We start from the raw sequence: 68,277 nt of genomic DNA, 5'->3' as shown, positions 1-68,277 counted from the left end.
GTCATTTAGACTTGAAACTATTACTTAACAGACAGATTTCAAATGAGAACTTAAAGAATCAGAGGAAAAGGGAGGGAGGGAGATCCTAACGTACTTGATCTGTCACAAGATATTAGCCATCCTTCATTGTTTATTTTAAGTGCTACCTGGAATATCCATCCTTATATGAGTAGCTGGTACTTTGTCATTCATACGGGCAAAACAACTGTGACTCTCTTCATCACCGCTCTCTAATTCAGAGTAAAAGGTTAGATGTATTCAACCAGTTGAGCAATGTGACTGACACAGAACACTACCATTTTTATGTGTCAGGATGGGTCATAGTGCAAAAGAAAGCCTTTACTGGGAGGGACTAATCCATCTTGGTATACAGTGTTAGATGCCTCAGTAAACTCAAATTGTCTGGTTCCAGTGCTTTATAGCTTTGTATCCATTTTAATGCATTTTGCTCCACTACTTAGAGAGGTGGGTGGCTGCTTTGATCCGTAGAAGCCAATATTTGTTCTGATAAAATGACACTAAAGTGTTTTTGCTATGTGAAATCTATTTTGGGACTCTCATTTTGCATTATTCTTCTCTTGGATTACCAGGTTAATCCAAAAGTCTTGTAGCAGAAACTTCGCTATTCTAGATGTAGTTCATTTTGCCAGTCAGAAATCAGAGACACAATCTGGGTTTGATGTGAATTAATATGCTATTGGTGTAGCAGCCTTCCTAAAGGCCTATTTGCATAATGCTGTATTTTAATGTCTTCTGGTCTGCCCGTCCCATAAATTTGAGGTGAAGCTTTCTCCCCTGGCTAGTTATGATGCTTTACTCTGCTTTGGTCTGTAGGAACGACAGATTCAGCTGATTCGAGAGATGCTCATGTGTGACACATCTGGCAGCATTCAACTAAGCGAGGAGCAAAAATCAGCTCTGGCTTTTCTCAACAGAGGCCAACCATCCAGCAGCAATGCTGGGAACAAAAGGTGGAGGAACTGCATCTGTTGTTATCCGATCACAAGCAACACAGCTGTCAGATATTCTTGTTATCTGAATTCTTAAATATACTGCTTCTAGAATGTGTGCTTAAAAAGGCAGAAAAAGATTTTGGGGGGAAGAGTAGGTGGGGAATAAAAGGAACAGGGACGTCCCTATTTATTTTATTTTATTTTTAAATCTTTCCTAAGGATGTTGTTTCGCCATGGATAAAATTTTGATATTGGTGCTAAATTGTGCATCAATAACTAATCCTGCGCATTGCTAAGAAACCCAAAGGTGAAAGTGGCAGTTCAGCAATACTTTCAGTGTTTACTCTCTAGAGAGCTCTTATAGCTCTTCTGGTTTAGAAAGGCCTCTGTGAGCCAAGACGAGACAATAATTTTGGTTCCACTGCACCACTGTTTAAAATAGTCTCAACCAGGCTTTGAATTTAACATCCCCAGTACAATACGTAGGGAAAGGTCAGCTATTTGTTTTGTTGCCTGGTTGTTTTATGGGGAATCTTTATAACTAAGAAGACGTACAGGCTTAATTTCTTAAAAAGTCAGTGCTGGGTAATACTCTCGTTTGTAGAAACTAGCATAGTTGGGATCTAATTAAACTTCATTCCCTTGATTTTGTGAATTTTGAGTAACCTGTAATACAAACTCAATAGAGAATAGCACCCATAACCCTGACTAACTTTCTTTTTTTTTTTTTTTTCTTCTTTTTTTTTTGAGACGGAGTCTCGCTCTGTCCCCCAGGCTGGAGTGCAGTGGCCAGATCTCAGCTCACTGCAAGCTCCGCCTCCCGGGTTCACGCCATTCTCCTGCCTCAGCCTCCCGAGTAGTTGGGACTACAGGCGCCCGCCACCGCGCCCGGCTAGTTTTCTGTATTTTTTTTTTTTTTAGTAGAGACGGGGTTTCACCGTGTTAGCCAGGATGGTCTCGATCTCCTGACCTCGTGATCCGCCCGTCTCGGCCTCCCAAAGTGCTGGGATTACAGGCTTGAGCCACCGCGCCCGGCCGATTTTTTTTTTTTTGAGAGGGAGTCTCGCGCTGTCGCCCGGGCTGGAGTGTAGTGGCCGGATCTCAGCTCACTGCAAGCTCCGCCTCCCGGGTTTACGCCATTCTCCTGCCTCAGCCTCCCGAGTAGCTGGGACTACAGGCGCCCGCCACCTCGCCCGGCTATTTTTTTGTATTTTTTTAGTAGAGACGGGGTTTCACTGCGTTAGCCAGGATGGTCTCGATCTCCTGACCTCGTGATCCGCCCGTCTCGGCCTCCCAAAGTGCTGGGATTACAGGCTTGAGCCACCGCGCCCGGCCAACCCTGACTAACTTTCAACTGCTGTTATAAGGTCTTTGCTGAAAAAGCAACTGTGCTGCACCTGTACTCATGCACACACACTCCTCCGTGGAAACCATACAAAGTAGCCTACCACAGGGTTTGAGATTGTAGTTGTCTCTATAGTGAAGATTTTGCTATGAAATTAACTGATTACCTGACCAGTAGGACTTGTTCTGAATGTTGGTGAATTTTACATTCCACGGTCTACTATGTCTAACATTGTATTGTTTCACTGATCTAGACTATCAACCATTGATGAATCTGGTTCCATTTTATCAGATATCAGCTTTGACAAGACTGATGAATCACTGGTAATAAACATTTGATCTCTGAGAATTACCTACTTTTCTTACCTCTGCTTCCCCAGAAATATCTCTCCTGTCCTCTCTTCTGAACATCTTATATTACTATTTTATTAGTTGATGTGTTACAGATTCTGAGCTAGCAATTTAAAATGTAAATCCACATGAGCTATAAGAGACTGGCTTTTGTATTAGTTTCTGAAGTGAGAATATAGAGTTCAGAATTTGGCATGAGTTGAGTTCATTTAATAGATCTCTGTGTGCCACTTGTACTAATTGATTATATTTTGACTTATTAAAGCCCAGCTAGTAATGAAAATATTAGCAAGACTGTATGTTGGCAGCGTTTATTTGCCCCTCTTAAATAGATTTGTGCCTTATTTCTGAATTAGTTTGGTTCTTGGGGAAAGCATAGTCGTACTTCACAATTAGAAGGAAACCAAGGTTTTGGGATTTCACCCAGAAAAGTGTGATTAGAGTTTCTAGGCACTATATAATGCTTTCATCAACAATGGTTAACATGTTAAACTATTTGTTGCCCTGCTTTTATGGGGCGGCACACTTCTTTTTACTTATAGTGATGCTTCTGCATAAAAGGTCATCTCCTGATACAGTCTTTGATATAGTTCATTGATTTGTACACCTTTTCTGTTGCTAGCTGAAAACTAGCAAACAAAGCAAATCAGGATGTTTTTGGTGACTGGTTTTCTGATATAGCAAAACAAGTGACAACTACTTATTACATGGCTAGGAGTTTTCTGTTCAAATTCAGTATTTGACCAGGGAAAATATGGCCATTTTATAGATAAAAATATTAGGCATCATCTTTTTCAAATAGGGAATGATATAGTGGAGGTCTCGAATATATAATAAAACTAGATCATATTATCAGTTGATTTTTGAGCTAGACCTACGTATGATATGATATTTGTTGTAACTGAAGCTGAATCAAACAACCAGTAACTACATTACTGGACCATGAATTGGGGAAGTTAAATTTATTTAGCTAAGCTATTATTTGCTGTATACCGCTATTTCTAGATACTGTTTTCAGGGATAATCAGGAGTAAGGAAATCACAGGTAACTACTAAAATGAATGCAAATAGTTAAAATAGGTGAATTGAAATGTGACCACAATAAAAGACAAATAGTTCTTTAGTGGTGAACATGTTTTCGGGCCCAAGTTCCTAAACTGTAGAACTTTTTAAGTGGCCACATTATGCAGAGTATCTGATTAGACAATGGCAGTCCCTTGGGGGCAAGAATCACATCTAACACGATCAGTATAGTGCCTAACATTCTGTAAGTTTTAAAACTAATTACAAAAATAATCAGAAATAAAGGATCAGCCACCGGAAATAATCACGGCAGAAGTTGATTCTTTAACCTTTTCTTGCCTCTGTGGTATTGATTCCTGATTTTATAATAATAGCTTCAATTTTTGAAAGAAAGTACATTAACTTACTATAGCTCTATAGCTCAAACACTTGAGACCTTCCCTTCTTTAACTCTCCCCGAATTGTACATTAGGTAGCCTGACTGACGAAGCCTTTAAAGTTCTCTGTAAATTTATTTGTACAGGGTTTAGGGAAGGCCTAACCAAAAAAAGAAATTAATACAGTGTAATTGTCAACAGGATTGGGACTCTTCTTTGGTGAAGACTTTCAAACTGAAGAAGAGAGAAAAGAGGGTATGTATGGTTTGTTTAGTCTTTTTTGTAAACATAGTATTAATAGTTATTTTTGCAAATTTTGCCATAATACTGCATTCCTGACATGTTGCCCTAGCCATTGTTAAGCACATAGTACAAATGAATTAATGCTGTGGAGACAGTATTGATATTCTCTTTTTTTTGAGATGGAGTTTTGCTCTTGTTGCCCAGGCTGAAGTGCAATGGCGCAATCTCGGCTGACTGCAACCTCCGCCTCCTGGGTTCAAGCAATTCTCCTGCCTTGGCCTCCCAAGCAGCTAGGATTGCAGGTGCCCGCCACCACGCCCAGCTAATTTTTGTATTTTTAGTAGAAATGGGGTTTCACCGTGTTGGCCAGGCTGGTCTCGAACTCCTGACCTCAGGTGATCCACCTGCCTTGACCTCCCAAAGTGCTGGGATTACAGGCGTGAGCCACTGCTCTCAACCAGTATTGGTACTCTTTGAAGTAGTAACTTAGGACAGGATCCTGTCCATTTCACTGTTTAGGCTGCATTTCAATTCATTCGTACAGTGGAAAAGGATAAACTTAAGTTTGTTTTGAATTGTCATATGAATTTTTACACAGAACTTTTGTGCTCTAATATAAGCTTCAGATGAAATGCATGTATAATGGGATATATAGAGATCTATCTGTGTATGCTTGTTTAGGGTACTTAATGTGTTTCCAAGACTTCATGTCCTTAGTTAGGATTACAGCTGTACTTTTTCTGGTAGTATCATCTAAATTTCTCCACAGCTTGCTCATTTTTTCTAGGGCACTGAGAGCATTTTTGTACAACATATTCTTTTGGAACAGCTTATTCTTCATGTGGAAATAGGCAAAGAGAGAGAGAGAGAGAGCGCACATTGTTTGTTATTTACTGTAGCCCTAATCCCTAGGACCTGTATCCAGGTTGTCTGACGGAATAATTTTATCTTCTGTGCTTCAGTTCTGCTTGGCACTAAAGTTACGGGTCTTTGTCTCATTTTTAGCGCTCTAGTAGCCGACAGTTTGTTGATGGTCCCCCTGGACCTGTAAAGAAAACTCGTTCCATTGGCTCCACAGTAGACCAGGTAAGAATAGTCAGGCCAAGATAACAGAGATTACAGGCCCCAAGCATTAAAACTCCTCTGAGTCAGCATTGCAGCATTGTTTTGAGAGAGATGGTGTTTGGTTACAGTTTTTGTTTGTTTTTTGAGAGAGAGTTTTGTTCTTGTTGCCCAGGCTGGAGTGCAATGGCGTGATCTTGGCTCACTGTAACCTCCGCCTCCCAGGTTCAAGTGATTCTCTTGTCTCAGCCTCCCAGGTAGCTGGGATAACAGGCGCATGCCACCAGGCCTGGCTAATTTTTGTGTTTTTAGTAGAGAGGGGGTTTCATCATATTGGTCAGGCTGGGCTTGAGCTCCTGACCTCAGGTGATCCGCCCGCCTCAGCCTCCCAAAGTGCTGGGATTACAGGCGTGAGCCTCCGCGCCTGGCTTTGGTTAAAGTTTTTCTATGCAGTAGAATCCTTATCCATGTGAATGGAATTACTCTGATTAAGTAAATAACTGTCAGAGTGAGTCTTAGTTGCTTGAATATATGCCCCCATCACCTATGTTTATCTTCTTAAGTATGAGATTTCTTTATTTTTACTTTTTAAAGTAGAGGGAGAGTCTCTCCTTGCTGCCCAGGATGGTCTCGAACTGCTGGGCTCACGTGATGTTCCCCACCTCGGCCTCCCAAAATGCTGGGATTACAGGCATGAGCCACTGCACCCAGCCAAACATGAGATTTCAACATAAGAATGTTTCAGGTCGGGCGTGGTGGCTCACACCTGTAATCCCTGCACTTTGGGAGGCCTAGGCAGGTGGATGATCACCTGAGGTCAGGAGTTCGAGACCAGCCTGGTCAACATGGCGAAACCCCGTCTCTACTGAAAATACAAAAATCAGTCGGCCAGGCACGGTGGCTCACGCCTGTAATCCCAGCACTTTAGGAGACCGAGGCGGGTGGATCACGAGGTCAGGAGATCGAGACCATCCTGGCTAACACAGTGAAACCCCGTCCCTACTAAAACTACAAAAAATTAACTGGGCGTGGTGGCGGATGCCTGTAGTCCCAGCTACTCGGGAGGCTGAGGCAGGAGAATGGCATGAACCCGGGAGGCGGAACTTGCGGTGAGCTGATATTGGGCCACTGTTCTCCAGCCTGGGTGATAGAGCAAGACTCCGTCTCAAAAAAAAAAAAAATCAGTCAGGTGTGGTGGCACACGCTTGTAATCGCAGCTACTCAGGAGGCTGAGGCAGGAGAATCCCTTGAACCTGGGAGGTGGAGGTTGCAGTGAGCCGAGATCGTGCCACTGTGCACCAGCCTGGGCGATAGAGTGAAAAAAAAAAAAGAGTTTCAGACTGGGGTCTTAAGTCTTGGCTAAGACTAAGGAATTTTTAACCTGCTCCAAAATACCCTATAGTAGAAGGTGAGTTAGATGCTTTGTTTGTCTTTCTCTCATTACTACTTTTGTTGCAGGGGAATGAATCCATAGTTGCAAAAACTACAGTGACTGTTCCCAATGATGGTGGGCCCATCGAAGCTGTGTCCACTATTGAGACTGTGCCATATTGGACCAGGAGCCGAAGGAAAACAGGTCCATTGAATTTGTGACTAAACTGGCCTGTGTAAAAACAGCTAGTAAAATTTTGGAGTGTTGGTTTCTTAGAACCCTCCTGAGGCAGGGATTGGATGTATTGGGTAGTTTCTTACTGCTGCATACCGAGGACCAGATAACTGCTTGTATCATGCTTTACCTCTGAATTGCTAGCCTACTTGCATAACTTTAGTTTTTCTTGAAACTATTTTTTTACATAGCCATTAGTACTCACTTTTGGCTATGATGACAGATTACTGTTTATCTCCCAATTAAAATTGGAGCTAAAATTTAGAAGCAGCAAAATACTTAAGAAACAAAGCTTAAAAGTTGCTTGTTTTCTAGGTACTTTACAACCTTGGAACAGTGACTCCACCCTGAACAGCAGGCAGCTGGAGCCAAGAACTGAGACAGACAGTGTGGGCACGCCACAGAGTAATGGAGGGATGCGCCTGCATGACTTTGTTTCGAAGACGGTAAGTCTGTGATTGTTCGTTTTGTTTTAGGTATGTTTTAATTTTTTAATTGTGAAAGTAATAAATACCAGGAATAAAGTTAAATACTTTAGTGTTATAAAGTTAAATGTCAAATTTCCTTCCTCATTCCAATTTTACTCTCCAGAAGTAACTATTGGTTACAGAGGTAAGTTTCTTTCCATTCTGTGAGTAATACTAAATTAAAGAGACCAACCTTTTCTGAAGCAATTGTTAGTGCTTTTTTTTTTTTTTTGTGAGACAGAGTCTTACTCTGTCACCCAGGCTGGAGTGCAGTGGTGTGATCATAGCTCACTGTAGCCTTAACCTCCCAGTCTCAAGCAATCCTCCCACCTCAGCTCCTGAGTAGTTGGGATACAGATGTGTGCCACCATGCCCGGCTAATTTTTAAATTTTTTGTAGAGACCTGGTCTTGCTATGTTGCCCAGGCTGGTCTCGAACTCCTGGGCTCAAGTGCTCCTCCTGCCTCAGCTCCCCAAGTGCTGGGATTACAGGCATGAGCTACCGTGCCTGGCCGATTGTTAGTACTTTTTAGTGACACATGTTTACATTTTTTCTTGAATATATCACCTAAGATTTTCAAAATGTTTTGCTTTTGTACCATTTGATTTCCTTATGAAAATCCAAGCAAATTAACTGAGGCTCAGAGGAGTTGACATTTTTGAGCCACATGATAGTAAGTGACACATTTAACATCCAGGTTTTCTTTTTTTCTTTTTTTTCATTTGAGACGGAGTATCACTCTGTTGCCCAGGCTGGAGTGCAGTGGCGTGATTTCGGCTCACTGCAACCTCTGCCTCCTGGGTTAAAATGATCCTCCTGCCTCAGCCTCCCAAGTAGCTGGGATTACAGGCGCCCGCCACCATGCCTGGCCAAATTTTTGTACTTTTAGTAGAGATGGGATTTCACCACGTTGGCCAGGCTGGTCTCGAACTCCTGACCTCAGGTGATCCTCCCGCCTTAGCCTCCCAAAGTGCTGGGATTACAGGCATGAGCTACCATGCCTTGCCAACATCCAACATCCAGGTTTTCTGCTCTTTGTAAACAAGTTCTTTCCACTACCTCACACTGCTGTCTTCCAGCTGGATGACCTTAAATGAGTTACTTAAACTCTTTTTGCTTCTGTTTCCTCATCTTAAAATGAAGAAAACAAAACCTATCTTATGGGATTACTGTGAGAATTACATATGTAAATATGTGTAAAGGGCTTAGAAAATTTTTTGGCACATACTAAGTGCTCAATAAATGTTAGTTGATTATGGCTGGGAGCAGTGGCTCACGTCTGTAATCCCAGCACTTAGGGAGACTGAGGCAGGTGGATCACCTGAGGTCGGGAGTTCGAGACCAGCCTGACCAACGTGGAGAAACCCCGTCTCTACTAACAATATAAAAATTAACCGGGCGTGGTGGCGCATGCCTGTAATCCCAGCTGCTTGGGAGGCTAAGGCAGGAGAATCGCTTGAACCCGGGAGGTGGAGGTTGCAGTGAGCCAACCTCCATCACACCATTGCACTCCAGCCTGGGCAACAAGAGTGAAACTCTGTCTCAAAAAAAGACAGAAAAAGGCCAGGCCCAGTGGCTCACGCCTGTAATCCTAGCACTTTGGGAGGCCGAGGTGGGTGAATCACAAGGTCAGGAGTTCAAGACCAGCCTGGCCAACATGGTGAAACCCCGTCTCTACTAAAAATACAAAAGATTAGCTGGGTGTAGTGGTGGGCACCTGTAATCCCAGTTACTTGAATGGCTGAGGCAGGAGAATCGCTTGAACCCGGGAGGCGGAGGTTGCAGTGAGCTGAGATTGCACCACTGCACTCCAGCCTGGTTGACAGAGTGAGACTCAGTCTCAAAAAAAAAAAAAAAAAAAAGTTGATTATGATGATAATTTTCTAATTCATATCACTCTGTTTCTTCTGCTCTGTTTTATCCCAGGTTATTAAACCTGAATCCTGTGTTCCATGTGGAAAGCGGATAAAATTTGGCAAATTATCTCTGAAGTGCCGAGACTGTCGTGTGGTCTCTCATCCAGAATGTCGGGACCGCTGTCCCCTTCCCTGCATTCCTACCCTGATAGGAACACCTGTCAAGATTGGAGAGGTATGACTTATACGAGCCGTCATTGTTTTACGGCCTCTTTATTCGCCTTTCAAAGGCTTAGTATCAGTTTTTGTTCTAAAATTAATGATCTCAAATATATTTCTTTCCACAAACAATGAATAGAATTGTAAGATATTTACTTGAAGAGTCCTATTTGGGTTTGTCTGTCTAATACCTTTCTAAACCAAACTTCTTTGCCCTCCCCTTTTTCCTCTTCCCTGCTTCTCCTTTCCTCCTCTTCTCCCTTCCTTCCTCCCCTTCATCCCATTTTGGAAAATTTCAGACATATATCAAACTAAAGAGATTAGTGTAACTAACCCCTGGTTCTTATCACTTAACTTCCATGACTACTAACTTGTGTCCATTCTCTTTTTTTTTTTTTTTTTTTCCTCTGCTGCCTAGGCTGGAGTGCACTGGCACGATCTCAGCTCACTGCAACCTCTGCCCCCTTGGGCTCAAGTGATTCTCTTGCCTCAGCCTCCCAAGTAGCTGGAATTACAGACATGTACCACCACCATGCCCGGCTAATTTTTTTTTGGTTGTATTTTTAGTAGAGACGGGGTTTCACCATGTTGGCCAGGCTGGTCTCAAGCTCCTGACTTCAAGTGATCCGCCCACCTCAGCCTCTCAAAGTGCTGGGACTACAGGCATGAGCCACCGTGCCCGGCCATGTCCATTCTTTTTTTAATGTCTCTTTTTTTTGAGACAGAGTTTCCATGTTGCCCAGGCTGGAGTGTGGTATTGCAACTTTGACTCACTGCAGCCTCTGTCTCCTGGGCTCAAGTGATTCTCATGCCTCAGCCTCCCAAGTTGCTGGGACTGCAGGCGTGTGCTACCATGCTCAACTAATTTTTTCGTATTTTTAGTAGAGATGGGGTTTTGCCATGTTGGCCAGGCTGGTCTTGAACTCCTGACTTCAAGTGATCTGCCTGCCTTGGCCTCTTAAAGTGTTGGGATTCTAGGTGTGAGCCATGGCACCCAGCCTTTATGTCTGTTCTTGATTTATCAATACTGTCGTTGCCTCTTCCTAACTCTGTCCAATGAATTACTTGGAAGCAAATCTCAGCTATCATATCATTTTATCTGTGATAAAATTATCTTTTTATTCTTGCTTTTATGTTAGACATACTTCATAATAGGGTATCAAGATTAAGTTGCTTATTTCCAAATATTTAACCAGTTTAATCCAAACTGATTAAATCCATTAAGAAATTATTTATTGCCGGGCGCGGTGGCTCAAGCCTGTAATCCCAGCACTTTGGGAGGCTGAGACGGGCGGATCACGAGGTCAGGAGATCGAGACCATCCTGGCTAACATGGTGAAACCCCGTCTCTACTAAAAAATACAAAAAACTAGCCGGGCGAGGTGGCGGGCGCCTGTAGTCCCAGCTACTCGGGAGGCTGAGGCAGGAGAATGGCGTGAACCCGGGAGGCGGAGCTTGCAGTGAGCTGAGATCCGGCCATTGCACTCCAGCCCGGGCAACAGAGCGAGACTCCGTCTCAAAAAAAAAAAAAAAAAAGAAATTATTGCTGAGCATGGTAGCTCATGCCTGTAATCTCAGCACTTTGGGAGGCTGAGGCAGGAAAATCACTTGAGCCTAAGAGTTTGAGACCAGCCTGGACAACAAAGCAAGATTCCATCTCTACAAAGAATAAATAAATAAGTTAGCCAGATTAGTGGTGTATGCCTGTGTTTATAGCTCCTCAGGGAGATAGGCTGGACTATTGCTTAAGGTGGGGAGGTTGAAACTGCAGTGAGCCATGATTACACCACTGCACTCCAGCCTAGGGAATAGAGCAAGACCCTATCTCGAAAAAAAAAAAAATTTATTATGTAAGCAACATTAGCAAGAATCAAAATGACTACCTTCCTACCTACTCTTCAGCAAATCAAATGTTATTTTCCCCTAATCCTACAAGTTCTTATCCATGCCTGTACTTTTTTTGGTTGTTTTTTTTTTTTTGTTTTTTTTTTTTTTTTTTTTTGAGAGGATGTTTTGCTCTTGTTGCCCAGGCTGGAGTGCAATGGTGCAATCTCAGCTCACCGCAACCTCCACCTCCTGGGTTCAAGCGATTCTCCTGCCTCAGTCTCCCTGGGATTACAGGCATGTGCCACCACGCCTGGCTGATTTTGTATTTTTAGTAGAGACAGGGTTTCTCCATGTTGGTCAGGCTGGTCTCGAACTCCTGACGTCAGGTGATCTGCCCACCTCGGCCTCCTACAGTGCTGGGATTACAGGTGTGAGCTACCGCATCTGGCCACCTGTACATTTTTTTTTACACATGTTCTGTACTCTAATATAGAACCATGGAGTTCTCCCCTACAGGTAGGTTTGTGTCATGATCAACTGTGATAAGATGTGTTAAGTAATTTTTTTTACTGAGGATAATGAAAGCATAAAAAATTATTTTTCTCTTATTCCAGAGTTCTTCTGTTAGAAAAAAAAAATCCGTTTAGAGTAATAAATTATTTTATATTAAAGGCTATACCTGTAACTTCATTATTGCTTTTTTCTGCTGTCCTTGAGTGGATGAGAAGGAGGTAGTTATAGCTGGTGGTCTTATTCCTTGTTCACATAAGAGTGTGGTATATATGAAAGAGAAAAAAAAAAGTGTGGTATATATGATAATAAATCAGTCCTGGCATGGAGGTAGGAAAAATAATTGATAGTCTCTGTTTTAATATATGCTTTGGGAATAGGAATTTAAAAGTAGACATGATGTCCCAGTCTGAGAATAAGATTGGAGGTGGTTCTTCACATGTCGTCTTCATCTGTTGGTCTACATGGTGTAAATAATAATTTAAAACTCTTTTTTTCCAGGGAATGCTGGCAGACTTTGTGTCCCAGACTTCTCCAATGATCCCCTCCATTGTTGTGCATTGTGTAAATGAGATTGAGCAAAGAGGTCTGACTGAGGTAAGAGTCAACCGTAGGAGATGGTGAATTTGTTATTTGTGTTAATTAGGAGGTTTTTAAATAAAAATGTCATTTTGATAATAGACAGGCCTGTATAGGATCTCCGGCTGTGACCGCACAGTAAAAGAGCTGAAAGAGAAATTCCTCAGAGTGAAAACTGTACCCCTCCTCAGCAAAGTGGATGATATCCATGCTGTCTGTAGCCTTCTAAAAGACTTTCTTCGAAACCTCAAAGAACCTCTTCTGACCTTTCGCCTAAACAAAGCCTTTATGGAAGCAGCAGGTAAGGGCAGATGTAACATTTGAATATGAATTCCTCCACGGCAGTAGTTTTCTTACTCTTTTTATTTTTTTATTTATTTTTTATTTTTTTAGACAGAGTCTCACTCTGTCGCTCAGGCTGAAGTCAGTGGCATGATCTAGGCTCACTGCAACCTCTGTCTCCCAGGTTCAAGCGATTCTCCTGCCTCAGCCTCCTGAGTAGCTGGGATTACAGGCGTGTGACGTCACGCCCGGCTAATTTTTTGTATTTTTAGTAGAGACGGGGTTTCACCGTGTTAGCCAGGATGGTCTCGATCTCCTGACCCTGTGATTCGCCCGCCTCAGCCTCCCAAAGTGCTGCGATTATAGGCGTGAGCTACGGTGCCGGGCCTCTTTTTTGTTCGTTTGTTTGTTTGTTTAAGACGGTGTCTCTGCTGCCCTGGCTGGAGTGCAGTGGTACTATCTCAGTTCACTGTAACCTCCGCCTCCTGGGTTCAAGAGATTCTCCTGCCTCAACCTCCTGAGTAGCTGAGATTACAGGCACACACCACCACGCCCAGGTAATTTTTTGTATTTTTAGTGGAAACGGGACTTCACCATGTTAGCCAGGCTGGTTTCAAACTCCTGACCTCAGGTGATCCACCCACCTCGGCCTCCCAAAGTGCTGGGATTACAGGCATGAGCCACCACTCCTGGCCACCTTACTCTTTTTATTAGCTCCTGCCTAGTACAGTGCCTGAAACATAGTAGGTGCTCAAGTAGTTTGATGGATGGGTAACTGTATGCATGTCACCTTTGCCTGTCCTCTTCCTTTCTCATTACGTTATTATGCACAGTGCTCTTCCTTTCTTTCCTTCCTCTCCAGTTAGGCTGGAGCTTTTTCAGTTCTTAGACTATACCAATCTTACTCCCTACTGTAAGGCCTTCACATTTGTTGTCTCAACCTGAATGCTCTTACATTAGATACTGTATGGTTTGCTCCTTTATTTCTTTCATATTTCTCTTCATATACCTTGTCCCCAGAAACACCTTTTCTGACAACCTTATCTAGATTAACGGCTCTCATTTCTTTCTAGCTTCTTGCCTGCCTTGTTTCTTCATTTATGTATGACTCTACCTGATAGGTATTTGCTTTTTGACTGACTCCACCAATAGTATGTAGGTTACATAAGGTAAGGGCTTTATTTACTTCTCCTTTATCCTTGGCACTTGTACCTGGCACATCGTAGGCCCTTAAATATGTTTTATGAATGAATACTTTCTTGGTAATTGTAGTCACTGCAATTGTATGCCTGTCTTCCTAGCACATCTGTTGCCAACTGCTTTCCCTAACTTCAAAGGCCGATTTTTTAAAAGTTCTGACTTCTAATATTGAGCTGTTGGCCAGTATCCTGCTTGTTAATGAAACCAGAGTCTGATGTAGTCATGAACTAATCAGGAGTTTCAGAAGCTTACTGTATAGATGAGACTTTGTGGTCGATAACTTGGAAGCCCGCTGTCAAGGGAAAGAAGTTTAGGCCTCTTGGTGCTTTCTTTTCAATTACAGAAATCACAGATGAAGACAACAGCATAGCTGCCATGTACCAGGCTGTTGGTGAACTGCCCCAGGCCAACAGGGACACATTAGCTTTCCTCATGATTCACTTGCAGAGGTGAGTACCGCAGAAACTTGTTCTGGGAGTTAGGGAATTTTTTTCCAAGGGGAAGATAATGTGAGTTGAGTGTTTGGGAGTATAAGGGATGAATTGTTTTCTTATAGAATTTATATTTTGGTCTGCATTTAAGCAAGGAGCAAGACTTCTAATTTAATATTCTTTTGCTTAGAGTGGCTCAGAGTCCACATACTAAAATGGATGTTGCCAATCTGGCTAAAGTCTTTGGCCCTACAATAGTGGCCCATGCTGTGCCCAATCCAGACCCAGTAACAATGTTACAGGACATCAAGCGTCAACCCAAGGTAGGCAGGTGCAGGGGGGGTGTGTGTGTGTGTGTGTGTGTGTGAACTTGTGTAATGTGATAACATAAAAGAAAGTCGAGAAGCCCTGGGCTTTGGAAGTTTGCTAACAGATTTGCTGGCTTTTAGGTGGTTGAGCGCCTGCTTTCCTTGCCCCTGGAGTATTGGAGTCAGTTCATGATGGTAGAGCAAGAGAACATTGACCCCCTACATGTCATTGAAAACTCAAATGCCTTTTCAACACCACAGACACCAGATATTAAAGGTAAGGCCCAAGATGTGCTTCTTCAGGGACTTGGCTCCCTCTTTAGTTTTAGTCATGTGCCCTCTTCCTGCCTTTGCTAGAGCTGTTTGAAAATTCTAACATTAAAGGAAAATTTGTATAATTCTACCATTGTAATTTTTTTTCGCTTTTCCATGTTCTCCTTTCTTTATCCATATGGATATATGTTTTTTAAATATAGATGTAATAGGCTGGGCATGTTGACTCACACCTGTAGTCCCAGCACTTTGGGAAGCCGAGGCAGGCGGATCACAAGGTCAAGGGATTGAGACCATCCTGGCCAACATGGTGAAACCCCATCTCTACTAAAAATACAAAAATTAGCTGGGTGTGGTGGCACGTGCCTGTAATCCCAGCTACCTGGGCTGCTGAGGCACGAGAATCGCTGGAACCCAGGAGGCGGAATTTGCAGTGAGCTCAGATCGCGCCACTGCACTCCAGCCTGGTAACAGTGAGACTCCGTCTCCAAAAAAAAAAGATATAATAATAGTTTAAATATAATCCATTCTTATTTCACTTAGCATGTTGTGAGAACTTTTTCTCATATATAATCTTATTTGCTTAAATGTTCTAGTAGGTATTAACATTATTTTATAATTTTTCATAATTACAAGTAATGCTATAGTCAATATTATATGTATGTATCCTCTTTTCCCTTAATGATAAATTCCCAAGAGTGGGAATCACTGAATTAAATGGCTTAAACATTTTTACGAATCTTGGTATGTTTTACCAACTTGATTTCTTAAATTTCTTATAGGCTTTTCCAATTTCTATTGCTAACCAACAATTTGATATGAATAGGCTGGTTTCACTCCAGTCTCACTGTCATTGGAGACCCATTCTTTCATTATTGCAAGTTCCTTCTAAGGAAGCATATTGTTTCTTCTAGTATAGCTAAAAGTCAGATGTTTAGATGTTAGATTTGTGAAGTGTGGAGTTAGAGAATGGCCTAAATCAGGAAGTGTCAGCTATTCATTGAGTTCAAAAGATACACTAGTGTGTTACAGAATGATGACAAAAATGATTTCTGGGACTTTGCTAGATGTCTAACCTTAGCTCTTAAGTGCTTCAGAGGGTAATCAGCTTAAAACTAGCCATCTAAAAAGATACCTTCTTTTTTCCCACCTTTCTTAAAAATATATCTGAACTTTGAAGTGAGTTTACTGGGACCTGTGACCACTCCTGAACATCAGCTTCTCAAGACTCCTTCATCTAGTTCCCTGTCACAGAGAGTCCGTTCCACCCTCACCAAGAACACTCCCAGGTATGCAGAATTGGCCTTCCTAGGAAATAAAAAACAATTGCTTTCTTACACTTCCTATTATATTGAAGCTTATTGAAAGAAAAATTGCATTAGATTTTAGCTAGCAACTAGACTTTATAAAAGGGAATGTGGAGCTATAAGGATTCCTTCTTTAAAAAGGTTCTGAAAGTCTTTACTATTTCCCCGCCCTCATTGTAGGTGACTAAGAGTACCTTGCAAAATAGTTGTCTAGGGTTTCCTACTTATAGTGGGTCATATCAAGTAATATTATAGTTGTTTATTCAACCATTTTTTATAGAATACTTGTCCAGTTCATTCTCTTTTGTAGATTTGGGAGCAAAAGCAAGTCTGCCACTAACCTAGGACGACAAGGCAACTTTTTTGCTTCTCCAATGCTCAAGTGAAGTCACATCTGCCTGTTACTTCCCAACATTGACTGACTATAAGAAAGGACACACCTGTACTCTGCTCTGCAGCCTCCTGTACTCATTACTACTTTTAGCATTCTCCAGGCTTTTACTCAAGTTTAATTGTGCATGATCGTTTTATTAAAACTATGTATACCTTCCCTTCCTTCTCCTCAAGTCACATAATATCAGCACTTTGTGCTGGTGGTTGTTGGGAGCTTTTAGATGAGACATCTTTCCAGGGGTAGAAGGGTTAGTATGGAATTGGTTATGATTCTTTTTGGGGAAGGGGGTTATTGTTCCTTTGGCTTAAAGCCAAATGCTGCTCATAGAATGAACGATCTTTCTCTAGTTTCGTTTAGAACTGATTTCCATGAGACAATGACAGAAACTTTACTTATCTGATAAGATTGGCTTGTCTCAGGGTGGGAAGTGGGAGGGCAGGGCAAATAAAGGATTAGACCAGAGGATTTAGGATGCCTCCTAAGAACTGGAAGTTCTCATTCCCTATTATGAACGGAGCTATAATATGGAGCTTTCATAAAAATGGGATACATTGAGGACAGAACGAGTGATGGGAATATGCATAGCTTTAATTTGGATGATTAGATCTTTAATAGTGTTAAGTGGCACAACCTTGTAAATGTGAAAGTACAACTTGTATTTATCTCTAATGTGCCACTGGCTGAACTTTGAGTTCATTTGGGGTCAAAGCCAGTTTTTCTTATAAAATTGAATTCATTCTGATGCTTGACCCCCATACCCCCAACCTTGTCCAGTGGAGCCCAACTTCTAAAGGTCAATATGTCCTTTGGCATCCCAACTAACAATAAAGAGTAGGCTATAAGGGAAGATTGTCAATATTTTACGTGGTAAGAAAAGCCACAGTCATTTTTTTCTTTGCACTTTGGATGCTGAAATTTTCCCATGGAACATAGCCACATCTAGATAAATGTGAGCTTTTTCTTCTGTTAAAATTATTCTTAATGTCTGTAAAAATGATTTTTTTCTATAGAATGTTTGACTTCATATTGACCTTTACCTGTAAAACACCTATTTCGGATAATATTTGGAAAAAAAAGTAAATAGCTTTTTCAAAATGAACATGAGGCTGGTTTTCTTGTCTTGGAAGGTAATTTTCAATGCCTTTTTGAAAATCATTTCTGGGGCTGGGCATGGTGACTCATGCCTATAATCCCAGCACTTTGGGAGGCCAAGATGGGTGGATCACCTGAGGTCAAGAGTTTGAGATATGGCCAAACCCTGTCTCTACAAAAAATACAAAATTAGCCGGGCGTGGTGGCACACACCCATGATCCCAGCTACTCAGGAAGCTGATGTGGGAAAATTGAGCCTGGGAGGCGGAGGTTGCAGTGAGCTGAGATCGTGCCACTGCACTCCAGCCTGAGTAACAGAGTGTGAGACCCTGTCTCAAAAAAAAAAGAAAAAATTACATCCTTCAACATGTCTTGACTCTGTTGTTCATCCCCATTTCCCACTCTCTGGACCCACCCCAGTCTTACCACCACCGGGAGTTTGTTTCTTCATTTCTCGTCAGTCTTTCTTTGTCCAAACTGGAGTTGTAGAGTTGTCCTGTGCCTGTTGTGTTGTTTAAAGAAACCACAGTCATGAGTTGCATAATGACGGGGATACATTGAGAGGTGCTTCATTAGGTGATTTCATTGTGTGAACCTGAGTGTCCTTACACAAACCTGGATGGTGTGACCTACTACACACCTAGGCTATATGGTAGAGCCTATTGCTCCTAGGCTACAAACCTGTACAGCATGTGACTGTTCTGAACACTGTAGGCAGTTGTAACACATGGTAAGTATTTATGTATCTAAACCGAAAGGGTACAGTAAAACTATGGTTATTATAATCTTATGTGATCACTGTTGTATATGGGATGCATTGTTAATCAAAACGTAATGTAGTGTGTGACTGTACTTAAAAAATAACAACAACAACTTTTTAAACAAGTCTTTAGGGACCAGAATGGTGCAGATAAAAAAAAAATTGCCTCTGGCTGGCTGACTGCCTAGAACATCCTTCACTGCTGGAAGTGACTCTGGAGTGAGCTGGAATGATTAACTGAGGGCACCTGCACTTGGAACTCTGAAGCTGGTGAACAGAATGTATCTGAGATTGAACGTAAACAGTTGCAGGCTTAATATGTAACTGTGGAGAGAGGAGGCAACCTACTGGCTTTTTTCCCAGGAGGGGGCAGCTTCACGGCAGGGCCCATCTGCCTCAGCAAACTGACAGAGGATGGGTCCCATACCCCCTTTCACACATGCCGGCTAGGCCTTATTTTTTAAAACTCTGCCCTAGATGCTACCTCTTTTCTTATGTCTTTGCAATCCTAGCATTGGCCTGGTTCCATATTTGCTGTTCTGTAGTATCTCCCCAAGGTGCATTTCAAGTCACTAATGTAGAGGAAGTAAATGGATTGTGTAACATTAGTGAAGGCAAGGCTACCCTATGCAGGAACCAATGGTCCATTAACGAAAAAGGAAATGGTCCTGTGTGTCAAATGTTGGCAACCATTTGCTCAGTTTTTGGGCTAGGCCAAGAGACCTTAGCCATGAAAATAATTCTGATGATAGCAAAGGGAAATATATACCCACCTTCAACTTCTTTAACAGTACTTCCTGCGGAACAGTCTGACTTTCCAGGGTCTTCTTAATTAAATTATACCTCCTCAGTGTGAGGGCTGTGGAAGGGGGTCCAGTGCTTTGGTGTAGGCATCACTCCATCTCTTACTCCTAACCCTTTCTGATGTTCCTCTCTTTTAATGCAGTTTAATTTTACTGTCACACTTGCTAATAAACAGAATCTTTAAATTGTGACATTTACCTCTATTCTCCCTGATCTATGCAAGACTCCCGAATTTGATGTTTATCTAACTGGGCAAGCATTACATGGTTGGATTCAGCCGCAACAATTTGAGTTTATTACTAGGTGTTTAACAACTTAGCCTTCCTTAAGAAGGTGAATTCATTGCTTGCAGAGATAGAAGAAGGAATGTGAGTTTTGTTCAGAGGACGTTTAGGGTGCACAATTGATTTACTAGGGGAAAAAAGTAGTCATTTTTGGTTATGAACTGAACCGGTGGCATTGAAAGTGGTCTTGTGTTCTTTTTATTTTATTATTTATTTTATGCCTCCCAAGTAGCTGGGACAACAGGCATGCCCCACCATGCCCAGCTAATTTTTAATTTTTTTTATAGAGATGAGGTCTCACTATGTTGCCCAGGTTAGTCTCAAATTCCTGGACTTAAGTGATCCTCCTGCTGCAGCCTCCCAACAAAGTGCTGGGATTACAGGCATGAGCCACTGTGCCCAGCCAGTTCTTGCATGCTTAAATTATTAGGCAGCACAAAATGACAAAGAGAGCCGAGTGAGTACAGGGAGCAAAGGTATCAGGCTTGCTGTTTTTGTTTTGTTATGGTAGGGTCTACCTGCACACCTATTTAGCTTCAGATAGATTGATATGGTTTGTGTCACCACCCAAATCTCATCTTGAATTGTAGTTCCCATAATCCCCACATGTCGTGGTAGGGACCCAGTGGGAGGTAATTGAATCATGGGGACAGTTACCCTCGTGGTGTTCTCTTGATAGCAAGTTCTCACAAGATCTGATGGTTTTATAAGGAGCTTTCCCCCCTTTTGCTCTGCACTTCTTGCTGCTGCCATCTGAAGAAGGACATGTTTGCTTTCCCTTCTGCCATGATTGTAAGTTTCCTGAGGCCTCCCCAGCCCTGCTGAACTGTGAGTCAATTAAACCTCTTTCCTTTATAAATTACCCGGTCTTGGGTATGTATTTATTAGCAGTGTGAGAATGGAATAATACATAGATACATACACACACACGTACATTACACATGATTTCCTGTTGGAAAAGCATTTAGAGGCCCCACTGCTATGCCTGGCAGGCCAAGGGGTTCAATCGTGCATCACCTTTTCTTAGGCTTTCAGCATGGGCAGGGCAAGAGCTGGTGTGGATACCCAGATGTGAGAAGTGAGGGTGGCACAGCTCACACAGTAGGTTCTTGATCAATGTGCTTTGATGATAGTCTGGGTGATGACTCAGGTTTCAGCCACTGATGGAAAAAGCTTTCAAGCATGCAGAGTTGGGGCACGTTAGCCATTCTGCTTTTAGTGTAAACAGGGTTTGGAGAATGGCCACTTAACCTAAGAACTTGGTAATTTTTTTATATGCCCCCTGTAGTGGGGATATTTTGTAAATAAGTGAAGGCGCCAGGCCAGGAGGTCCCTAACTTGAGTAATTTATTACACACTGGTTCTCAGAGCTGTATTTGTTGATGGTTTGTGTTCACAAAGTCAGGTGGAAGACAGCTTGACGCCACCAGGAATAACCTTGTAGCATGTGGGAGTTTTGTCCTCTGCAATTGCGTGGGATGGGGAAGGAGGCTACTTTTCAGGGACTCCTAGTTGGAAGCAGGAATTTTTCCTTTTGTCTACCTTTCTCCCTCTATAACTCTTGCCAGGCTTCATTTAGCTGCATTGTTTTTTATGCAGCATTACTCTCATATCTCACACAATTGGGTACCATCTGTGTGCTAGGCTCAAACACATGTAAATGGATATTTAGACTTATAATAAAGCACCAGTTAAATCTTCTCTGGTCATCACTGAAGATGGAATTAGGAACTGATTCCCCATAAAGTCTTTAGGGAATTTAATATGGTGATTTACCATATATAGAGCGCTTTCATTTATCATCTTACTTGATCTCACTTCACTCAATGGGAGGTGGGGCAGGACAGGTGATACTATCCCAGTTAACAAATTCAGAGAGGTGATTTGGCCCAAACTCCTACCAACTAATGTGTAGCTTACCTGGGGTTAGAATCTAGGAGTTACAGCTTAGTCTGAAGGTTAGCCCTGGTGCTTGCTATTTCAGACTTCAGAGAGCATTGTGGGGCCTGTAAGTGTATTATTCGGTTCTTAAGTACTAGTAAATGGCCTTTGCTTGGAGCCAGTGTTATTCACATTCCATGCAAGGAAGGATCTTGTCCTGCAAAATGAGCAACTATAAAATGAGCAGGCTGTAGAAAGAGATGATCATTTACATTGCAGGAGTTCTCCCTATTATCCTAAGAACTTTTTAAGTCACACCCAACCTAGAGCCGCAGATTGCACTGAGGACTGTATGTATGTGGATGTAGTATGCATTCTCATTATGCATTCTCAGCAGATGACCCAGAAAGAGCAGGGAGGCCCAGACTGCTGGAGAAGGCATGTGGGGTAGAATTTCCTAATGGTTGTCTGGGAGAGTGGAAGACCTGGGCTTGGTGATGTAGGGCTGTTTTCTGTGTGGAAGGAGCAAGATGAGCTGTATGAGTGCTTGAGGTTGCTTCTGGTGGCAGTCTGTTTCCAGGCCACCCCTGTGCATCCTGTGTGCTCTGATGCTCAAAGCCAAAGATAGGCAAGTCTCAGCCAAAGCCATCAGCCTGCTTCTAGAAACGTGTCAGTGGATTAACTTACTAGCTTTCCCCCTGAGTGGCATTAGCTCTCACCCTGTCTCATGCTCACCATCTGGCTTTGAGTAAGAAGTCTTCGAGTGATCTCTCTTCACAGCCTGCTTTGCGCCAGGGCTTTCCGAGGGCTGTGCAGCATTCTCCCTCATCAATCCTAGGGCCCAGTGCTCTCCAAGAAGGGGAGGTCAGTGTGCTGTGTCCACACATATGCATACCTGGGATCTGAAGACTGCTTTAGACCTCAAAGGAAAAAACCAGCTCAAGGGAGAATGAGTCTCCATGGTTAGTGACCTAAAGTCTTTTGTTGTCAAAACTAGCAAGTGGATCTGTTATTAGGTTAGCTTTTAAAATTGAGTTGCTCCCACCACAGAGAAAGCTCTTTTTGCCAGTGAGATGATAGTTTGTCCGGATTTTGGTAGAGAGAGATTCAAAGGGGCTGGGATTTTTCTTTCTCATTAGAAAGCAAAGCCCGGGGGTGGAGGTGCTTAAAGGAACCACCTCCCTTCCTCCCAGGGAGCTGGCTCTCTCCTTCTAGGTTAATATACATTGAATGGGGCTAAACGCCTGGTGCTTCTGGACAGAGTCCAGCCCCTCAGCTGAGCAGCCGCACTGTGAAGATACAGCTGCTGGCATTAAAGGGCTAAGCCCTTTCCAGCTGCTTTGCTTTAACGGGAATCGCCTGCAGCCGGCAGCTTAGCGGAGCTGTCTTAGCCCGATTAGGAGGAAATGACTAATCTCTGCATCTTCTCATGACACTGCTCTGGAGGCTCGGGGGAAAATAACCCAGTGGGGTGGGAAGTGGTTGGATAAATGGTGCTCGAGTGCGAGGCTCTATCTCCTTAAAACTGTGGTCCCAGCTTGGTGTGATTTGTGTTTGTTTTGCCTCTGTGAAAAAAGGGGGCTGGCTTCTCTTCAGTGGACTCCCTGGCACTGAGGGAGAGGAGACATTCACTGTGAGGTGTGGCCTGGGTATTTAAAAGCTGGTACAGCAACAGATGTGCAGAGTTGAGAGCGTATGGGGGCAATGTATCCATTCCCCTGGGAGGAGGAAGACACCTAAAAGGTCCTCACTTCAGCCTTCCATTCCTCTTTTCATTAAAACCCGATGTAAAGAGCCAAGATTTAGGCCGGGCACAGTGGCTCACACCTGTAATCCCAGCACTTTGGGAGGCCAAGGCAGGCGAATCACCTGAGATCGGGAGTTCAAGACCAGCCTGACCAACATGGAGAAACCCCGTCTCTATCAAAAATACAAAATCAGACGGGCGTGGTGGCATGTGCCTGTAATCCCAGCTACTTGGGAGGCTGAGGCAGGAGAATCACTTGAACCTGGGAGACAGAGGTTGCAGTGAGCCAAGATTGCACCATTGCACTCCAGCCTCGGCAACAAGAGCGAAATGCTGTCTCAAAAAAAAGAGCCAAGAAATGATCATTTCATTGATTGAAAAGATGCAGTTTAGAAAATATTGTTAATATCTCTGAGAATTGGGACATCTTATAATCAATGGCATCTTACTAATATAATGCAGTGTTTCTCAGTAGCTCATGATATAGTAGTGTATCTTGTAATCAATGTTATTTAGGTTGGAAGTGTTAGCTATTCACGTGAGATAGACTGTTGGATGGACTAGCTGTGCAGGCCAAGAAAACAGCGACTTTGCTGTGGTCAAAGAGAGGAAGTTCCCCCTGGTCTGAAAGGAAGTTACAGTATAGGAAAAGCAGAGAAATCAAGGCTCAGTCCAAGACACATAGCATGAAGAAGCAGAAAAGCAATGTGTGGGGCAGCATCAAGATTGGACCCAGTCATGACCCCAGAGCCATCAGGGGAAAGCCACTGTGAATCAGTGATGACCTGACCAAAATAACAGTACATCCTGGGGGATGCCAGGCTGCTTTAACACATGAGAGATGAGAGGTTTTAGACATTCTGTTTTGGCTGGGTTTTGGGAGTGTATGCTGCAATCCTTTGACCATCTTACTCATCAAGTCTAGAATATCAGAGGAAGGTCTTTCCTCTTTTGAAACTGAAAGGCCATGATTTGGGGGAAAAAGGAAGCCTGTCTCATAGGACAGATAGTAAAGATAAGGAATATATTGCCCTGAAATTAGAAGTAGACTAAACATATCATTTTGTTTAAGGAGATATTCCTGTTAGAGGCAGATGTTCGAATAACTATGAAGTCAAGTGTTCAGTGCCGGGATAGAGGTGGTGCAGAGTGCTGGGGGAGCTCACAGAGCTTTAAGGTCCTGACATGAGAGCTAGGACTTGGGCTGTGCCAGGCAGCTAGGGAGGGACAGAGCGTATTTCCAGACAGAGAAAGCCCCTCCAGCCTGCTGCTTCAGAACCAAACGCCCCTAACTGCCATCCTGGCCTCTTCCCTCACTGCAGGCTGGGCCCTTGTTCCCGGATCAAACCCAGGGTTGGGATGCTTATTTTCGTGGCCCAATAATGAGACGCAGGTGAACTGGGAGAGAAGGGAGTTTTCTGTAACCGGTTACGGGGAGAAGGCCTGGAAATTGTCACCATACCGACTCAAAATTACAAAATTTTCCACAACTTATATACTTTCTTTTTTTTTTTTTTTTTTTTTTGAGACGGAGTCTCGCGCTGTGTCACCCAGGCTGGAGTGCAGTGGCGCGATCTCGGCTCACTGCAAGCTCCGCCTCCCGGGTTCACGCCATTCTCCTGCCTCAGCCTCCGAGTAGCTGGGACTACAGGCGCCCGCCACCACGCCCGGCTAGTTTTTTGTATTTTTAGTAGAGACGGGGTTTCACCGTGTTAGCCAGGATGGTCTCGATCTCCTGACCTCGTGATCCGCCCGTCTCGGCCTCCCAAAGTGCTGGGATTACAGGCTTGAGCCACCGCGCCCGGCCACAACTTATATACTTTCTAAGCTAGATGTCTGTCTGTAAGTGTGCATTCATCTAAAGACATAACTTCTTTTAATCTACAGCTGGGATCTGAGTCCTGAAGACCTTCTTCCGGAACCTCAGTAAATTTACTTAATCTAAATGGGTCCAGGTGATGGGGTGATTACCCTTCTCTCCTGCTAAATCATGGAGGTTTGGGGAGTTCCTTCAGACCCCCAAGGAACTTGTTTAATCCTAAACAGGTCCTGTTAAGAATTCCTTCGTTATTTTGTCATGCTTTAAGGCCTAGGAAAGGCCTAGGCAAAACTCTTTTTTTTTCTTTTTGAGACGGGGTTTCGCTCTTGTTGCCCCGCCTGGAGTGCAGTGGTGCGATCTCAGCTAACCGAAACCTCTGCCTCCCGGGTTCAAACGAGTCTCCTGCCTCAGCCTCCCAAGTAACTGGGATTACAGGCGCTTGCCACCATGCCTGGCTAATTTTTTGTATTTTTAGTAGAGATGGGGTTTCACCATGTTAGCCAGGATGGTCTCGATCTCCTGACCTCGTGATCCGCCCGCCTCGGGCTCCCAAAGTGTTGGGATTACAGGCGTGAGCCACCACTCCCAGCAACCTAGGCAAAACTCTTGGCGGCCTTTTGTTATATTCCAGCCTTTGTATAAGGGCACTGCCTCTCTTAGCTTTTAATATTTAACCACTCAGTGAGTACCGAAACAGTTGTTATGGAGGCCTGCGTTAGTGAGACCTGGCCTGCCACACCCTGGCCTGGCTGGAGCTTGTTTCATCTGTCCATGGGGGTGGAGCGGGAGTTATTTGTCCCTGCGTCTGTCTCTGGCCTCCTCCACCTGCAGCTCTGGCAATAGCTGCCGCTTTATGGGTTTTAATCAGAGCTCTGAAACATTGTTTTTCATTTCCCCCTTTTCCGCTAATTAACTGCAGCCTATTAATTAGTGCTATTGGACTCCCCACTCCCATAAACCCCATTCACTAACCATGCTTTGCCTCCCCAGCTTTTGCTAAATACGTGACTGCGCTGTAGTGTAGCTGCCTCTCCCTGAGAAGTGATTACAGATCTTGGCTGAGCTGACCCCCTGCCACAGCTGCCCAGAGAGGTCACAGCTTGGCCGGATGCTTCATCTTGATTAGCCCTTAACTTCTTCTCTCCCTTCTTCCCTCCCCATCTTCCTCTCTGACATTGAGAGGGCCTGCACTAAGCTGTAGGTTAAAATCCCTCTCAGTATAAAGCATTGAGCTCTCTTCTCCTTGGGTCTGTTTCCTGCACTCCCAGGTGTTGCTCCGGGTCACAGAAAACAGCACTGTGGGGCCAGAGGGACTGAGTTGATCCCCTTCCCTGACCTGGTAGAGTCTCCCATCAAAACCCAGATCTGCTTATTTCAGATCACTTGACCTCATTATCGATCACAGTGATTTTGGTCTGTGTTACCCATTTAACTCTCAGCTCTGATGTCAGCTCCCTTTTTGTTTACTTAGCTTTCATGTGAAATTCCAAATCTTCAAAGCTCTGCTTCTTTTCACCTTTTTTCCACTCCAGCCAGACTTCTTACCCCCATTCCCGGAGTCTCCCAACTCTCCCAGTGTGATCACTTCAGTGCTCCACTTCTCCGTTATGATAGGCCCTTATTTCTCACTCTCCTCCTTTTTTTTTTTTTTTTTTTTTGAGACTGAGTCTTGCTCTGTCGCCCAGGCTGGAGTGCAGTGGTATGATCTCAACTCACTGCAACCTCTGCCTCCAAGGTTCAGGCAATTCTCCTGCCTCAGCCTCCCAAGTAGCTGGGATTACAGGCGTGTGCCACCACGCCCGGTTCATTTTTGTATTTTTAGTAGAGATGGGGTTTCACCTTGTTGGTCAGGCTGGTCTCAAACTCCTGACCTCAAGTGATCCACCTACCTTGGCCTCCCAAAGTGCTGGGATTACAGTTGTGAACCACAGAGCCCGGCCTCTTTCTTGTGTTTAATTCTGATGTTTTAATTATTGACCCTTCTTCTGTCATTCCCCCTTTCCTCCAAATACACACATACACTCTCTCCTCTCGTCCCCCCTCAGCTCACGCTAAGCCTGGGTTATGGGAAGGATGTGATCCCTTCTTTAGTAATAGCCCAGGCTTCATTAGAAACTGCAGGGGAAGTAGCTGAACTTATGGAAGACAGAATGCAATCTACCACGATGATGATGGTGGTAAAAATAGCTACCACTGATTGAGATCTGACTGCACGTCAGGCATGGTGCGAAACACACACATATCTCATGTAGTTCTTCCAGCTCCCTTTTGACTGTACTCCATCCTCCAGATGAGGAAAGTGAGGCTCAGGATCCTTAAGTAACTTGCCCAAGTTCACACAGCTGCTAAGTGCCTGAGCCTATATTTAAACTCTGTTAACCCCTAGTCTACGTTTATGCAGTTTTGTTTTTTTTTTTTTAACTTTGGTCTGCACAATCCTTTAGGTGAAAGTTATTTTCTTTCAATGTAAAAGCGCCCAGATCATGGTGTGACTCTGCTATTCCTTCAGTCCTAGGAGACCAAATGTGGCTCAGAGCCTGACCCCTTCCTGGCCTTTTCCCCCTTGCACAGTATGGCCCCAGATGAGGCCTGTCCTCTTTATATCTGGAGGTAGTAGGTTGAAGATGAGCAGTGGGGGTGGGAAGTGGAGAGGGGCTTCCCGCCAGCCAATCGGGACGCGACCGCCCAGACTCCCAGCGCAGCATCATCTGCTCCTGCTAAGACAATCATCAACATAAAAGGCTAATTGTATTAATCACCAAGGCACCCGGCCTGAGTCCCCCTCCCTTTTGGGAGAATTATGAATTGCAATTGCAGATGGCTCCACTGATTGAAGGCAGTGCTCAGCAGGGAGAAGGGTCAGATCAGATTACACACCATTAATTAAAAACTTCCGTGACAAACAGGAGGAAGGGAATGCACACCAAGGGCTGGCCTGGTTGGGTCTCTGTCCTCCCCACGTCCCCTGCCCCCACCCAGGCCCAGGGGCTATGCCAATGAAGCCTGCTTCCCCCAGCTGGAGCCACTGAGATTCAGCTCTCCAAAGGCCAGCCCTTCCCTCATTCAAACAGATGGCCTGCTGTCCTATTAAAGGGCTCCAGAGAAGGGGAAGCGAACCTTTGGTTACTTATTTCCACATCTAACCTTGGATGCTCTTCAGAGGCTAACCTAATTCCCCACTTCTCAGGAACCTTGTTTCCTCCTGCTCTGTCCTGACAGAGAACTGCTTTGAAGAACTGTTAGTGAAAATAGCCCCTTGACTTTCTCTTCAGGCAACCCCTCATATTTTGACCTGTAAGTTCCTGGGACAGACGTTGTGAAGCCTGCTCTGAAATTGTGGGTGGAACAGCAAATATCTGGCGATGCACCCTCTCCCCAGCCCAAACCTGGAAGCATAGGCTTCTCAGCTGCTGTCATACTGGCTTATCTGGAACTGTAACTCCTGAAATTTTCTCCTCTTGATCTATTACTGCCTCCCCTCCTTCCCAACTGCCCAGCCTTATTCATTCATCAAACTTATATTGAGCACCCAGTGTGTGCTTGGCTCTGGGGACAAAAAGCAGTGATCATTTGTCAAGGAGCTTAAGAGCCTACAGTAGGAGCTCCACACCCCCATCCCCTTCAACCCTCCAGTTCCTGTTTCCTTCCTTCCTGGGGCTGCAGCTTATATGAGCCCCCCAGGAGCTCTGTTTTGGAAGATTCTAAACTGGGAGTGGGGAGACCTTAAGTGTTTGTGCTCCTGAACTGGCTGACCTTGAGCAAGTCAATCATGTCCTCCGTGTACACATACGCTCTCATACATGCATACATACAGACGCCCAGCTCTCCCTGCTCATAAAAGGACATAGGCAGCCTTGGGCTCTGAGAGATTGTGAACACGGATGAGTGGGGCCCAGCTTGGAGAGATATGAGTAGCATCTGCATTGATATTACAGAATGCTGAGCACAGCTACAGGGGCCATGAGCACCAGGGATTCAGCTACTGCACTGGTCACAGGCTGGGCCTGTCACGCTGCCCTTGGAAGACTTAGGCAGCCTTTTCCCCATCCCCAGTCCCTCAGGAGATATCATTAAAAAGGATCTATCTTTTGTTTGTATTATAGTTTAATTTTTCATTTTAAATAATAGAGATGGAGTTTCGCTATGCCACCCAGGATGGTCTCAAACTCCTGGCTTTAAGCAATCCTCCTGCTTGGGCCACCCAACGTGTTGGTGATTACAGGTGTGAGCCGCCACACCTGGCTGTTTTTAATTTTTTGTAGAGGCAGGGTTTTGCCATGTTGTCTAGGCTGGTCTCGAACTCCTGGCCTCAAGCAATCCTCCCACTTTGGCCTCCCAAAGTGTTAGGATTACAGGTGAGAGCCACTGCACCAGGCCAGGACCCATCTTTTTTTTTTTTTTTTTTTTTTTTTTTGTGAGACAGAGTCTTGTTCTGTCACCAGGCTGGAGTGCAGCGGCATGATCTCGGCTCACTGAAACCTCTGCCTTCCGGGTTCAAGTGATTCCCCTGCCTCAGCCTCCCAAGTAGCTGGGACTACAGTCACGTGCCACCATGCCTGGCTAATTTTTTATATTTTAGTAGGGACAGGGTTTCACCATGTTGGCCAGGATGGTCTCTATCTCCTGACCTCGTGATCTCACCCCCCAGCCTCCCAAAGTGCTGGGATTACAGGAGTGAGCCACCGTGCCTGGCCGCCAGGCCCCCATCTTCTATATGAATTTGGCTGCTGCATCTTAGAGTACTGTGGTGATGGGCGTCATAGAGATAAGAACTGATTTTATTGGCTCGCCTCTTCATTCCAGGGCCCTCCCACAGCCCCTCACACCCACAAAGACCCAACCAAGGTCAGCAGACCCAGAGAAGAGGAGACAGGTCCTTGGTTAAGTAGATCCAATGATGTGAGAGAAAACCCAGTCTCTCTTCCCTCAGTCATCTTACTGTCTTTTCCCTCCTCCCTCTCATTACCAACAGCAATTGTCTTCAAACCCAATAATTACAGTAACAGTAACAATCATCATCATTTATTGGGGTTGTTTTTCTAGCATTTTAACTTCCAAAAAGTATTTTCCAATTTCTTGATTTCACAGCAGTCCCTGGAGGAGGATTGTGTCCACTTTACAGCTGGAGAAGTCGAGATCCAGATAGGACCCCCAAGTTGTGGGCAGAATAAATCTATAGCAGCCTTTAAATATTAAACCAATTGAGACTTTGGTAGTCTTTCAGAGGCACTGAATCTCAAATCTCAGTTTCCTGGGTCCCTCCTGGATTCCTACCACCCTTAGGGCTTATTCAACAGCTTTTTGGGGATCCTGTAATGCTGACAGAGAGGCTGGAGATGGCTTCTTTGACCCAGGTCATGAGTCAATGGCTAGATGGGCACTTCCCTCTAAGGATTGTTCTTGCCTGAGAGTGGGCTGTGGGGTGGGAGCTGGGGCAAGCACCTGGGAGGAGGCTTCCCTGGGAAAGGCCTGCCTGGCTCAAACCTCCCTTCCTCTATCCCACCCCTCTACCAGCCTGAGAAAATGTTCTCTGTGTCAGCTGTTCTCAAGGGTGGGGCCCTCTCCAGAGCATTTGGAGGAGTGAGGAATAAACACCTATTGGGAGAAGACAGGCGCGATGGCTCACGCCTGTAATCCCAGCACTTCGGGAGGCCGAGGTGGGCAGATCGCCTGAGGTCAGGAGTTCAAGACCAGCCTGCCAACATGGCGAAACCCCATGTCTACTAAAAATACAAAAAATTAGCTGGGCGTGGTGGCAGGCGCCTGTAATCCCAGCTACTTGGGAGGCTGAGGCAGGAGAATCCCTTGAACCCGGGAGGTAGAGGTTGCAGTGAGCCGAGATCACACCACTGTACTCCAGCCTGGGCAACAGATCAAGATTCTGTCTCAAAACAAACAAATAAAGATCTATTGGTAGAGCAGTCTCTGTCCTCAGGAAGCCCCCAGTCTGAAGGAGGAAATATAGCCCCCAAAATCACACCCAAGGGCAGAGAAATCCCCCCAGAAGCTCAGAGGCTGTCCCAGGGCCTGATTCCTCCAGAAGAGCCTGTCCCCTCAGGACCAAGGGTTTCCTGGGTGGGTACGAAGTTGGGGTTCCCTGAGGTCCCTATAGCTCCAATGTCTAAGCAGAGTGGCTGTCTGGGCTCCCATTCCTTTCTCCCCCAAGACTCGAGCATCTGGGGGTTCAGGACTCCCACAGGGTCCAATGGGTGAGAGGAGGGAAGGGCGGTCCTAAGTCCCCTGCCTTCCTCTGTTCTGTCCCACTGAGAGGCACGGAAGCCCTACGGAGAGGGAATGGGACAAATTCACTCCCAGATTCTACCTAGAAATGTAATGCCAGGGACAGGGCTTGTCCCCTCCGGCCCACCCGGTCAGGACAAGAGGTCAAGCCTCCCCCTCCCACCACCCCCAGGGAGAACCTCCATGCAGGCCCTGCAAGGCAGGAAGCCCAAGGGCGCAGCCAGGCCTCGGCTGTTTCACACACTCTCCATCTCCACGGCTCCCGAACTGGGTTGGGATTCCTTCTTCGGGGGTTCCGCCCCTGCCCCTGTCCCTGTCCCTGTCCCCACCTCTGCAGTGCCTGTGAGGATAGCCAGCCGCTGGGCCAGGGTCTTGGTGTCGGGGAACAGGATGAAGTTGTAGATTAGTGAGGCCAGGAGGGCTCCCATCAGGGGCCCCACCCAGAAGACCTGAGGAGAAGGATGTCGTCACCCCACCCAGGAACTATCAGGACCACAGGGTGGCTCTGGGACCGCTGCCTGCTTCCCTAGTGCCAACTTGATCTCCCAGGTCTCCCTCAACTGTCTGTAAGGTGCTAAATTTGAGAACCACAAGTCATGCTTCCCAAGCCCACAACGTAAGGGGACCTTGCCCCTTGCTCTCCCTGCCCTCCCTGGGGCTGAGCCCAGGCTCTGCAGCCATGGCTGGGGCCTGGGGCCAGTCTCCTTACCCACCCCCACCTCTTTCCTCTCGCTTCCCCCATTTTAGCCATGAGTCCTGGCTATTGCTGTTTCTGTCTCTGCTGGTGTGTGTCTATTTCTGTTTGTCTTTATCTTTATCCAAGTTTGAAAATTGGTCCAGCTGGAGAAAGTGAATAAGGAAACAGCCAGGACTTAAAAGTCTGGGCCAAGGCTGCAGCTCCTGCCCTGGCCCATTTCTTGCCAGTCTACTGGGTATCCCGGGCGACTGAAGCTGAAAAGAATGGAAGTCCCAGCCAGGACACTCACCCTGGCCTTCTGAGCTTAGGGAAGGCTGCACTTCAGGCTCAGAAAGGTCTGGGGCCCCCATCACCCCGTCTGTGTGGACCTGCTGCGAGTGAAACCCACCATCTATCGCCAGCTCAGGCTCTCTCCCTTCCCCAGGGCTGCTGGCAGAGGGGCTCACCCAGTGGACTGTGAACTTCCCAATGATGACAGCAGGGCCGAAGGAGCGGGCCGGGTTCATGGAGCAGCCAGTGAAGTGGATCTGGGGAGCAAGTACAGGGTCAGGGTGGGAGAAGGTTTAAGGCAGGCCTGAGAGGGGACCATTTCTCAGTCCTGGTTCAGAGCCTTAGCCGCAGCCACAGCCTCTGTAGTGCCACATCCTGGGCCTAGAGTGCAGGGGGTACCACTTTGGCTCCAAGGCACGAGGGGCTCAGGGAGGGACACTGCCTAGCCTTCAGGGCTCCACAGTTTCCCCAGGGACGGACCCGGTATGTGCATGTGCACAGTGTCCCCTCTGCTCCTTACCCCAATGAGGTGGCCCAGTGCCACAGAGATCCCAATCATGGTGGCCGGGGAGCCCGATGTCTGACGGCTGTCAGTGGAAGCGAAGACGCAGAGCACCAGCTGCAGGGTCAGAAGCAGCTCCACTGCCACCGCCTGGCCAGTTGAAACACTGTTCCGGACCTGGGCAGAGGGAGTTACTCTGGACCAGACGTGGGCTCTGCCCACGGACAGGCAGAGAAACCCCTGCCACTGGGCCTGGTCTCCTCAGCTGGAAGTGGGTGACACCTCACTGCTGCCCAGCTTCAGGACTTCAGGAGGTCTGTGCAGAGGACTCCATATCTGCTGTGGACCCTTGCTCCCTGTAGAAGTGAGTGGCACTCCTCCCACCCCACCAGTGGGTTGGTTGGGGCCAGTGGTTCAGGAGGCTTGCTTGAGAGCAGACTGGCAGCAGGTGTGGAAGGAGATTTGAGGGAAGAAGGTGGAACACAGATGGTTAGGAGATGGGGAAGGGGGGAGTGAGGCAGGCCTTGAGGTGGAGGGAAGAACTTGGGAGCAATTGGAGAGCAGAGGACGTGGGTGGAGTCTGGGAGAAAAATGAAGTCCTCTCTCCCCCCGAAAGTCCTCCCCAAAGTCAAGGCGAAGATGCAGAAAGCTTATTTTGCTTTCTCTCAGGCTTTCTCTCTGCCCACAGTCCCCACACTCCCTTGGCCGCGTCTACCCTTAAATGCCTGGTCCTTCTATTCCTTCTCCTTTATGTGAGGCTTCTTCCTTCTCCACCTGTTCTTCGTGCCACTATCCCATTTCTATTCTGCCTAGACTGAGGTCAAAGTCTCAGTCCTCTGGGTCCTGGGGCCCAGCCTGGGGGGATGTGGAGCCTGCAGCTGACTTGTTTCCTCCTCTGCTCCCTCGCCTCTGTCCTGCCTCCGCCTGCACCACCTGTGCACATTCCCACCTCCTGGCCCTCCAGGTGCCCCTCCCTGCACCTACCACGTTGATCCCAAGGGTCTCTCGGATGTCTCCCGGCATGACTCCATAAAGCAGAGCAGCCCCCACCGTGGCCCCCACCAGCTGGGCAGCCACATAGGCCACAGCACGGGGCAGAGAGATGTGGGAGCCTACGAGGAAGGCCAGCGTCACGGCGGGGTTGGCGTGGGCCCCGCTGGCCTTCCAGGTGACCTGCACAGCCATGGCGGTGACCAGGTTGAAGGTGATGGCAATCTGCAGCACGGAGGGAAGTGCTGTGGGCCAGCGCATGACGGAGCCCACACCAAAGAATACATACAGCCCCGTGGCCAGGAACTCTGCAAACAGCGCCCTGCTGATGGCTTTCCAAAGCCTGCATGCCAACACGTTGGCCCAGCCACATCCCCCTGGATCCACTGCATCCATGTCCTGGTGCCTTGGCTGTTCCTTGCTTTGCTCTGAGGCCTCTTGTCTCTTCCTCTGGTCTCTGATCTCCTTTGTCTCTTCTGGTCTTCTGTCTCTGGCTGACCTTGGCTTTTGCTCTCTGTGGAGGCTTCTGTGACCCCCACCTGCAGCTCCTCCACCACGCTCTTGTCCCCAGGAATGGGCTGGTCAGACTGGCAGGGAGCAGGTGGATGGGGTTATGCGTGTGTAGAGGGGTGGAATGAGGGGTGTTGCTCATATGCCTGCTCCAGCCTGCGCTTACCTGATGGCGTGGGATGTGGGGGCTGTCTCTGGGCACTGAGCTAGAACCTCCTAGGACGATTTCCAGGGCAGGTTGGGCCTGACTCGTGTTGTAGACAGTCCAGGGTCTGGCCTGAGGGTCGCAGGTTCAGGGCAGCGGGGGTCATGGGATTTCAGACTGTTTATGTTCCAATGCCAGCTTAGATACAGCAAGATCACTCAGATCCCCGGCCTGCTTCAGGGGGTCCTGTGCATTCCCAGGTCCTGTTCGTCTGGCCCCCTCCATATCTAGGCTTTGCTTCCAAATGGGCTGACACCACACCATGCCTGTAAACCCAGAAAGTAAATCCTCTCCTCCACTCCCACCTATACCCGCACTCACAGAATGCAAATGTGAATAGAGTCCACTTTACCAAGGACACTGTGGACACTGCGGCCTGTGGGGTTGCAGAGGGGCAGGTGGAGAAGGGGTTTATTCCACAGCGACTCAAACCACATCAGATCACAAGGCCATGGGCACCTCTGCTGTCCACCGGTGGGAATTTCCACTGGCCCTTCACTCACTTCCTCCTGCCTCCCTGTCCTCCCCGGCGCTCCCCTCCCTTCTCAGCCCCTCCCTCTCTGCTCTCCTCCTCTCAGGAGCCAAACAGATTTTACTCCTTTCTCACACAAGGCAGCTTAACCATTTTTTTGTGGCTACACTGGCCCTACGGTCACCCATGCCCTAGGCTTTCCCCTTTTAACCCTAGCAGATAGCAAGGTATTTTCTCAAACAAAAGTGTTCTTCCCTAAGAAGAGTCTGCCAAGCTACTGAAATAACAGTCTTCCCCTCTTAACCACAGCTGGGTGTCCTGACCTCATCCCTGGCATATCTACCTGCCCACAGATGTACCCTGGTTGTTCTCAGGCTCCTCAAATGCAGCCTGTCTTCAGATGTGATCTTCCTGTCTCCTGGTACCCCCACCCTCAACCCCCATGTTCTCCTCTTGTTTTCTCCAGCTCAGCTGGTGGCATCTGGGAAGCATCCTTGACCCTTTTCTCCCTCCTTCCCCCATCCAGGAAAAGCATCAAGTCCTGTTGATTTTGAATCCTAAATATCTCCTGACTGTGCCCTCTTTTTGCCACTCCTGCCGCCCTGCAGCCTTTAACCAGTCTCTCTGTCTGCTCCCTTGCTCCGTTCCAATCAGTTTTCCATACTGCAGCCCAAGTGCTAAAATGCAAATCTGATCATGCTGCTCCCCTGCTAAAATCCTTTCCAAGCCTCCCATCCCTTTGGAAGCTCTGTGCCTGCCTTCAGGGACCCTGCAGCTCTACCTCACCTCTCCCCATTCCGTTACCCTCTGGTTTCACCAAATGCACACTCTTGCTGGCCTCTGATTGGAGAAAGCTCTCTCCTCTTCTTGGAGATCCCTTGCACTCCCTTTGCTTGGGTAACTCCCATCCCAAAGGTTTAGCTTTGACATCGCTTGCTCCTTTCCTGGGTGGGGACCCTTCTGCGTGCTCCCACCACACCTAAGCATTCTCCTACACTGCAGTCACCACAGGGTGCTGTCATGGTGTGAATGTGTCTCCCCAGTGAGGCAAGGCAGGAAGGCCTTTGCGGGGCGGGAACCAAGTTTTGTTCACCCCTGCATGTAGTGTCTTGCACAGAGATTGGCATAGTAAATGCCCAAGAAATATTTGTTGAATGAATGAATAGATGAATGAACAAAACTTCTTGACTTCCCGGGGCAGATGACTATGTCTGCTCCATTTCAGCCTCATACTCATACCTTCCCCCACCGGGGACTGATCCCTCTGATATCGTCCAGAGAAACATCTCAACTCTGGACCACAGGCTCTGTTCCTCCCCAATCCCTGTCTGAGTCCCAGTAACATCCCTCACCCATTCCCTTCTGTTCTCCCTGCTGTCTCGACTTCACCCTGTCCTCTCCAGGGAACTCCTGGGCATCTCACCCTGAGCAGGCTCTTGCCAGCACCCCATGGTCCTGGCTCCCTGTCCTCTCCACCCCGTCCCTGCTGCGTGTCTCTGTTCTCACCCTCTTCCATGCCTTTCTGTCCTCCATCTGCGCTGCTGAGCACTGCTGGAGAAACTCGCCCAGCCGTGCGGACTGCTGCCATGACAAGTTCATGGTCTCTGGCCCCAGTAGGGATTGCAGCTCTGCTCAGCAATCCTTCCACAGCTCTCCCCCCATTCTTTAAACCTCCCCTACTCTCTTCAAGTACTCGGCTCACTCTGGCTTTCTCTCAGCAGAGCACCCACCCTTGCCTCCCACCCTACCTAGAAAGCCAAGCTACCAGGCCAGACTTCTTCCCATCCTCCCTCCCAGTCAAACTCACCTGCAGCCGCCCCGTGTCCTTGCCAGCTGCCCTGTGGCCTTGAAGTAGAGGCAGCCCTTCTCTGGTGTACAATTTGGGGTCGGGGGACCCTCCTTGGACTTCTGGCTCCCTTTGAGTGACTGGGACCCTCTCTTGGCCATTCCCAGTCTCACCTGTGGCTTTCAGGCTTCCCCTTCTCTTGACTTCTTCCCTATAAATGTGCCTGCGTAGTCGCGGAGCAGTGGAAGGTCATGGTTTGGAGTCAAGGTTCCAGTCACATATCAACTGCACAACAGCTCTCAGCCCCCGGCTACTGAAACCGCTCTGGCAAAGGCCAGCATGATTTCCTCTCCAGCCCACTGTGGCTGCCGTCCATCTCCTTCCTGACGCCTTTTTCCCTGCCTTTGAGGCACATCTCCTGGCTGTCCTCCCACCTGTGTGAGGGCATCTCTGCCTCCATGGCTGGCTCCTCTTCTGCTGATCCTTAGGCCCAGGCCTTGTCTACTCCTGGCCAATGGCCCCTCACTCCTGATGAATGTGCCTGGGCAGCCCTGTTCCCACCTGTGACTTCCACACCCTGCAGATACTGTCGACTCTCAACACTGCCTCTGGCCCAGATCTTTCTCCTGAACTCCAGACCCACTCACCTCTCACTGGACCCTCCGGCCTGCTTCTGCTCACCCCACTGTCACTCAGTTGCCCAGGCCAGAACACAGGAATCATCCGATGCTTCCCCTTCCCCCAGCCCGCAGCAAACAGGTTCCTGGTACCAGGTTCCTGGTAGCTCTTTCTCACATTTGACACCTCTTTCCATCCCCACTTGCCACTGGCCCAGTGCAGCCCTTATCACCTCTCCAGGATGACTGCATTAACCTCCTTCCTGAGCTCTCAGACTACACTACATATCTGTGCCCTTCCACACCACTCTCCTTTCCACTCACTGTCAGAGAGATCCTTCCAAAATGCAAAGCTCATCACGTTACTCCTCTGCTCAAAAGCTTTCAATGGCTCCCCATTGCCTCAGAATCAGGTCTGAATACCCATGTTTAACATGCAAGGAAGCCTCCCCTCCCACTGCCCACCCTGCACCCTTTACTCCAAACAGACCAGACATAGTTCCCCAGAACGAGCCCTTTGCTATGGAGTTTGGATGCCTCTCCTTTTTGTCTCTCAAGACTTTGCTCAAGTACAGTTCTTCTGTGAAGCCTGCCCTGATTTCCCTCTCCAGCAGAATCAGGGCAAGCTTCTTAGAGAAGCAGGACTTGAGCAAAGCCAGGGGCTGTTGTAGCCTCTGCCTCCTCAATGCCTCCACTGTTCCAGCAGACTTCCATCCCTGGCTGGCATAGAGGAGTCATTCAATAAATGTTCAGGGGATGACAGGGCATGGCTGTGGGGGCAGCGTGGGCACTGTTCCTCCCTGGCACGGAAGGTTCCCTGGCTGGGGGCTGTCCCAGGGTAGTTCAAGGGCACTTGTCTGCTTCCCTCACCTCAAGCAGGGCCAGTAGAGGGCTTGGTGGACAGGCATTTACCAGTCCTTTCATCTGACCTAGCCTCAGTTTCTGCCCTTGTTAAATGGGCGCCAAGTGGCAGTAACGCTGACCTGAGAGCTGCTGATGAGGCCAGTGAAAGGACTGTGAACACTGCCATGTTTATTGTACCCTAAGCAGTTGCTTAACCTCAAGATCCTCATTTATACAATGGGGATGATGCTAATAATGCCCTCCTCCCTGTGTGTAGTTAGGAGTAAATGTGCTGATACCTAGAAGAGGGCCTCTGAGTCAGAAAATGTGAATGATTAGGATTGTAACTTCCCCGCTCCCTGCTGTGAGATAGCTGTGGGGATGGGGCTGCAAGGTCGCTCCAAGACAGGCACCTCAGCACCTGCCCTGGGCCCTGGAGCCTGAAAGCGCTAAGTGCAGCAGCAGCCCTTGTCCCCAGCTAGCCCGGGGCTGAGTCTCATGACCTCTGCCGGGCCTGGGACAAGGTCCTTTTCCTCCTGAGGCCAGGTGGGCATTGACCAGGGCTTGCTCCAGGCCTGGCTTCCTGTCCTAGACAGCACCTGCCCAGACCCAGCCAGCACTGGGCTCTAGTGCCAAGCTTTAAGCTCACTCATGCTCAAAAACCTTTTGCCGAGGTTCCATATCTGGCTGCCTAGGGCTGCCTGTCAATGCAGCTCTGACTGAGGTCCTACCAGAGATTGGGGAAAGTAAGGGGGGTGAAGGGGAGGGGAAGGAAGAAGGTACCGGGAGAGAAAAGGAGGGAGAACACAAACTGATGGGGAGGGAATTCAAGGTGGCTTCCCGTGCCTCATCTCACTGATCCCCACAAAACCTGGAAAGGTCAGGAGGTCTGATGTCCTCATTCACACGTGACGGAGGAGGAAGCTGAGGCCAAGAGGAGCGGAGAGACCTGGTCCTCCCAGCCGTCCTTCCTCCTGTCCACCCATCTCAACAACCAGCCCCCTCTGTCCGCTCTCCACCTCTCCTCCGGGTCCTCTTCCATCTCTCCCCATATCACCTTGTTCACCTCCCAGCTGGTGAGAACTGCTAGCCCCTGGGGAGAGGAATAGGGGGAGAAAAGGGAAGGGAGCCTCCCACAGGAGAATCCAGACTCTCCCCAGGTTCCGTCTTTAGGTGCAGCAGAGGTGACGGGGCCTGTGTGTGCTTGTGTTGGACGGCGCGCAGGTGTGCCTCTGAGAACTGGTGGAGCCAGGCTCATAGGTGTGGGCCTGCGGTGGCCCTGTGAGCGAATGCTGGAGGAGGGCTGATGTGGCTTTGCACACTCGAGTGAGCGTGCAGAGGGAAGGAGATGCACACACCCAGAAGATGCAGCCCTCAGGCACGACTGAAGGTCAGTGTGTGGCCGCGAGCCCCGGTCTGTGTGGGGTGTGTGCGTGCGCGCGTGTGCACGGGACTTTGTGAGCCGGCAGACCTGTCGCGCCTGCAAGATCCGACACGCAGACACAGCGACCCCTGCTGGCCACACCGCCCCAACCACGGCACTTGTCAGCCCCAAGCCCCTAGCTGGACACTTGCTCGAGGGCCAGGCGAGGCAACCTGCAGGAAGCTCAGGGCCGGTAGCCCCCTCTGACTGGGTGCCTCACCCACCCCCGCGGGTCTGTCTCCCAAGGGTCCACTGTCCACCCTGCCGTGGTCCCCATTGGGCTGGTGGAAGAGCCCAGCCTCCTGGTCATGGCTGTGTCTGTACCTGAGTCTCCTGAAGACTGAGCGGGGAAGGGCCCCACTCTCTTCTGCGCCTCACCCGGATAGTGGGGCGGGGGTGCATTGGGATAGGCTGCCTCAAGGTGGCTCCAGGGGACTCAAGCATGAGGGACTCCCTGTGTCCTCTACCCCACCCCCATCTGGCTAGAACCCAGACCCAGGACTTGTGGACGAGGAAGCGCCACCCTGTGGATTCGGTGGACGACGTCTCCCCCTACTGGCCAGAGCTGGCTCTTGCAGCCCGGCTCCCCCAGCCTGGGGCAGGTTGGAAGAAGTGAGAAGGGACACGGTGGGTGGGGGCTGCTCCTTCCCTGGGCTCTCGGGGTTCTCATGCACTACCACGTGGTGTTTACTGTAAGCCTATGGGGCGGGCATGAGTGGCTGACCTCTCACTTGTAGATGCTTAGACTTTAAGTGTGGAGGAGGCTGGGTGTCTGCCGCTCCTCACCCCAGCGCCTGGGACTGCCTCTCAATGGCCAAGATCTACGGTTTCCCCCATCCCTTCTCAGTCCATCTTCTGGCCCCGCTGGACAGGTGCTTAGGTCCAGACACCCCCAGGAGGGCAGAAGTATGTGGCTGGGGCCCCAGACTAGGCAGGTACGTGTGGGTGTCTATTCACACCACTTTACTGAGCACTCACTCCAAGGCGCCTGACCGTTTGTACAAGCGTTTTACCTCCAGGCATGGTCTCATTCTCATTTTCTCCTCACGACAGCACGTGAGGTCGGGAAAAGCACCCCTGTTTTGCAGAGAAGGTCCTTAAAGCTCAGAGAGCTTATTTTGCCCCAAGTTCCGCGGCCAGATTGGAATTCGGGTAGTTACTGACTCCGGGCTGGGCTCTGTGCGGAGCTGTTCACTGCATGACCTCCGCCTTTTCCTCACAGAAAGCTGACCGGTCCCGGGCATCTCATGCCCTCATCCAGTCCCCACAACTATCTTGTGAGGAAAGTGATATTTTATCCCCATTTTACAGATGAAGAGATGGAGGCTCTGAGAGTTTAAGGAGATTACCCAAGGAGTGTCAGTGACAGTGGGACAACAGCAGGCTAGGGCAGAGCTCAGGCCCAGAGGAGAGGACGGTGGGGACACTGGTGGGCCGAGGCATGAGAGAGAAGCCCTGGAAAAGGGGGCTGGGCCACATGTGGCTTTTGGGGGGATCGGGGAGCTGCTTCCTCTGGGCACAGGCTCCCAGGAGGGCACCTTTTTGAAACATCAAGGTGCAGAGAAAGGAGCCCAGGGCTGTGATGGAACCTGGCTGGTCACCCCCTTGCCATCTCGAGGGGCTGCGGTTGGCTCACTCCTCCTCCACCCTGCCTGTCACACCCTGGCACTCCCCTCAAGTGCCAGCCAAACCCTCCTCAAGTGGCAGGGACTTGACATGGCTAAGGGGGAGGGGTGGAGGGTGACTGCAGTGAGGACGCCTCCTTCCTGGCCTCTAGCTCTATTTTGATATTCGGTCTTCTCTCTCTCGGTCTCTCCCTGCTCTGTTCCCATCTCTCTGATTCTCTGGGCCTCCCATGGCCTCAGCCTCCCTTTCTTCCCACAGAGCACTTGTCCCGGGGTCCCCTGGTACCCCATGGAGATCGTGGTGGAGGATGTGGGATGACAAAGAGGAGAAGCAATGGGCCAGAGTGTCTCAAGGCACTCTGGGGACAGACAGAGGCGGAACTTGAGTATCAGAGATTTATTGGGTAGCCCCCACTCCAAACACCAGCAGCCCCACGCATGCATCCTCACTAGAAATAAATAAGGCAGCATTCAATGAACCAGTCTGTCTTCTTCCTAAGGAGCTCTGGGGAGGGTCTGCCGCTGCCCACCTAGGGGCTGGGATCCCTTCGGCTCTTGAGCGGGGGTGGGGGATGCAGGCTGCAGGCTCACTCTTTTCTAGCTTGGCCCTTGCAGCCTGTGAGCTTGGCACTGTGTTCACAATCTCTGAAGTCTGTCCCAGAGAGACCCATCCCCAGCAGACCCTAGCCCCTGGCCTCTACCCCAGGAGTTCCACCATAGGTTCCTTCTCCCCTCTCTGTGTAGCCAGGGGGACCGGCACCTCCTCCTCAGCCAAGAGGACCGGTTGTGCAAAAAGGAAGCTTGTGTTAGGTACTTTTTCTTTTTTCCCCCTTGGCTCAGGGGCTGAGGAGCTGGCCCCTGCCTGACACTGGTCAGCGGGCAGTCAGCTCCATGGTCTTCTTCCGCTCCTCCCGCTGCTCCTCCCAGTCCTCGTCAGGCTCATACGTGCCTTTGATGATGTCCACACGCTCACTCAGACTCAGGGAGTTGGGGAAGAGCAGGTAGAAGTAGAGGATGGCAGCGAGGACCGCCCCCACGATGGGCCCTACCCAGAAGACCTGGTGGAGACAGGGCAGGAGTCAGGGCGTTGAGCCCCAGACCTCGAAGACCAGATGCCCCCCACCCCACAGAGGACAGACCCATGGACCCTGAGAGGGGACAGACACACAGACTTTCAGACCTTCAGGAAGAAAGACTTCCTCCCACCACGGGGACGGATATACTGACACACCACTCCCAGGGAAAGAGGCATGGACCACAGACACCCAGACCCTCAAAGAAGGCAAACAGATTCCCAGAGGGACAGGCCCCCTCCAACCACACCCGAAAGAGAAACAAATAAACCTTCAGAGGGGACACGTGGGTCCTCAGAGGAGAGATGAACAGAGCACCTCTCCCCTCCACATAGGGATAGAAACAGACCCTGGAGAGAGTGACCATGAGCTCTCAAAGGAGGGGGCAGACAGACTGTCCACAGGGACAGACCCACAGGAAGACTCTCCCAACCCCCTCAACAGGGACAGATAAATAAAACATCAGAGAGGACCAGCACACAGACACCCAGAGCGACAGACACCAAATCCTCAAAGGAATTGACACAGAGCCCCCCTGCACCTCCAGCCTCTTCCCTAAGGGGACAGATACTTATACTCCCTGTCCCCAGGGGTTCAGGCCATACAAAGCCATCTCTGCCCCTGTGGCTGAATCCCATCCCCTTTCTCTCTCAGCCACCGCTCCCTGGCCCACCCCCAAGCTCTGGGCCCACAGAATCCAGAAGATTCTGTGGTGAGCTCTGAGCTGCCACTGCTGGGTCTCCAGGCCCTCATCTCCAGGGAGCCAGGGGAGGGGACAGACTCACCCAGTGAGCGGGGCTGAACCGATTCATGACCACTGCAGGGCCAAAAGAACGTGCTGGGTTCATGGAGCAGCCAGTGAAGTAGATCTGGATAGAGACAGGGCGGTGGAGAGAAAGGCAACATCCCAGTCCACTCCCACAGAACCTGGACTCTCCCAAGGTTACACTGCAGTCCAGGGGCTCAGCCAGGTCTCAAACTCAGGTCTCCTGATTGCTGGGCTGGCAACCCCTCCCTCCAAGGATCCCAGCTGCCCGGTTAACCATGGACCCTTAACGCTGCCCTCTTCTCTTCTCTGCTCTGAGGTTGGGTTTGATTCCTGTCCCATCCCACCTCCTACTTACTCCCATCTTTCCTCAGCCCAGAGGTTCTGGGGGGATCAATTCTGGGGCCCAGTAGGGCCAGAGTCCAGCAGCCCTAAATCCAGGTCTTAAACTCTGCTGGACTCATCAATCTGAAGTGGGCTCCGCTCTGGGGCTCCATTATTTGCCTTGAGTGCCTGCCCCACCCTCACCACAGCCCAGTGTCAGTACTGCTCACCCCGACAAGGTGGCCCAGGGTGACAGACAGGCCAATGGACAGGGCTGGGGAGCCCACAGGGCTGGTGCGACGGGAGTCAGTGGAGGCGAAGATGCAGAGTGCCAGCTGGAAGGTCAGAATCAGCTCCACCACCATGGCCTGGCCCTGCGTTGTGTTGTTGTTGAGCTGCAAGGGGATGGCGGGTTAGGAGCCTGGCCACCTTCTGGCAGTATAGCCAGGGGCTCTGGGAGCAGGGCTTTTGGCATTCAGGGACACTTAGAGCAGCTTGACACCTGGAAGCCAAGCCCCGTGGACATCACCCCAGCGAAATCATTTGTTAAAGACACTACATTTCACAGTTTGCACAGGCTTGAAGCTCAGGCCTGTAGCCAAAGGGCAGAGTTTCAGGGGAGCTTTTCCTGGACATGGTCCTATCAATGGCTCTGCCCAACCCCCAGCCCCCATAAGCTGGCATTTACCCTCCATCCTGTGGGCAGCTGCCCGGTTTGCCTGCTTCACACCCCATCCCCGCCTCCTGCCCGTGTCTGGCCCCATGCCAGTGCCAACCTTAAACCCGTCTCTCCAGTGCGGCTGACTCACGGCTTGACAATGGCCAAGCAAATCCTTCTCTGTGTTTGATTAATGAACCCAGTTTGCATGGGGTTGGGGGCTGACTCTGGGGCTGCAGGAGATGGGAGGGAGGCAGGGATGTGGGGTTGCGGGGAGGAGCACAGGTTGGGGAAAGCGGAAACCAATACTCAACGGAGACTGCTCTGCACTGGCACCACGTTAGGGGGTTCCTATCTGTGGTTTCTAAATGTGAGCCCCTTGACACCTGCTGTGGCAGGCACTACCATCCCCATGGAGGGGCTGAGAACAATGAAGCACAGACAGGCCAGGGTCACCCAAAGCCGGGATGACAGCCCGCTTCTCTCTGGTGGTTCTACTCAAACGCTCCCCTGAGGAGATGGGAGAGGTGAGGGGCCCAGGAGGAAGGTGGGGCTCAAAGGTGAGACAGGAGGCGGCAGAAGTTTCTGGCAGGAAAGGAGGGGCAGCAGGCATTGGAGAGAGACCAGGGTGGGCCAGCATGTGGTGGGGGGCAGAGGAGGTGGGCAGGAAGGGGGCGCACATCAGCCTGGAGAGTCGCCTTCCTGGCCTCTGGAGGCTCTTGCCTTCCTGGTGAAGGGTGTGGGCTGGACCACTCTATGACACCCCTTTTTCCAGGTGAGGTAAGAGGCCTGGTCCTGAGCCCACCTCAGGGTCGCGACTCCCATCCCCCCAGGGCACTCACCGCGTTGATGGCCAGATTGCCCCGGGCATTGAGCGGTGCCACACCGTAGAGAATGCCGGCCCCGGCAATGGCGCCCACCAGCTGGGCCGCCACGTAGAAGAAAGCCCGGAGCAGCGAGATCTGGTTGCCCACCAAGAGGGCCAGGGTGATGGCAGGGTTGATGTGGCCGCCGCTCACGGGTCCCAGGGCCTGGGCCAGCGTGCCTATGGCCAGGCCAAAGGCCAGCGCGATCTGCAGGATGGTGGGCAGCGCCGACGGCCACTTGAGGGCCGAGCCCAGGCCGAAGAAGACGAAGATGAGGGTGGCCAAGAACTCGGCGAACACAGCCTTGAGGAAGGCCACGGAGCACACCTCCTTCTTCATGGTGGCCGCGGGGGCCCGGCGGCGGCGGCCGCGGCGGGGGGCGCCCGTTGGGTCGCAGGCGGCTGACGAGGTGGAGGCGGCGGGGACGGGGGCCTGGCTGGGTGGCGCCGCGCTCTGTCCCGCACCCACTGCGAGGCTGGCGGCCTGGCGCGGGCCCTGCTGGGGCGCGCTATATAGGGGGCGGGGGGCCGGGCGCGGGGCCGGCGCGGGGGGGGAGGGGGCGGCTCCCACGCTCAGGGGCCAGCGCTGCGCACGGGTTGGGAGGCTCCCGGCAGCCGCGGGCCCGCCGCTCCCCGCCGCCCAGCGCAACCTCGGCGCGACCCCCGCCCCCCGGGCCGGGCAGCCGCCTGCCCGTCCGGGCCACGTGACCCAGGCGGCGGTGTAGACGGGCCCCGTGTCCCGGACCCCGCGCATGATGCGCCCAGGTTGGCTCCCGCGCTCCTCGGTGCCGTGCGCTCCGGACTCCCTGGGAGACGGGGCTCGGTCCCGGCGCTTAGCTCCTACCTCAGGGCGTCTAGCTCCGCCGGCCTTTACCGCGCTCCGCGCGCGGGTTTCCCCTTTTCTTCTCTTCGGGCTTTTGGTCCAGCTCCTCCTTTTCCTCCTGCGACCGGAGCATCCTGACCCGCCTTACCCCCGGCTGGGTCGGAGTGATGCTCGTCCCGCAGGTCGGCGCCGCTCACCTCCCTCACTGCCGGCGGCGGGGGCGGGCGGCCGGGCTGGGTCCTGCAGGGCGGTCCGGCCGGCCGTCGTGGGCCGCTCCCGGCCTGGGCCGGGCGAGCTTCTGGGCTTGGAAGGCTGGCGTTTTGGGAAAAGTGGGCACCGTGCCAGCCTGCCCCGATGCTTTGCAATCCTCGACGCCCGGTAGCTGGGCAGTACCTACACTAGGCAATGGACCCCTGGAGGCGCCCTCTCCCAGGCCGGGTTCCCCTTGTCGTCTTGACGGGAGGGGGGTGTGAGGCGAGGCCTTGAGACTATGGGAGTGGGAGAGCAGGGAGGGTAGAGGCGCACCACTGACCTCCCAAGCGCGGTCTTGGCGTCTCCCCTCTTCCTGCTAGAAGCCCCTCACCCCGGATCTAAGACTCTCCTTCTCTTCCTCCACCTCCCCTCGGTCTCCTTCAAACCCTCACTTGGTGTTGGTCTCTCTCCCCTCGAAATCTGTTTCTGCCAGTCAGTCTTTGCAAAATCCTGTTTCTCTTTTTGTCTCTGTCTTTAGTCTCTGTTCCTCTACCTCTGCCAGCCTCTTCCGGTCTCTCTCCGTAGGTCTCTTTCTCATTTCAGTCTCTCTGTTTTCCACCTCTCCCTCTCTCTGTCTCTCTCACACCTTCTCATTTTCTGTTTTTCCTTCCTGCCTTTTGCTGTCTTAGTGTCTCTGTCTCTTTCTCTCTATTCATTTATCTCATCCTGCAGTTTCTGTCTCCTGGCTATTTTCACCTTTCCTCTGCCTCTTAGTTTCTGTGCCTTTTTTTGTTTCTGTCTGTTTCTACCTCATTTTCCATGTCTCTGTCTTACATGTGGTCTTTTTCAGTTTCCCCAAAGTCAAGTTTTTCTACCCCTGGTCTGGGTGACACTTTCTTCCAGTTCCCATCTCCCTTCCCTCTGAGCTTATAGCCCCTCTGTGACCTGCTACCTCCTTCCATACCACCCCCTCCCTCTTCCCACCCACTCCAGGTCGGGCATGTGGGAATGAGGCTGGAGGGCTCTCCAGGGCTTAGAGGAGGGGGAAGACCCCTAGGATCCCGGGAGAGGAGCTGCATTAAAGACCTCCATCCCCATGTGTGTTAGAGAAGCCCTTAGCACAGTGCTTGGCACAGAATAAGGCTTAGTAAAGTCTCCTTACATTGTGACTGTTAATTTTGAAAGCCCCTTGAGGGTTTAGTGTGGTGCTAAGCTTGGGGGAAGGGTCCAGTGGGAGGGTACAGAGGGAGTAGAGAACAGGTGCCTCCCCTGTCAGTCAGGCAGGGCTGAGGGGAGGAGCCTGCAGGAATGCTAAGGACTTGGAAGAGTGGGCTCTGGGCTCCGTGGCAGCTAAGATGCCAAAGAAAACAAGGGCCAAAGAAACCCTGCTATTGTTCCTGCCCAGTTCTGGCATTTCCTGCTGGAGCAGCTCCTCCCCCAAGTCTCTCCTCTTAAGGCCAGAGGTCCGTTTGTCCTTTCTTCCATGAGTCCCAGCGCTCTGTCCCCAGCCAATCATGCCAGTTGTATGCAGGATTTTCTTCTGGGTCTGGGGGTTGGGCTGGAAAATGGCCCTGATGACCCCAGAGATCATTGGGGGCCAGGCTCCTTCGCTGCTGAACTTGCCTCCAGTTTGCACCCTTCCACTTGCTTTCTCATCTCTCAAGTGCTCACAAGTGCTCACAAGAGGCTAGGTTACCAGGGGAAGCTCCAACCTGAAGATTTGAGCTAATGAAGGACTGTAAAGGCCAAGACCTTGTTCTTGCCATTTTAGAGATTCAGAATATGATCTACAAAGTTAGAGATTATAATTGGCCTCCACTGTGTGATTTCATTCCAAGCTACCCATGAAGAAACCCAGACTCAGAGGTCACTTGCCTAGGGTCACACAGTGACCTGAGATAGGAACTACAGGTCGCCATGCAGACTTGGTCACCAGAAGTGGGCCTGGTGAGGCCAAAGAAGGAGACTTCATCTGTCAAGGTTACTCACATTGGGCAGCTGATTCTGTTTCCCAGGCCTGCGTCTGAGGCCCCTCCATCTCTCTTTTTTTTTTTTTTTTTTTTTTTGAGACTGAGTCTGGCTCTGTCGCCCAGGCTGGAGTGCAGTGGCCGGATCTCAGCTCACTGCAAGCTCCGCCTCCCGGGTTTACGCCATTCTCCTGCCTCAGCCTCCGGAGTAGCTGGGACCACAGGCGCCCGCCACCTCGCCCGGCTAGTTTTTTGTATTTTTTAGTAGAGACGGGGTTTCACCGTGTTAGCCAGGATGGTCTCGATCTCCTGACCTTGTGATCCGCCCGTCTCAGCCTCTCAAAGTGCTGGGATTACAGGCTTGAGCCACCGTGCCCGGCTATGGCCCCTCCATCTCTCTAACCACTAGAGTCCCTCTGTCCCCAAGTCATCACAATAAACTCCTATTATGGCTTGGAATTATCTTTGCTCAAGCACTCAGGCCCTGCCCTGCCACCTCCAGAGGAATGCCCGGGACCTTTCTTAGTTGAGAGATGGGTCTCCCCATTGGTGGCAGGGGGAATTTGAATGTCTCAGGGAGAGCCCTTCCCCTCCTCTCCTGATATGGGGACCTCTGAGTTCCCTGGGAGAACTTGAGGGCTGGAGTAGAAATGGTAGGGAGTTCTGCCTGTCTTCTGGTACCTTGGACTGTATTTGTATTGACCACTGCCACGTTGTGGAAGAACACTACTTATTGGCAAATGAGCATTTATTGAGTGCTTATTATATGCAGAGCAGTTGAAGGAAGGTAGATAGGAGAATGCCATCTAAGAACTGAAAGCAGCCCTGTCCCCAAAGGGCTTACAGTCTAGCTAGGAGGCATCGTATATATACAACATCACAGCTTAAAGATACAAAACAACATTGAAGCACCATTTGCAGGTGCAACGTCATTTGGCACAAAGTGGGAGTATGGGACAGCTCACAACCTTCTCTGTGCCCAGCTTGGGGACCTGGAGGTCTGTCCACCTGTCTCCACACTGCCCTGCCTGTATGGTTTGGTGTGAGTGATCTCTGTTCTCTGACTAACCAGGTGCTCTTCAAGGGCAGAAACCAGCCCCACGTTCTTTGTCCTGTCTACCCTGCTGCCCTCGCCAAGGTTCTCTGTCCACTGCAAGACAGTGGGTTGGGCTGGAAAGGTCCAGCCATGTGTTCTGGCTTCTGCAAGGGCCTCCCAGGAGGAGCCTAGGATTTGCCTCAGTGGAAAAATCATGGGATTTTGCATAAAAAGCTCTGAGTTCAAGTCTTGGCTCCACTATACACTACCTGTGAGACTTTAGACCAGTCTCTTAGCCTTGGTTTCTGAACCTGTAAAATGGGAAGAACAATATTTGCTCTACCTTTGTCACAGGGTTGGGAGATAATCACAGGGGACGATAAGGGGAAGCTTTGGAAATAGCAAAACCCTTTATGGCTGGGGGCCTTTGTCCTTCCCTAACCTATCAGAAGTTTGAGGAAGATTAGATGAACCCTTGCATGCAAGGTACCCAGCACAGGAGCTGGTACACAAGAGATGCCAGGAACTGCCAATTTCCCTTCACTCCTGGAGTTCCATCACTTGGAATCCTTTTTTGACTCTGATCCCAATGGACAATAGAAGCTGGAAGTGGTAGGGATTTCATATTTAGTTTTGGGGGAGATGCAATCCAAGAAGTGAAACAGACATAGAGATAAATTCTTGGCTTCTTCTAGAGGAGTTTGTTGGGGTAGGTGGGGTGGGGACGAGGTGCCTGAGACACATCCATGATGGGCTCATAGCTCACTGCCTTGCTGCCTTTGAACCTCTAGAGCAAGGACACTCAGGTGCCAGGAGGACAGCTGTGGAGGTCACTTCGGTTTCTGACCCCCCCACTCTTCTGGTAGTGAGGCCAAGTGGCTGTCACTAGCTATTGGGGGTTTGGGAGAGTCCTCTCCATAGCACCTATGGCCTGGGGCAGCCTTTTTTGGACCTCAAAGAGAGCTTTGGTCAAGGAAGACAGTAAAGAGCATAGATCAGAGGGGACACAATTACAGAGATGTTCCTTATACACTGTCTTTCTTGGATGGAAGCAGAAGGGAGAAAGAGGCTAGAGACTCAGTGCCTGGTGCACAGTGGGTGCTTGGTGCAGTGTGAGCTAGATATAGACAGAAGTCTTGAAGGCATGGAGGCCACAGAGAGCATGAGGGTGGGGGGTTCAAGGTATGACCCACATATTACTTATACAGCAGGCTGGAGAGGGAAGGAGAGAATGGATGGGGCTGGGTGGTGGGAGGAAGGAGGTGGGAGAAAAGATAGGGCACACATGCAGGGTAAGGAGAGGTTAAGAGGCTGGACCAGGATGGGGCCAGCCCCAAACCCATCTCCTTCTGCCTGGATCTTGCAGGCTCCCAGGACTCTCCTTTGCTTTGGCCATCAGTGAAAGGAGGTAAGGGATGTTGAGCATCAAACTCCTTCTGCATCCTTCCCCCAGGAAGCAGAAATAATGAAAATGATTCTAGTAATGCGTGTTAATGGTATTAAGAATTACAGTTTACACAGCATCTTTACATGCGTCATCTCACTTAATCCCGGTTAATCTCATTTGAGAACAGTCATACTGGCCTAGAAATTTAGAAGCCTGGGTTCTAAACTCAGATCTGCCTCTGCCTGGAGAAGTCATTTCCTTTCCCTGGTCCTGAGCGCAACAGGCTGCTCTATCCACAATGACTGTTCAGTGGTAGGAGCCAGAAGCAGGGAATCACAGGCTGTGGAGAGGCAGAGAGAGAAGGAACAGAGGTTCCTGGGGCGGAGGAGCTGCTGCCCGAGGACTGGGGAGAATGAGATGGGTGATGAAGGGGTGTTGCCTGGTGCCCATGGTTGCATGCCTGAGTGCCTTGCCCAGCCAGCCATAGGTGTGTGCTGGGCAAGAGGGCTGACTTGGGAAACTGAGTGTCTCCTTTCAAGAAGTGTCTAGTTGCAAATCTCCCCCTCTCCCAAGACAAAGGCCCGGGTCCCACAAAGGGCTTTTGTTTTCTCTGCAGAAGTGGGAGGCTAATCTCTGGATCTGGGGCACCCCTGGAGACGGGGGTCCTGGGCACACACAGCATACACACACGTGAAGGTGTGCACACTCATATGCCTGCTTCCTCTTTGGAGAGGTTCTCCCTCACCACAGAAAGGAAATCTTTGGTCACCAAAGCGCTGGGGCCCAGCGCTGCAGGTAGGGGACATTTTCCAGGAGAAGCCAGATTGCAGCTGGAAATCAAGGCCCTCCCTTCAGCCCTCTCAAAGTGGCCTCCTTCCCTTTCCCTGAGGATGACTGGCACCCACACTTATCCACTGCAGAAGTGGATTTATTGCAGGTTGGGGAGGAAGGGGTGCAAGGGGAAGTGAGAATTCCCCAGCCGTGCACACTTGCACCAACGTAGGCAAACCTGTTCACACTCAGGGGCATGCACAACCCTGCATGTGAGGACAAAGGAGAACTCGGGGATGAACACACTTGCACACTAATAAAACCAGTTGCACTCTTTCCAGAACCCCCAAGGCAGGGGTCTGTACACTCCCCACCCGGTACCTGGGTGCAGGCTCTCAAGAGTTTCGCTCTTACCACCCACCTGCCTCCCTCTGCAGCTCAGTCCCCCAAGTTCCCAGTTCCCTGCAAAAGGCTGGAGGATCCACTACTGGCTGCTCACAGCCTCGGGGCAGGGGGCCTGCCAGGCTCAGGGCTCCCTCCGGCAGCCTCCTCTACGCTTGCTCACAGCACTGGCCTCGGCGCGCACGTACAGGAAGCAGCTACTCTGCGCTGGGGGGCCAACTTCAGACCTGGGGGAGAGGAGGGACGGGGTGGGCCCTTCTGCTTCGGGCCTCACACGCGTCCATCGGGGCCTTAGAGGCCGCTGACGGCCCTCAGGCCTTGGTGCCCCGTGGGAGGCTCTGCGGCGAGTGCAGCTCCACCGACTGCCGCCGCCGCACCTCGCGCTCCTCCCAGTCGGTGTCCGGCTCCAGGCCCTTCAGCACTGCCAGGCGCTCCGACAGGCTCTTGGCTGGCGGGAACAGCACGTAGTTGTAGAGGAGGGAGCCCAGGATGGCGCCCACCAGGGGTCCGATCCAGAAGACCTGGGGGCGAGCGGAGAGAGTGGCTTGGCACCCGAGCCTACACCGGCACGCGGAGCCCGCAGGCCCCGGTGGCACACTCTGCGGCCGCACCCCTCCTCCCCGCCATTAATCTAGTGAAATGCTTATTTATGTAATTAGCAACGACAACGCCAGCTGCTGGGGAAGCCTTATCAGTGCGAGGTTAAGGGTGCGAATTTTGAAGCCACTGCCTGTGTGTGAATCCTGATTCCACCACTTAGATGCTGTGTGCACTTCAACAAGTTACTTACCATCTCTGTGCCTTTCACTATAAGAATGCCTATCTCCTAGGGTGGTTGTGAAAACTGAATGAGTTAATGTTTGCAAGGCACTCAGAACAAGGCTCACCACATTCTAAGCACTAGATAAGTGCTAAATACTACCACTTGTAGAGTTCTAAGTGCCAGACACTGCATTATCTGGGTTACACCGGTAGCCTCAGTTACTGTTCCCAAGAAGCCAGTGAGGTAAGCTGTTGTCATCCTCATTCACAGTTGTGGAAACTGAGTCTTTGGCATCAGATCTGAGGGGTGGAACCCAAGGCTCCCCAGGACCAGGAGGAGTGTGGAGGGTTTGAGGTACCGCTGCTGAGCCCCAATCCCATGCTATTCCAGCTCTTGTTCTCCCTCTAAAATGGGTTTTTAGGGAAGGGGAGGGCAGTGGGTTTCAGCCATTACCCAGTGGTCATCAAATTTGCCAGTGACGACAGCTGGAGCCAGGGAGCGGGCGGGATTCATAGAGCAGCCGGTGTAGTGGATCTGCAGTTGGAGGAGGGTATCACAGAGAGAAGGCAGGTGAGGACAGGGCAGAAAGTCCTTGTCCCGCACTGCAGTGCTTGACCTCAGCCTAAAGGGAACCCACGTGATGGACAATTAACTTCACGTTTTATTTAAAGAGCTCTGTATTCTTTGGGGGCTGGAGTGATATCTGTCCCTCTGGGGTATCTGGGAGTCAAACCTCTGGGGTGTCTGTTCCTCTTGAGAGTTCTGTGTATGTGTCCCTCTTGGGGTCTCTGTGTCTGTCTCTGGAGTGGTCTGTGTGTCTGTTCCTCCAGGGAGGCTGGAACCTATGGCCATGACCTACCCCCAGGAGGTGGCCCAGGGCCACGGAGAAGCCTATGGAGAGAGCAGGGGTGCCCGGGTTCTCTCCACGGCGCTCATCGGTGGAGGCAAAGATGCAGAGCACCAGCTGCAGCGTCAGGAAGAGCTCCACAGTCACCGCCTGGCCAGCTGTCGTGCTGTTGCTGAGCTGGGGACAAAGAGGCAGGTAGGGGAACACTGAGCACACTCTCCTCTCTGGCTCCATCTTCCTGTCCACCTGCAGTCAAGGCACCAGGGGGGCCTCTGGGCTGGGAACCAGAACACCTGGGCTTGCCAGACACCTTAGCTGGAACAACTGATCCCTTCTTCTTGGGCCCTGGCCCAAAGGCAGCCCATGATCCCCCAGGATGCCCGTGGTTTCCCTGCCAGAGGTAGGAAAACTGACTCTGTAGCCCATTAGATTGGGGGGTGAGGTTGGGATCCTTCAGTGTGAGAGAAAAAGGATGCTGAGATCCAGAATTTCTGTTTCCTGAAGAACAAGAACGGAAGAGGTTTCAACGGCCTCAGGAAGCTTTGGACTGGTTAGCAGGAAGACCTTCCCCTCTCTCTAGACCATCAGACCCTGGTGCAATGAGAGGCCCGTGGTCTGTCTTCCTGAGGTCAAATGGCTCCCAGGGACAGGACTTGGGTCTAGGGGATGGTCCTAGTGTGCCCCTTTCTGCTATGAGTCCGCCATACACCTTTTTCCTTAACTCTTGTCTATTCTCCACTGCCTTTCAGGCCTCAGCTTTGCCCTGTTGGTTTGCTCCCTGCACATCCTATGGAGGTTGGGGTGAGGGCCCCGGAGCTGTGTCGGACAATGCCTCCACACCCATGTAGGTTGCCCATGGTCTCAGCAGACCCTGCCTTGGGTAAGGAGAGAACTCGGGGCTGAGTAAAGAGGTGATTTCATAACTGGGCCACACCCAGCACTGGATTTCTCCTTGGGTTTTGTCACCCTGTGCCCTACGCCCTGCCTTCTGGGACTGGGCACCATGCTGGGTGGAACAGTGACAGCTCTCAGCTCCCACGCTCTTTCTCCAGGCCCTGAACCCCCACCCCTGGGTCCGAGACATCAGGTCAGAACCCTTGGGTCTCTCTAGGGTCTAACCTCAATCCCTCCTGTTGTTGTCCAATGCAGAGTCTCTAGAGGACAGTGAAAAGAGCTTTGGAAGCAGACACTTTAGAGGCCTCTGACTTGCCATGAGACTATTTAATTTGGCCTCAGTTTCTCCTTCTGCGAAATGGGATAACAAAATGGATTCTGGAGGATGGTGGGGGGACTGGAAATGACTTATTGGTTCTGTGACTTGGATCAATTCACTATTGAGCCTCAATTTGCCACTCACAATAGGGGGGAACCACAGAATTTCCCTTATAGCATTGTACCAATGATGAGATGATAGCTGGCCTGGCACAGGGCAGGTGCATGTCAATGATTAAATTCCTGGTGGCCAGGCTAGCTCTTAGTGTCCTCAAAGGACACATGGGATGGTCTTGAGGATCATCTGGCTCTCTTTAGCCTCAGGGCAAGTTGGTCCCACCACTGCCCCATTACATCCAGGCAGGGTTCTCCCCAGGTCCTCAAGGTAGTAAATGCTGAGAAGTGGCATGGAGGAGTCCTCCCAGACCTTTCTCTTCTGAGGGCCCCAGTCAGTTGTGAAATGATGGAGGAGGAGGACTGCATGTTTCCCATGGCCTCTCACTCCCAGTGCCCTGCTATTACAGAAGAACTTCCTGGTCATGCTCTCAGGAAGTTCCTTTTTCAGTCTAACTGGACCTCTTCTTGCTGTAAACTGAACTAATTTTGTTCTCAGAGGAAAAGAGCCCACTCCTCTGCTTGCCCACCTAGCCTGTCCTTGGCCCCTGGCCCCCAACCTTGTCACAATTTCATCTTTAAAGAACAGAGCCTTGGTGTGGTGGCTCATACCTGTAATCCTAGCACTTTGGGAGGTGGAGACGGGTGGATCACTTGAGGTTAGGAGTTCGAAACCAGCCTTACCAACATGGTGAACCCTGTCTCTACTAAAAATACAAAAATTAGCTGGGTATGGTGGCACATGCCTGTAATCCCAGCTACTCGGGAGGCTGAGGCAAGCGAATGACTTGAGGTGGAGGTTGCAGTGAGCTGAGATTGTACCATTGTACTCCAGCCTGGGCAACAGAATGAGACTCCATCTCAAAAACAAAACAAAACAGAGAAGTTCCCTAACTGGGATACCCCTGTCCCACAAATGAGGAAGGGCTACCTGTGCAGAGACGCGGGTGGCCACAGAGATTGTGCAGGACTTGTCAGAGACATCAGGACTCTTGTCCAGTGGCCCAGGGATGGAACAGGCCAGGAAATACTGGAGACTGAGGCACAAAAGAGGCACTTGCTGTCCTGGCTTAGGATGGGGGTACAGAGTGAGAGTTGGTCTGTTGGGAGCACAGGTCGTTCCTCCACACTCATGTCTCTTGGATTCACAGGGCCCACACAGACCTGAGAGGGGAAGGGGGTGGGACATGGGGGAAGGGACTGTGGCACCACCCTCAGCTCCCGAAGGGCCCACGGGGCCCAGTTAGCACCTGTATCATGTAATCAGCAGCCAGCTTATGGGCTCCGGGGACCTCGTCAGGGTTTGGAGAAGGAAGTATGCCCATTGCTGCTTGTAGGGCTATGGTGTGTCTGAGCCTGACCTGTAAGGAGCACCTGCCATAGGGCCTGCAAACCCTCAAAGCAGAAGAAAGGCTGGGCCCCTCTTCTCTCTTGAGGACCCTGTCATGAGCACTCCAAGGCTCCCCACAGCTTGGAAAGCATGTCTGCTTGGGACACTAACCCCTGCTGAGTTACAGCCTGGTCCTCACTATAACGGAGGCATTGAGTCCAACAGAAACCCAGATGAGGCTTTTCCTGCACGACGGTCAGGGTGGAAGAAGCCTGCAGTCTGTCTGCATCCTGCCTTTGCTCTGGTACCATTGCTCCTTTCATCCTGACCCTCCTATGGTGGCTATGTTCCTGACTCCAGGCTCTGTCTCTCTCTGTCTGTCTGCCTCTGTCTCCATCTCTCTCCCCACCTCACCCAGAGCCCATCCCTCCCATCTCATCCCTTACAAGGGATTCCCCAGGATCTGCCCCTTGTGGATGGCAAAGTTGTGGCTACTTACAGCATTGACAGCCAGGTCCCCGCGGATGTCTGCTGGCGTGATCTCATGGAGCAGAGCGGCTCCGGCCACAGCCCCCAGCAGCTGGGCAGCCACGTAGAAGGTGGCTCGGAGAAAGGAGACATGGCAGCCCACCAGGCAGGCCACAGTCACGGCTGGATTGATGTGGGCCCCGCTTATGTGGCCCAGAGCCTGTACCAGGGTGCCAATACCCAAGCCAAATGCCATGGCGATCTGTAGCACAGAGGGCAGGGCCTGTGGCCAGTTGAGGGCCGAGCCGAGGCCAAAGAAGACGAAGAGGAGTGTGGCCAGGAACTCTGCAAACACAGCCCTGGAGAAGGCTATGGAGCGGAGCTCCCACATGCTGCGGAGTCCTGCGTGGCTGGCCCGGCCGTCTCAGGGCCAGGAGGCTCTGGGCACTCTCTTTCGCTCTCTACCGCTCTCTTTCTCAAGGCCTCTGGGGAGGCTGGGTTGTGGGCATTTATAGGGTACTTCCATCCTGGATCTGGGCACGTGGTGGGGAGGTGGAGTCGTTGAGGCCAATACCTCTTCTCCATGGCGGCCTCTGCCCCCATGCCCCATCCCAGCCCACCCACGTGCCTATCACCCTATCTTAGCCTTCACAGCTGACTGATGTTCCCCATTTAATGAGCTCCAGATAAGGACTGACGTCCCTGGTTTTCCGTGTTTGTTCCCTTGGTTACCCCAGGGCTGCTGCCCCAGGGCCTCTCCCAGCCCCCACGGGGTCTTGTGAATGGGAACCTCTGGTGGGGATTGTGCCCAGTGCCCCTCTCTCTGACTCGAACTGTTGACCAAGGCAGGGGCAATACCTCACACAAAACTAAGAGTGTGTGAGTGCTGCTCCTTCTGGTAACTGGGAAGTTCTTCTGTCAGACCTCCAATTACTCCTGCTTCACAGGGATGGAAAACAACTGGTTGGCTTGTGACAGATTTCCAGGGCATAAAGGTTTGTGTCTTCTGCGTTTGCATTCTTGCAGCTAATCACCCATAAATCATTAAGCTTCACCTTCTCCTGGGAGCCCCAGCCAAATAGCAGCTCCTAGAGCCTGGGGGCACTGGGACCCTGGCCCTCGGTGATGGAGTCAACCTGGGCGCGGCTGAGGAAGCTGAGGGTGTCCATTCTGGCATCAGCCTGTTCCATCTATGTGACTTAACCTTTCTTGTCTTTCTCTGTAAAATGGGAAGAATAAAACTGACCTAGTGGATTGGGGTTTGGATTGAATGAAACAATGTATGTCAAGTGCTCAGAGCAGCGCCTGGTCCACAGTAGGTGGTCAATGAATATCAGCCCTTCCTTACAGTATTATTTACACTTTGAGGAGAACAGGTCTTTGCACACTCATGTGTTGGGGTCCCAGAAGCTGTGACAGGTCCTAGGAACCCCGAGGAGCTTAGGGCCACTCTGGCCACAGGAGAAAGACATTTCTGTGGGGCAGTGAGCTGTGCAGGCTCGGGGCGGCTATGATGGCTGATAAGCAGCTCTCTGGCCTTGGTGCCCACTCAGCCCAGCATCTGGGCAGTGCTGCCTCCTGCTATCAATGCCGCTGTGGCTACTGGGGTCCTGGAAGTGTTCAACTCTAGAAGTTTCCCCAGCCCCACTCACTGGCCCTTCCCTAATCCCTCCAGCCTCGCTCCCCCTCCTGGGGATTCACAGCAGGGTTGGGCTCAGAGTGGGGGCAGAAGGATGGGCTTCTGCACCCTGCCCTAGCTCCTGTCCAGCAGGTCCCTGGGCAAGTCACAGTCCCAGCAACAGAAATCTGGGAGAGATTGGAGACTGGAGTGGACCGCTTTATGTTGTATCATGGGGATGTGGGATGAGTGTAGGCCCGGGGAGGGGAGTGACTCATCTAGGGTGCTCCAGCAGGTTAGTGGCTGAGCTGGGACTGAGCCTGGTCTGGAGCTTTCTGCCACACCCCACACTACCGAGCCACACTCTGTGCCTCAGTTGCCTTGTCTGTACAATGGGAGTGTAGATGCCTACCCCATAAAGTTGTTTTGAGAATGCAGTAAGATAATGAACGGGAAAGTATTTTGCAACTGAGAATGTATCATACACATATATATGGGGACTCATGACTCCTGCTATTGTGAAGGAGGAGGAGGAGAAAGGCGAAGAGGAAGGGGAGGAAGAAAGAATAAAAATTACCCATACAGAAGGGATGCTCCAAAAGAGCAGGGATTCCTGTGGGGTTTGTTCTCCAGTGTATTTCCAGTGCCTAGCGCCTGGCCTGACACATAGACACCTGGCACCCTAGCACTTTTCCCTCAGCCATCCCTCCCAACTTCAGGCATTCTGGGTCCTCTGGGAGAAGATTGAGGGAGAGGGGGACCCCTATCCCTGTCATATAAAGGGCATCTGGGACCCACCTCCAGACTCTGCACATGGGAAGAGACAAGGACTCAGAGGGGTCTGGCTTGGGTGTGCCTCTGCCCCCACCCAGGGAATATTCCTTCCCCACTGCTGCTACAATCTCCACCTCCCAGTTTCAACCAATTCTCTTGCCTCAGCCTCCTGAGTAGCTGGGATTACAGGCACACGCCACTATGCCCGGCTAATTTTTATATTTCTTTTGGTAGAGATGGGGTTTCACCATATTGGCCAGGCTGGTCTCCAACTCCTGACCTTGGGATCCACCCGCCTCGACCTCCCAAAGTGCTGGGATTACAGGCATGAGCCACTGCACCTGGCCTACTCCTTTCTTTTGTGGCTTCATGTATCACTTCTCCTGACCTTCGGACATACTGTCCACCCCAACTGGCCAAGTTCAGGACTGAGTCTCAGGATCCCTGGAAAACCTCTTTGGGCCTCATGTGAACTGAAGCTGTGACAGTGGCTTCTAAATCCACACCCAACCATTTAGTTGCTGTGTGCTCTGGGATGGGCCGCACACCCTTTCTGGTCTCTCCTTCTTTTGTCAAGGTATTCACGATCTTGAGGAGTGGCCCACTGACCCTTGATTCTGGGAAGAACCGCCGCTAACCCGGTCGGGTGAAAATCTCTTGCTTCCCAATACACCAGGATAGGTATGACAGCTTCTCCTTGGAGCCCACAAAGCCCCAACCTGAATTTGCATATGTTTGTGGTGTGTGTGTTGTGTGGTTGTTCAGCCACACAATCATACATTTAGAACCTGATGGGATCTTGGAGATCATCTTGCCCATGGATTTTAGTTCCCGTGATAAGAACATGAATTCCAGAGAGAGTGTGACCTGCCGCACAGCTTACAATAGTAGTCAGGACTCACATTCTGATCTGGCCCCTAGTCTGGGAGGACAGGAAGGGGCCAACAGTGACCCAGCTCGTGCCTGTGTTTGCATTTGCCCTTCATGCCAGGGAGGAAGAAGGTGTTCCCATCAAAGCTGGTGGGGCTTGGCTGTGCTTCTGGCTGGCAGCTCTGCTCCCGTGAAGGGATGGCTGCATTTTTTCTAAAATGGCCACTATGCTGTGTCTTAGGAAATCTATTCATCTATCATGCACTATTAATTAGAACATGACAAAAATTGCTGATGAATTCACAGCAATGTGAATGTGCTTAATGCCACTGAACTGTGCACTTAAAAATGGTTAAGATGAGGGCCAGGCGCAGTGGCTCATGCCTATAATCCCAGCACTTTGGGAGGCTGAGGTGGGCAGATCACCTGAGGTCGGAAGTTTGAGACCAGCCTGACTAACATGGAGAAACCCCATCTCTACTAAAAATACAAAATTAGCCGGGTGTGGTGGCACATGCCTGTAATCCCAGCTACTCAGGAGGCTGAGGCAGGAGAATCACTTGAACCCAGGAGGCAGGAGTTGCAGTGATCCGAGGTCGTGCCATTGCACTCCAGCCTGGGCAACAAGAGTGAAAATTAGTGTCAAAAAAAAAAAAGGTTAAGATGGTAAATTTTATGTTATGCGTATTTTTTTTAAAATTTATTTTATTTATTTATTTTTTTTTTGAGACGGAGTCTCGCTGTGTCGCCCAGGCTGGAGTGCAGTGGCGCGATCTCGGCTCACTGCAAGCTCCGCCTCCCGGGTTTACGCCATTCTCCTGCCTCAGCCTCCGAGTAGCTGGGACTACAGGCGCCCGCCACCACGCCCAGCTAGTTTTTTGTATTTTTAGTAGAGACGGGGTTTCACCGTGTTAGCCAGGATGGTCTCGATCTCCTGACCTCGTGATCCACCCGCCTCGGCCTCCCAAAGTGCTGGGATTACAGGCTTGAGCCACCGCACCCGGCCTGTTATGCGTATTTTATAGGCTGGGCTTGGTGGCTCATGCCTGTAATCCCAGCACTTTGGAAGGCCAAGGTGGGCAGATCACTTGAGCCCAGGAGTTTGAGACCAGCCTGGCAACGTGGTGAAACTCTGTCTTTACAAAAAAATACTCACAAAAAGTTAGCTAGACATGGTGGTGTGCACCTGTAGTCCCGGCTGAGGTGGGAGGATTGCTTGAGCCTGGGAGGCAGAAATTGCAGTGAGCTGAGATTGCGCCACTGCACTCCAGCCTGGGCGGAAGGGTGAGACACTGTATCACAAAAAACAAAAAACAAACAAACAAAAAAGATACTTTAGATTTATTTAGATATCAGTCTTTAAAGTCAAAATTGCTCTTTTGCATGCATAAAAGGAAATTATAGGTAAAACAAATTGGGCTAAAATAGTCTCCAAATTTCTTCACATTCAGAGTCCAATTTTCCTGAAACCCTCTTTGACTCAGAGTCCTTGATTTTCTGCATGGTATCACCTTCTGTGCCATCAGGAGCATTGGCAATGTGCCATTCTTTAAAAGATTGTCCACTATTGTTTCCAGCATTTATTTTCAAGCTTCAGCTACTCATTCTGCAAGCTTTATTGCTGGTATTTTCTAGCTTCATGTGTGACTAGCAATCATTTTGCCCTTTTCTCAGTAATAAAACAACACAACAGTTCCATTTATTTACGGGGCTCTTCCTTTCTTAGGTCTCATAAAACACTTGGCTGCTGTTTTGCAAGAAAATATGAAATTGTGGTCATTCTGCAATGATAACTGCTTCACTAATATCAAATTCTTGCTACACTCTTCTGTTTGCCCGCCTTTCTGCATACACAATAACTGTGTTTAAATGCTAAACCACAGTGTAACCTTTTTGAAGACATTTTAAACAGCAATTAAGCTGAAGGCGCCGAACTCACCTGACCAAGTTTAGGTATGCGCAAGCAATGACGGCCACTCCCAGCTGCCACACGAGCAGAAGAGCTCTTATGATGAGAAACGAGATACACCTTAGAATTGGTGAAACATGGCAGTTACAAGATTAAACCCATATGCAATGCCCATTCTGCCATGCATTGTTCTAGACATTCTTGGATATATCAGCTCACTTAAACCCTCACAACCATCTTAGGAGCTAAATATTGTCATCCTGTTTTTTAAAGATGAGGAAAAGAGGCAGAGAGAGGTCAAGTAACTTTCCTGAGATTTCACAGCTAGTAAGTGGGAAGGCAGAATTAGAACTCCAGTAACCTGGCTTTGAGAGAACTTTTTTGATTGTAAAGGTGAGTCCCTAAGTCACTCCCTGAAATAATCAAGATGGGAACGCGGTGGGAAAGAGTGCTTAAGTTCTTTGAATAATAAAGACACGGATTAGGGTGTTGTTTGCTGGTGGCTTGAAAGAGGAGACCGGGGCGGTGGAAAAGAGGAGGTGGAAGGAGGGTGTCTGGGAGCTGGGCCTGGTTGAGCCGTGGCTGTGGCCGTGGCCGGTGAGGACGCCCCCTGCTGGAGCACTGTGATGGAATTCGGAGCAGCGCTGTCTGACAGTTGACATGAGGTGTGTTTCCTGCTCTGAGTCACAAATGCCCTCTACTCTCCCTGAAAGGTCGGTAAAAGTGGGTCACACAGCAGGCCTGTGAGTCTGGTGCTTTGGGGACTGAGGGAGAAGGGAACGGGTAGATCCACAGTCAGGACAAAGCGGGATGGAGTGAAGAGAGCAGCCCCTGGCTGCGGCTGGCAGGAGAGGAGGGTGGGAGTCGTGGCTGGGGCCTCAGACAGCCTCCGAAGGATGGAGGGCATTGGATCCTTGCAGCTCTGAGACACAGCGTGAGCCGTTTGATTTCTGTGTAGGGTTTCCAGATAAAATACAGGACATCCAGGTAAATTTGAATTTCAGATAAAAAACAAATGATTTTGTTAGTGTAAGCATATTCCAAGCGATGTTTGGGACATACATACTAATACTAAAAACATATTCTTTCACTGGAGGTCTGCAGACATCTGGGTTACAAACTAAATCTTCACAAGGACTTTTGGGAATCAGTTCTATGAGACCTATTTTACACAGGAGGAAACTGAGGAACAAAGAGATGAAACAAGTTGCCCATCATCACAAGGCTAGTACGTGACAGAAACAAGCTATGAATATAGAAATTCAAGCCTTTTCTTGACAATAGGCTGACTTCCTCCTCCAAACCTTACCTCAAAGCCCAGGTGGTCGTGACGGTTGAGGCCCAGGGGGAGGCAGGGAAGGTCACAGGTCCAGGCTCCTGGGGAGACACAAAGACAGCTTCCTGCCATTTCCCTCCTGCCCATGGGGTGAGACCCAGGGATGAAGAAGATGGGATCTTGCTAACCTCCCATGGCTACCCATTGCCCTCGAGACAAAGCCAGACCTTGAACTTGGCATGTCCTCCTTCTAGCCCTTTCATCTCTGAGCCTGATACCTATTGTTTCTTCTTTTTGGAATCCGTGTCACCACCATTTCTCATGGCTAACTCTTCCTCAAACTCTAGGCCAGTGGCTTTCAGACCTTTGTGATTGAGACCTGCAGTGAGAAATACATTTAATATCCTAACTAATAAACATGATCTCTCAGACAGACAGTTAGATAACTGAAACTAACATTTCACAAAACAGTATTTCCTAAATGTGATATTGTAAATTCCTCTCTATTTCACTAACAAGTAATTCAGGTCACAACTACTAAACTGATTGTAAGACCCACGAATGGGTTGCCACTCACAGTTTGAAAGACGCTGGTGGAGGTTCTGGCTGAAAACTTGCTTTTCCATTGGGAGAGGCTTCCTGTAGCCCGTAACACACAGTCCCGGGGGCGTCTGCCCAGGGTTTGCCTTTTGTGTTGCTCACAGATGTGACCCTCTGCTCAGCGTCGGGCTTCTCCTCTGGACTGTGAACTCCTAGAGGGCAGGGTCCATTTCTGGATTTGCTCACTATGGCACCGCAGTGCCTAGCACAGGCCCTGGCCCTTTAGAGGTGCTCAGTGTATGTTCGTCAGGTGAATCAATGAGCAAACTGCCAGCCCTTATGCCCCCCTAAGCCCGCTTGCACCCTGCCCCACACCTGCTGTGTTGCAGCCACATGGTGGTCCTCAGGGACCTGGTTCAGGGGAGAGGTTGATTCTTGGAGCTTGGATGGAGAGAGGGAGCGTGTGCATGTGTGAATCGGTGGGATAAGGGGCCAGGAGCAAGTCTGCCCACATTTGACAAAGATTAGATGTGGGCGGCTAGGGTCAGGGAAGCCTTTCTAATTACACTGCTTTGTGAAATAGTGAATTCCTACCTGCTTGGAGGGTCCAAGCAGGCTGAGCAAAACGCCAGAAAAGCTTGGCAAGGGTTTGTGCACCAGGGGAAGGGTTGAATAAGCTGACTAATGGGGGTCCTGTCAGCTCTGCTGTGTGGAAGAGTACAGGCTGCAGGCTAATAAAGCTTCCTTATAGGAGGCAGCTGGGAGCCATTGTGGGCACTAGCAGGAGGGGAGAGCAGCTGGGAGGAGGAGTTGCAGGAGGGCATATCTCCTGACACTGCTCCTCCTCTGACCTCTGAATTCCTCCCAGTCCCTGGCTTCCTCCCCCATTACACCTGGAGGGGGCTCTCTGGGCTGCAGGCCCCAGAGCAATGGTGCCTCTGTAGCCTCCCAGCTCCCTGGGCTTCCACGCACACTGTGGGACTCCTTCTCTCAGGGCTGGGGGGCAGTGGAGAAGCTCTTACCAGCTGGTCCTGGAGAGCCGATGTCTGTTTCAGCCCTATAGGGAGAGGGAGGAGCTGTGACTGCCAGGGCCAGGCTGCACTGGGGTCATTACCAGAGAAGGGGGTGGAAATTAGTGATGCCCCGGGACCTTGCTCACAAGGGTCACCCAAACCTGTTTGACTCCCTGCTCAGAGGACCTGCGGCTGAACCGCCCTGGCTCTCCAGTGCCTGCCTCCAGCATTCAGGGACTCAAGTGACTGGGTGACCTGCAGGACCTGGCTCAGCATCTGCACAGGGCCGTGCTCTTTCCCACCCTGCCTCACACCCCCTCCTGCCCCTCCCTAGCCTCAGCCTCTGACAGCCCTGTGCCTCTCCTTAAAGCCTGCCCTGCCCTTCCTTTGCCACAGCTCTGAGTCAGGCTCACCTTTTTCTCTCAACGATGTGAGAAGTGGTTACAAACCCCATCACGTGAATTAGGGATAGGGAGTCTTAACGAGGTTAAGCTGCCCACCAAGTCCTGTGGCCCCGCCCTGCAGCCCTGTATTTCACCTCCATCATAGCACGGGTCACGCCACCCCAGATGATTTGCTGAAGCTCCGAGGACGAGAGCCAGATCGAATTCGCCTTTGTTGTCCCAACATTTCACACATGATTGGCATGGAGTAGACACTCCAAAAAATGTAAAATGAACGAAAGGTTTGTCCAAGATCAAACAGCTAGGAAGCAGCCAAGCTATAATTCAAACCCAGATCTTCCTGTATCTCAGCCCCACACCCTTCACCCTCCTCCAGGAAGCCTTCTCTGACTTACTCAGTCAAGGCAGCTTTCCCTTCCCCCAACCCCCTCAGAATCCTGGGCATTTGGATGTGTTCCTATCCCCCTCTCCCCTGCACTCTCTGAAGGCAGAAACTTGGGATAGGGTCTCAGCTTGGCTCTGATCCTGCTCCGCCCCCAGAACCAGGAGGAGCTCTATGAGTGTGGGATGCCTGGGCTGAGGGTGGAGGGCCCAGGAAGGAGGGCCTCAGCCAAACCAGTGGTGTCTTCCTGCCTGGGATCACCCACCCTGCCTCATCGTCCCTGCTCATTGGGCCAGGGGCCAGGCTTCCACCTGGGACTGGGCCTGCCAGCTTCTCACAAGGGCCAGCCCAGGCCTTGGTATTCTCTGGGGTGGGTCCAGGTGGGGCATCTAATCCTCTGCTCATTTTGCTGCAATTCAATATCAGCCTCCAATTTGCACGCTCTGCTGCCATCCTTCCTTCCTCCTCTGGCTGCACTGTGTATTTTCCACGGCTCTTCTGAAGGCCTCTTGGGTACCCTTGGGCTGACCTCACCCCCAGGCCTTCTCAAGGCTGGGTGTTGGCCTTGGGATGGAGGGACCACCATCCCCACGGCGGGAGCAAGGCCTGCGTGACCAGCAGCCTGGGGGTGGATTCAGGTTCCACTGTCTAGGCTGCCTGGCTGTGGAATCCACAGCCATCCAGGCTCTCAGAGCTTCCGTATAAACATATGTAAAATTACCTGCACATGGCAGGTGTTAAAAGAATAGGGGTTGAGGCTTCCCCAAGGGCTGAGGGCCCCATAGCTCTGGGAAGTCCTTTACCATGTCTAACCATGCACCTCTGGCTACAAAATCGGCCCATTCTCCTCTGGTTCTACTTGATGGATGTCTGTTTTCTTGAGATTTTAGCACACTTGAGGCAGTTCATTGTATTTATTTATTCATGCAACAAATATTTATTGAGCACCAGCCATGTGCTGACTGCCAACCATATGCCATTCACTGTTCTAAAGTCGAAATATGTCAGGAATTGAAACTGACAAAGATCCCTGGCCTGGTGGGGCTTATAGTACAAAGGAGTTTATTCAGTCTATGGGGCAGTTTACTGGATGATGGCCCGTCTCAGCTTGTTCTCCTCCACTTTAAAGAACCTGAAGAAAAAAAGATGAAAAGAAATTGTAAATATTGAAAAATAACAGTGTGAACTCTCAGACGTCATCTTTACCCCTGTCTTACCACCGCTGCTTGAATTTAAGAAATGCAATTAGAAGTATGGGCTATTACTTAAAAAGTTAAACACAGAGTTAACATGTGATCCCACAATCCCACTCCTAGAATCAAAATCAGGTGTTCAAACAGTAACTTGTACACACATGTTCGTAGCAACATTATTCACAATAGCCAAAATGTAGAAATGATTTAAATGTCCATCAATACATAAATGGATAAACAAATTGTACTATAGCCACACCATGAAATATTATTCGTTCATAAAAAGGAAGGAAATACTGATGCTTGCTACAACACGAATGAACCTGAAAAACATTATATGGGTTTTTTTTGTTTTTTTGTGGTTTTTTTGAGACGGAGTTTCGCTCTTGTTGCCCAGGCTGGAGTGCAATGGTATGATCAGGGTAGGGGTCACCACTCTTCACCCTTATTTTCTAGAGCTCCACCAGCCCAGAGCACATGCTCAATAACCGTTTCCTTTAACCAAACCCTCTGTCGCACCTGTCACATTGTTCCAAAATTGTTGCTCTTTCAAGAAGCCTACCCAGATGGACTAGCGGGCAAAAATTTCTTCCTCCCAAGGTGACACCACTGGCCTCACCCCTCAATCCACTTTACATCTCACTGTGCAAAGACCCACCACCTGCCTTGAAGACAGTGAAAATGGATCAGATGCTGGATTGATGGGCTGTTCGTCTTTGGACATTCAGTTATCTGCCCCGGGCATGTCTAAATATCCAACTGAGGCTTCTAGGTGTCTTGATATCAAGTTCCAAATTCTCAGCAGACTCATTGCATGCCCCCCCTGCCCACCTCATCACTCTAGGGAATTTCTGGCTACTTCATTCCTCCAGAGGTGACCTCTTGGGTCCCCTGCACACCCTCATACTGCCCAGAATGCTGCATGGAGACTGTCCCAGCTGCGACATCCCTGCCTGGGACACCCTCATTCCATAGAGCTCTGGCCCCTTCCTCTGCATCCATCCATGAGTTCCCTTCTCCAAGAAGAAATATTTTTTTTTTTTTTTTTGAGATAGAGTCTCGCTCTGTTGTCCAGGTTGGAGTACAGTGGGGTGATCTCAGCTCACTGCAACCTCTGCCTCCTGGGTTCAAGTGATTCACCTGCCTCAGCCTCCTGAGTAGCTGGGATTACAGACGCATGCCACCATGCCCGGCTAATTTTTGTATTTTTAGTAGAGATGGGGTTTCGCCATGTTGGCCAAGCAGGTCTCGAACTCCTGACCTTAGGTGATCTGCCTGCCTCGGCCTCCCAAAATGCTGGGATTACAAGTGTGAGCCACCACGCCTGGCTGAGAAGCTCTCCTTGACCAAGTCCTTTCCCCCTAAGCTTTCTCCCTCCCTGTTCTCAGCTCTAGTCAGATTCTGACTTATTCTGGGTGTGGTTCTGGCTCCCAATCAGGGGATTTAACGTCCTCAAGCAGACTTCACCCTATCCTAGGATCATGGACAGAAATGGAAACAGGACTAGAAAGCAGAGAACTCTCGGGGGTGCACAGAGGGGAGTGAGGCCCTGGAGCCTGAACTCTGGGCAGCCAGGACTGCAGGAGGAGGAGTCCCTGGGGGCCAGGTCACATTCCTATAGAGCCCCCCGAGGTTCTCTCCCTGGACTGGAGGGAGCTTCATGGAGCTGTAGGGAGCAGTGGTCAAGTGTTCTACTGACTCAAGTTCCATCAGCAGTTTCCCAATAGTCCCCCGGAGCAACACGAGACAGCCCTGGGTCCTCTGGGACTCCAGCAATGGGCTGGGCAGGGGGCCTGCTGGGGTGAAGGGCATAGGATGGGGTTGAGGGTCTAGATTAAGGGAGGGGTTTCACACCCCACAACTCTGCAGTCAATTTCAAAGAGAGCTGGGTTACCCCAGACCTTTGACTTATCAGAACTGGAAAGAAAGTTAGTGATTGTCTGTCTTTTCAGTGGTTCCTGGGCCCAGGGCCCAGGGCTGCACAATAGTTTAAGTGTTCTCAAACTATTTGCTATATTTCACTGGGTACACTAGGCTCTGAATACTTCCCTGATATGAGGCTATAGTCAAGTAACTCAGCCAGAAAGAGCCTCTGCTTTTGACTGGAATTCTGTCCACCCA

At 50.1% G+C, this 68,277-nt stretch overlaps 4 protein-coding genes across 22 annotated transcripts in view; 1 reads left to right on the top strand and 3 right to left on the bottom strand.

The window, feature by feature from the left end:
* Positions 1–17,711, top strand: part of RACGAP1 (Rac GTPase activating protein 1) — a 36,702-nt gene extending 18,991 nt beyond the window's left edge. For all 10 annotated transcript variants that reach the window (XM_005570807.4, XM_005570804.4, XM_005570801.4 and 7 more), the window contains 14 exons: positions 835–971; positions 2,552–2,621; positions 4,250–4,303; positions 5,297–5,377; positions 6,812–6,929; positions 7,275–7,405; positions 9,353–9,517; positions 12,340–12,435; positions 12,520–12,718; positions 14,243–14,348; positions 14,521–14,653; positions 14,780–14,915; positions 16,092–16,200; positions 16,529–17,711. In XM_005570807.4, coding sequence (XP_005570864.1) covers positions 835–971; positions 2,552–2,621; positions 4,250–4,303; positions 5,297–5,377; positions 6,812–6,929; positions 7,275–7,405; positions 9,353–9,517; positions 12,340–12,435; positions 12,520–12,718; positions 14,243–14,348; positions 14,521–14,653; positions 14,780–14,915; positions 16,092–16,200; positions 16,529–16,604 — 1,611 coding nt within the window. In that variant the 3' untranslated portion in view covers positions 16,605–17,711. The remainder of the gene's footprint in view (positions 1–834; positions 972–2,551; positions 2,622–4,249; positions 4,304–5,296; positions 5,378–6,811; positions 6,930–7,274; positions 7,406–9,352; positions 9,518–12,339; positions 12,436–12,519; positions 12,719–14,242; positions 14,349–14,520; positions 14,654–14,779; positions 14,916–16,091; positions 16,201–16,528) is intronic.
* Positions 17,712–30,005: 12,294 nt separating this feature from the next.
* On the bottom strand, positions 30,006–34,321 carry AQP6 (aquaporin 6). Of its 6 annotated transcripts, none has more exons than XM_065524181.2 (5): positions 33,693–34,321; positions 32,727–32,885; positions 32,383–32,463; positions 32,226–32,307; positions 30,006–31,688 (listed from the first exon to the last, which is right to left on the bottom strand). In XM_065524181.2, exons 1-5 carry the CDS (start codon positions 34,092–34,094, stop codon positions 31,384–31,386), a joined length of 1,029 nt encoding a protein of 342 aa, XP_065380253.1. In that variant the 5' UTR covers positions 34,095–34,321; the 3' UTR covers positions 30,006–31,383. The 6 variants fall into 6 exon arrangements, with proteins under 6 accessions (XP_065380253.1, XP_073862914.1, XP_015286383.3 ...); XM_074006813.1 differs by having other exon boundaries at positions 32,727–32,793; XM_015430897.4 differs by lacking the exon at positions 32,226–32,307.
* A 7,240-nt stretch (positions 34,322–41,561) lies between these two features.
* AQP5 (aquaporin 5) lies at positions 41,562–45,351 on the bottom strand. The gene is made up of 4 exons (XM_005570795.4): positions 44,843–45,351; positions 43,573–43,737; positions 43,038–43,121; positions 41,562–42,237 (listed from the first exon to the last, which is right to left on the bottom strand). Exons 1-4 carry the CDS (start codon positions 45,203–45,205, stop codon positions 42,052–42,054), a joined length of 798 nt encoding a protein of 265 aa, XP_005570852.1. The 5' UTR covers positions 45,206–45,351; the 3' UTR covers positions 41,562–42,051.
* Positions 45,352–48,580: 3,229 nt separating this feature from the next.
* AQP2 (aquaporin 2) lies at positions 48,581–56,663 on the bottom strand. Of its 5 annotated transcripts, none has more exons than XM_074006809.1 (4): positions 56,209–56,663; positions 52,940–53,230; positions 52,660–52,740; positions 48,581–51,964 (listed from the first exon to the last, which is right to left on the bottom strand). In XM_074006809.1, exons 1-4 carry the CDS (start codon positions 56,566–56,568, stop codon positions 51,755–51,757), a joined length of 942 nt encoding a protein of 313 aa, XP_073862910.1. In that variant the 5' UTR covers positions 56,569–56,663; the 3' UTR covers positions 48,581–51,754. The 5 variants fall into 5 exon arrangements, with proteins under 5 accessions (XP_073862910.1, XP_005570850.1, XP_073862911.1 ...); XM_005570793.5 differs by having other exon boundaries at positions 53,066–53,230; XM_074006810.1 differs by lacking the exon at positions 52,660–52,740 and having other exon boundaries at positions 53,066–53,230.
* Positions 56,664–68,277: the final 11,614 nt, after the last annotated feature.

Source organism: Macaca fascicularis, chromosome 11, assembly GCF_037993035.2.
Source record: "Macaca fascicularis isolate 582-1 chromosome 11, T2T-MFA8v1.1".
In the NCBI taxonomy this organism is placed as follows: Eukaryota; Metazoa; Chordata; class Mammalia; order Primates; family Cercopithecidae; genus Macaca; species Macaca fascicularis.
The sequence above is the reverse complement of the archived record's forward strand: the minus strand, read 5'-3'. Positions and strand labels throughout refer to the sequence as shown.

Excerpts from the sequence above, each read along its gene's own strand:
- AQP2 (XM_074006809.1), bottom strand. The coding sequence starts at position 56,568 with ATGTGGGAGCTCCGCTCCATAGCCTTCTCCAGGGCTGTGTTTGCAGAG. Across the intron at positions 52,741-52,939 it reads GAGGAACAGACACCCCAGAG|ATCCACTACACCGGCTGCTC; the intron begins GTTTGACTCCCA and ends CTCCAACTGCAG. Across the intron at positions 51,965-52,659 it reads GCAAATTTGATGACCACTGG|GTCTTCTGGATCGGACCCCT; the intron begins GTAATGGCTGAA and ends GCTCGCCCCCAG.
- AQP6 (XM_065524181.2), bottom strand. The coding sequence starts at position 34,094 with ATGGATGCAGTGGATCCAGGGGGATGTGGCTGGGCCAACGTGTTGGCA. Across the intron at positions 32,886-33,692 it reads AGACCCTTGGGATCAACGTG|GTCCGGAACAGTGTTTCAAC; the intron begins GTAGGTGCAGGG and ends CCCTCTGCCCAG. Across the intron at positions 32,464-32,726 it reads CACTGGGCCACCTCATTGGG|ATCCACTTCACTGGCTGCTC; the intron begins GTAAGGAGCAGA and ends CTTGCTCCCCAG.
- AQP5 (XM_005570795.4), bottom strand. The coding sequence starts at position 45,205 with ATGAAGAAGGAGGTGTGCTCCGTGGCCTTCCTCAAGGCTGTGTTCGCC. Across the intron at positions 43,738-44,842 it reads GCAATCTGGCCATCAACGCG|CTCAACAACAACACAACGCA; the intron begins GTGAGTGCCCTG and ends ATCCCCTTGCAG. Across the intron at positions 43,122-43,572 it reads CCCTGGGCCACCTTGTCGGG|ATCTACTTCACTGGCTGCTC; the intron begins GTGAGCAGTACT and ends GTCTCTATCCAG.